General features: G+C 38.1%; 1 protein-coding gene across 1 annotated transcript; it reads left to right on the top strand.

The window, feature by feature from the left end:
* The first annotated feature begins 15,453 nt into the window (after positions 1-15,453).
* On the top strand, positions 15,454-66,244 carry PRDM5 (PR/SET domain 5). Its single transcript, XM_054172672.1, has 16 exons — positions 15,454-15,588; positions 17,803-17,886; positions 24,113-24,235; positions 26,121-26,307; positions 26,860-27,034; positions 27,504-27,596; positions 27,881-28,002; positions 30,288-30,367; positions 35,142-35,226; positions 36,486-36,643; positions 41,692-41,785; positions 43,718-43,878; positions 44,216-44,309; positions 54,339-54,424; positions 60,807-60,911; positions 65,998-66,244. The coding sequence occupies exons 1-16, from the start codon at positions 15,496-15,498 to the stop codon at positions 66,160-66,162; spliced, it is 1,905 nt and encodes a 634-aa protein (XP_054028647.1). The 5' UTR covers positions 15,454-15,495; the 3' UTR covers positions 66,163-66,244.
* The last annotated feature ends 3,128 nt before the right edge of the window (positions 66,245-69,372 follow it).

The following is a 69,372-nucleotide window of genomic DNA, read 5'->3' as shown; positions in this document are numbered from 1 at the left end:
TCTATCTCATAATAGTCATGAGTGAATCATGAATATATAGCTGGCATTCTGATCTTGCAGCAGTTGTGTATGGAAAGTCCACTGTTTTACAGTTTGATTTCTGCCTGCTGAAAAGTGTAGAGCTGAGGTACCTTTTGATGAACTGTTAGATAAATGTTTATCACTCAACTTCAAAAAGACATCCTCTCCTCTGAAAATTTTCCTTACTGATGCCATCTACCGTGAAGAAAAAAACAGGTGGAAATGCTATTTCTTGAATACTTGCTGTTCATAGACACAAACCAGTAACATCCTTCTTAACAGATACACATCTCAAAGCCAAATAACTTACCATGGAGGGACTGTATTGGTGGGAGGGTGTTTCCCTTCAGGCAGTTAAGCATGGTTCTTATTTTGCTCCTTGGTGGAATCCTCTGTGTCCTGGGGAAAATCAATCCTTTGAGGATACAAGGATGAAGACCCTGCTGAGTGTAGGCAGAGCTTGCACATAGGCTGTGGGCACTTCTGGTATTTTTCCTCCCACACACCCATACATATGCCAGCTGCAGACTGGCGCCATTATTACTACTATGGTGTTTATTCTCCTTAATTTCCCATCACACAACTGGGAAGTTGAATGTGAAATAAACACAAATACATTTACTTCAAGTTGTTTTGTGTAGACTTATAATTAGAAGATGCACAACTATCTCCCTTTGTTGTTCAATAACAAGGCACTGTTCCTCCTCTTGGTTTTTGTTTTCCCAGGTACTGTCACTTTATAGCCTTTCTTTCACAGACCAAAAGTTTTGGTTGGCTTTGTTTGACAGGTTTAAAACCAATGAGCAGGTACGCTAAGCTAATGCATATATTAGACTAGTTCTGGAGAAAAGCCCATCTTGACAGCAGGAGCAGCTGCAGCCTGCCTGCAGATGTTCACCGGATGGACAGTTGCTCATGAGTGATTCCATTATGCTTCCTCAGATCCCTTTTTGAGTCATGTTGGGCAACTGCTCTTAACATCTAATGGTTTCCTTATGGTTTTTTCACCCTCTCTCGTTCAAACCATGCAGCTGGCTGCTGGGGAGGACAGCACAGTGACAATGGCTGGTGCAACAGAGTTTGCAGGCATATGATGCGTGACTGTATAGACAATACAGTGGTGCTGTTTCCTCTGTAATTGGGGACTGCTGAGTACTGACCAATTTGTCTCATGCCCTCTCCAGATTGGGTGGAGCAGATCTAAAGGACACAAAGGCAGTGCCTGCTGATTTGGTTTGGGCAGTAAGTTAAAATGAGTTACAACTGTTTCTGGACCCTGTTTAGTTGTAGGTTCCCTGTTGATACTGACAAAGCCCCCTTTCTCATTGTGTTTTGGAGATGTTTGATCACTTTCCTTTGGCCATGCTTAAGTGGCATTACAGCTGATTGTGTAATAACTCAGTCTAGCATTCATAGCATGCTTTGTAGGAGGCTCTACCCAGTGGTTTTGCTCTGCAGCCTCTCGTTCAGAGGAAGTATGGGAGAAAGTCTGTGAAGTTATGAAAACTTTCTTACACCATGGTGACTTTGTATCCAAGTGTGCTTCTGAGATCATTGCTGATTCTGAGCTCAAATTGTGTCCTTCTGTATAGCTTGTGATTCTGTCATTCACTTACCTTTCTCCAAGAAGTACAGCTTGCCAAAGCCATGACTTACATGCTGCACATATTAGTTAAGTGTCATTCTAAGTTAATGAAACACCAAAAAACCTCTGTCATTAACATAAATAAAATCTTGGACTGGAACTCTGAGGTAGAGCTTCCCTCAAAGAGCTTATAAACTCCAACCTCAGGTTTTCTTTGAAAAAAACCTACATCAGACAAACCTCTTACAGCAGAGATGAGAGAAAAGACAGACTAGACATGGGGAAGGGTTTATAAACAAATCTCCTGCTGCTCACTTTGTCCTCGCTTCCAGTCTTCATTTCAGTCAGCTCTGTGGCTTTTGGGTTGAAGCAGACTTCAAGTTCACTCTGGTCCCTAGCAAGTATTTTTCCATTGTTACTGGGGCTTGTTTCTAGTTTCTCCTGCTGCCCTTGGCTATCTCCTGAGCCTGAATTGCAGGACCATAACTCCTTGCTGTTTGTTTTTCCCCTCTTTAAGTATACCCAGTAGCTCTCAAATGAAGATACTGCATCCTTTTGCTGGCAGAGGGGCCCACTTGGCTCTGTCACTCTCTTTAAAGGATGATAATATACCAAGAGAAACAAATAAATTGGATACTGTCTGTCCTGGCCTCTAACAGAGACATTTTTCTGGAAAAAAAGAAAAAGGGTATTTTGTGATAAATGTGAAGTGTACAATATAAATATTTATTTACTCTTAAATCATATGTTGATGTTTTCTGTCTATCTTTTCCAAGCTGTTTATGTGCTTTTTTGCATTATTTTTCTAGTATTCTTTTCCATCTTAAAGCAGACAGAGCAGGTTTTCATGAGCTCTCACGTAATGGAGAAAACATACAGTTATCCATGCTTCCAGTTTGTGCAAAGGTTAACTGGGAAATCTTTTTGATGGCCTTGTACTGCAACTGGAATTTGTGCCTTCAAGTCCTTTGCTGCTGATTTTTTTGCTGCCTAGGCTGATTGTTTCTGCTAGGTCAACAGATGAAGAGTGGAGCTTTGGTATTCGATGTATTTTCTGCACAGGATGAATAATTTTGCTCACATTTGGTATTGTTGTAGTAGACATCCTGTGTTGAATGCAAGTGTAGGTGTCTGCTCAGTGTATCAGACTAGGAGGAAAGATCTGATGAGGAGCTCCTAAGAAGTATAACAAGTCTTCATCTGCTAAAGCTGTGCAGCTTCCATACTACCTTGTAAAATGAATAGGGCTGCTTTCATCCTACTCCAGTCTTAAACTTCCTAATGAGTTCAGAGAAGATGTTATGGTGGAAACATACCCATCTGTGAGCTAACCACTAGTGTAATGAAAAGTTGTACAAATCTATTACATCCAACCAGTTCCATGGCAACTAGAGGAACAGCAAGATACTTCACAATACAATGACAAACAAGGATATGGGGAGGGAAGGAACATACATGAAAGAAACAATCAAACAACAATAAGAAGAATAGAGGCACATTTTCATTAAATGAAAACATCTTAAAGAATGACCTTTCTGGTAAACCATAGAACTAGCAAACATGCAGCCTTTTGAAAAACTGTCTCATACTGGAGCTTTGCACACATACCCCCTGGAAGCTTAATTCAGTCCAAATGTTTGTCCCTTGGACAAGGCTTTTGGGTATAAACTCTTTGGCTGAATGGACAAGTGAAATCTTGAAGGTTACTCAAATCCATGTTCCCACCTATCTTCTCCACTGAATGTGAATTTTTCTCATTTGATGTTTTCTTTATCCTTGTCATTGTTTTTATAGAAGGGAAGTGAGGGGAAGAAGGCAGGAACAAAACTGTTACTAAATGATCTGCCATAAAGAGGTGTGCTTAAAGGCTGATCAGAATGACTTGTCTTTGAATTTACTCCAAGCAAGCTCTAGTTCCTACTGATACTGGGCTGCTGTAGCACTCCTCAATGTCATACTGCATTTGAAATGGATTTATGTCTTGATCTACATGATGATAGAGTTTTTGATTGCTTTGTGCAGTTGGTAAACTAAATGTAAGTAATGCAGAGTCAAGAACTGTTGCACAAATGATAAAATTCAGCAATTCCAAATAGAAAAAAAAAATAATATTTATTTTCAAAGAAAGCATTAGAAGGGAAATGGAGACTCTGCTCTTCTTTGCTGAGAAGGTCTGTGTGTATAGAGGGGTGCCTGTGCCTAAGGAAGGAGCAGGTTGAGTGAATTCAAAAATCTAGATTTGACAGCCAGGACCATAGTAGTAGCTGCACACCGAGCACTCTGCTTCCATTCCCACTTCTCTCTGAGGGTCACTTCATGTTAGAAGAATAACCTTGCTGAGGCAAAACCATGATACTTGTGTTGTATCCACATTAACAGAACAATGAAGCATGTTCAGCATGCAGGTTGGCCACAGCCACACTGTACAACATGGGCAAACTATGGCTGCTTCTCAAGTGTAGACAGGGCTTCATTGAGCTTTTCTGTGATGAGTTGTTATAGTTGGGGCACACTTTCGTATAGTTTCAGAAAGGGCACATTGATGTCTTGTACCTCTTCAAAGACACGCTTTTAAACAAGATGCAGCTGCATTGTATTTTCAGTCCATTCCCTTGTTGCTTTATGAGAAAAGATGACTAACTCATTTACAGCAATACTGAGCAGTAATAACTTCAAATTTATGGGGCACCCAGTGTCTGGATGCCTCAGGGAGCCTGACAGGCTGTAACTTACAACGTAACTCTGAAAAAGCAATCTGATCTAACAGAATAGAACTGGTGGAGAAACAGAAACCCTACTGTGTGATAAATAGAAGAGCGTCCCACAAACAATATCAAACCCAAACTCTCTGCAGCCTGACCCAGAGGGGTGCCATTGTTTTCTCTGAAATGTCAGAGGAGTACCCACTTGAGCTAAGGGAAAGCATTTATATAGGCAAGCTTTGCGCATGGGAAACCAGAACCAGCTACAGCTCTGAAGCTGTAGATACTGAGCAGTAGGATTTGTTGGTCTTGTTAACCAAGGATAAATACTTCAGAAAGGAAGCAACATAGTGGCAGACATCTTTCAGGTGTCTTTCTACAGCTATTACTTTTCTTTGAAGAGCATGTTTTGGAAAGTACATTTGTCCTCTTGGTAATCATCAGATTTATCTGTACATATACATGCATACATTTTCCCATTGTTCCCTTTTCTGTATCGATTTCAGATACCTACAGAACTCATGCTGACTTTAATATACTCTCAAAATCAACTCCTCCAAACTCTGGATTTTTTAAAGGTTAGTACAATAGAGACTTGGAAATAAGACTGCTATGGTAAAATAAATGATCCTACTAAATATTGTGAAAGACTCTCTTGTGTAACTTTTCTTTCTAATAACAATAGAAGTACTATGTTTGTAGTTTTCTTATTTGCTATTGTATCCAGGGGGTAGGGGAGTGGAATTAGGCAGTCTCTAGAGTCTGGCATGCGATCTCCAAAAAAGTGCATTTCACAATCTTGTATCTACCTCATGGCTCCCAGTTAAATAATGTTAACAGGAAACAGAGTGCTCCAAGAAGTGCAGTAGCCAGAAACTTGCACATTATGGCATCAAGAAATATTTCTGTTTGTCTGATGGACAGTGAAATTTTAGATAGCTGCAATTTAAAAATAAGTGTTATCTGTGAAGATGAATAGAGGGCACAATTTTACTGAAATTGATGCTGTTCAGTGGGTGGCTGTGAATCAGAACAATGGTTATTGAAATCAGTTCTTCAGAATGTTAGGATATCACTTTTTTTTTTTAACATCAGCAATACACAGTTTCTTTGTTTTTAAAGATGACTCTTCTCTATTTCTTTGAAATTCTGCAAAACTATAGGCCATATTGCTGGATGTGCTGCTTTAAAGACAAAACAAACCCTGCAAGTATGCACAGGACATACCAAAAAGTAACTTGCAGCTCTGTGTGTCTCCGAGCCTACACTGTCAGCTGACTTTGAATTCTGAGTGCTTGGGACAGAGCTGCTGAGAACCTATGGTGTCAGGTCAAATATAATGAGGATTAGAGTTTTCAAATGGAAGCATTCAACAGAAAAGCCATTTTCAAATATTCATCCTGCATGGCTTAATGAAAACTGAATTCCTGACAAATGGTGGTGGTTTAGTTTTTTGGTTGGTTTGTTGTGTGCTTCTTTTGGGGTCTTAGTTCATTCCAAACATAAATGTACATGGTACCCTTGATCATGCAGGCCCTAAGTCATACCAACCAGCTCATAACCATGGGTGCTGGTGAAGCTGGTTCTGCAAAGACCTGTAGGTATAAAAGTCTCAGATTTTTGTTTAACTTTTATATGCAAAAAAATAAGTTTTTGTCTTTGATCTCCTCAGTGCTTGCAAAATTCAGGAACTTCACCAAGTGATGTTAAGAAAATGACTTGAGACAATTCCCTGAGCAAAGGCCACAACAGATTTTGAAAATGTGCTTGTAGTGCCAGAATGAGTTTTCCATAGCTGGCAGTTCTGAGAAATAGCTTCTGTGTTTATGTAGCTATTCTCCAACGATTTAAAAGACATTCTGTTTAGCAGTTTTATGATACCCTACATAGTGGAGTGCTAAAGATTCATGGAGAAGTGAAAATGTGAATATCCAGCACCATGTGGCAGACATGAAAGGCAGAGGTCAGTAATATGATTTGTCATCCATTTGCTATAACAACATTAACAAACCACTGTAAGTTCATAGTACAGCAGTCAGCTGTCTTCCTGCTGCAGGAAAACCCAACATGGTGTTCCAGCTTCCATGTCCCATTCAGGAATGGTGGAAAAATACTTCAGAGCACTACAGCTCTTTCAAGGTTTTATAAAGAATTTATAGTGTGGTTGAGCTGCCAAATATGATGACTTAAATGACCAGCACAGAGCAGGTACTGAAAGGGAGCCTAATTTCTATGTTTTTTCAACAAATAAAAATAGTTGCACAAAGTAGGAATCAGCCTCATGACAGAGCTCATGTTACATGAAGATCCTTCTCAAGATTAGGTTGTAAGTAGGAGAGGAGAGAGGAAGTAGGTAAGTTTAAGACTTATTGCTCCCAGAAGGAGCATATGGTCAACTCGGTGCAGGGGCTAATGAGAAATGAGGCCTGAGAAGGTATGAACCCTTTGCAATGGGGCATGTATGTGAACGGTAAGGCTTGAAGGAACTAGCTCATCAGGGGGAAGCTGGATCTGGAAAGTCACTTTCCAGTAATGGAGGTAAAAAAGGGAGAGTTGATCCTGAAGGGGCTGACAGGAGAAACAGGGTGGTGGAGATCAGTTTAGGCAGTCAATCTTGAGGACAACACTTTTAGAGGCTATAAGGATACTGCCCAAGAGTTCATCTGCTGCTGCATAAAGTGATTCTGTCAGTTCCTATCACTGATAGAAATAACACTAAATACTTTTAAAGAAGTATTTTGGAGGTCTGAGCTCCAATTTTGGAATTTCTAAGCTTCCTTAAGCTCGTGTTTTTCTAGTTTCTTTTATATCAGCATGTAACATGTGAGTATATCAGAGGTCACTCCATGGCAGTATCCAATAGCAGGTGTCTAGGAGAAACTGATGTAAGTTGATGAAAGCCCAGTGACCTCACCAGGCAGTCTGTGCAGGTATTTTACTTATTTGGAAAGTATTTTCAAGGTAAAAATCCTGACTTGCTTCAGTTTGTTCTTTCTTCTCATGTCCACAGTGGTCACTAAAAGATGATTTCTCCCCCCCCCCCCCCCCCCATTTTTCTTTCAAGTATTTTTTGTTTGACTATTGCTAACTATCCAGAAGTTTTCCATTCTCTGATTATTTAAAGCCTGAATGTCTTAAATCTTTCTTCTGATTGTCTTTTGATCCATGTCTACAGTTATCATCTGGATTTCTCCTTTGTGCATAAAGCCTGTAACTGCTATAGTAAGAAATTAGATACACTTGACATGATTTTCCTTACAAAACCACATTAGAACTTTGACTGCTATTCCACTTTTTTCTAGAAATGTGATGCCTCAAAATAAACCCAGTTCTTCAGCTGAGGCTGAACCAATACTGAAGATGGGTTGAACTTGACAGGGCACTGAGCAGCCTCACCTAGTTCAAGGTGTCCCTGGGGTGATTGGACAAGAAGATCTTTGAGGGTCACTTCCAACCCGATGCATTCTCTGATTCCATGGTTTTATCTTGCAGTCTTTCTTGTTGGGAGTATATATTGTATTTTCACACCAGCATTAATAACTCAATCTCAAGTTCAGATTAAGACCCACTATTGCTTCCAGTACTTTTTCTAAAGAGTTGCTACCTATACAATTGTATTCTCTATCCCTTTTGCTTATGTTTTATAGTTATCTTTTCACTATTGATCTGCAACCTGTTTTATCAGCTCACACCTTCAATTCCTCAAGATAAGAAAGTAAAGACTAAAGGGCTCAGGGCAGAGCATGCTACTCTAAAACTGAGATACTAGTTGGTATTTTTAACCATTTTCTACTGGTTCTTTAGACTGCTTCCCTGTATTTCCTGTAGTGAAATTCTGTGAGGTAAAAATCAGCAAAAATCTCCTATAGTCAAATTATATTGTGCTTCTTTTAGATCCTTATGATGTGGATTGATTAAGTGGTCATTACTTAATATATTACAATGAAACCTGAGTTACTAGCTGAATCTGGTACTTACTCACTTATAATTTTGCCTTAAGAATTGTTTTAAACCCTAGTTTAAAAACCTCTGAAACAACAGGAATAAACACTCAGTATGCAATCAGCTTGGGAATGGAAATGAAAACACATGTATGTATTTCAATATTTCCAAAGGGGAAGGAGAAAATTATTAATTCTGAAATCCTGGAACTAACTTCCAGGACTTCAAATAGCTGAGAAAAAAAAAAACTTGGACAGCAACTACTCTGTACATGCAAGCAGAGAAAGATACATAAGTTAAAAACTAATCTTACCGTTTACTGCTTTGCATGACATGGAGTATTGAAACACAAGACGCATGTATTGGTTTATGGAAAATCCAAAAAGCCAGCTGTGCATTGATTAGAAGACAGATTTGGTGGGGAAATAATTCATGTTGGAATGTTTACTGACTTCAGAAAGCTCTGAAGGAATCAGTGCAGGAAAAACAAGCCACAAAAAAACACCCAAAACTGAATTTTCCTCAGCTAATCAAAATGTATTAGGGAAAGAGTAACTTAAGTTTTTCAGATCACCAGAAAATACAGACAAAACAAACAGAACTGGAAAAAAACCCAAGACACTGTGTAGATGGGGTTTATTGTCATATTTACAAAAATCATGCTTAATTGTTTAGGAAACTGGATTGTCTGAGATGTAAAATTGAGTTTTCAGTTGGTAGTATAACATATGGTTTAAGTTGACTCCATGTCAACACAATTTGTTCCAGGTACTTAAAGTCACTGTGCCTGGTGATTACTAGTAGCAAGGGTGCCATTGCCCCCAGAGCAGAGCAGATTTTTTAAAGACATACATGGCTCTTACTAAGCTCTGTTAGTGAATTTGCTGCTTCTGTTTCGAAATCTTTCATTTGAGAGTATTACACTTATTGGATTTGTTTTCAGAAACAGTAGAAGGGTCATTGTGTCTGCATGTGCTAGTATGTTGTGTGAACTAAAGCAATATGGTTTCACATTCAGCTTGTCAGCATTGTGTATCACAGTTATTATGATTTGCTTTAAAGAAGAGGATTTTTCCCATATATATTAGTGCTTTTTGGGGGAGAGAATGGAGCAGTGAAAAAAAAAAAATATTTTTAGGCTGAACTTTGTGCAGCTGAGGAAAGAAGAAAAACCCCTGAGAGGTCTGTATGCTATTCCTCTTCCCATATTCCTCTCAGATTCTGTCATTAGAGAAGCTGAAACCTCTGCTTCCTGAAAACTCCAATGCAAAATGAGAAAGCACAAAGCCCTTTTCCCATAGTGGGCCAGATACTGCAGTGTAGAAGGTCTGGCAAGCCATTTACAATGAGAAGGGAGCACAAAGTTAATGACCTTGTACCCAGTCTGAGAAATGGGCTTGGCAAATTCCAGGGAAGTATCTGACTGAAAGCTTTGCATATCTCGTTAAAGCTAAAAGTTATTTGCACACTGGAAACCTGCAGATATACATGAACAAAGAGGAAATAGTCTGAAAATATCGTAAGTGTTCTGCAAAGGGGGTGCAATCCAGGTATGCCAGATGGTTTTTAAAGTACTGCTCCTAATCTTACCAGATTAAGAGAAAGTGGATGATGCTGGAAAGGAGATATATAGATCCAGAAAGGAAGTTGCAAACATGATTAATCTGCAGTGCAGAAATGTTTTGGGCACCAGTGAATGTACAAACTGGGAAAAGGTTGTGATGATGGCTCCAAACACCCGTTCTCAGGTGTTTTAGCTGCCAGAATCAAATTCTGGTATTGCTATAGATTCTGCCAAAACTAATATCCCAATACTTAGAAATTCTTGAAGGATAAAATAAATTTCTCTGATTTTAGTCCAGATGCCTGAGGGGCAGGAGGTGAGAATAAAGAAAAGTGAAGTTGCTGAAAACAGTTAGGGATGATACTATGCCATTTAAACAAGGGATTAGTTATGAGAAGCCATGCTTTCTTCTTGAGGACACATTTTCCTTCTAAGATGCTGGATACTTTAGTGGCTGGCATGTGTACTTCTGGAGTCCTGAAGACCATTTTTGTCCTAAATCTTTTTGTTTCTTAGAATGTGACATGTTAATTTATTAAGCATGACCCTTAATTAGCTGTTCCTTGGTGGAGGGAGTATCATACATACTTCTGGCATGATGTTGCAACAAGTATTGTAACTCCAGACAAGCAATTCTTCCAATTATTGTTTGTAACCACACATGGATTCCTGCCATGGAATTTCATCTGGGGCATGGCAGCTTCCATGACTAACCTCTTTCTCTTTATGACACCATTAGGCTTCAAATCTGAAGGCTGCTGGATGACTTTGTGTTTCTTTAGTGTTCCATGACATTCTAAACAAGCAACTATGGACCAACATAAAAACAGTGGACCAACATGTTCAGTTTCTTTGTGCTAGACTGCACGTGAGTTACAGCTCAGTGTTTGCTCTTTGAGGAGGGGTGTGTGGCATTGCGCAGGCTGTGGAGACGCACTAGGATATGCCATAGAAAGCTTTATTAGCTCCGTATTAACCCTAGCATAACTAACTCGATGTATGACCAAGCAAGTAAGCAAGTAAAAAGCAGCACCACAGGAAAGCAAGATTTAAGAAAGGCATCCACTGTTACCATGTGTGTGACCTACTATATAAATATTAAAGGTAACTTTACTTAATATGTAAGACAATGAGAGAAGCAATTAGGAATCTCAAACTCAGAACAATTAGCATTTCTCCATGTTGTTTCTCATAATTTTATTACTGTACTTCATTATTTGCTGTGTTACTTGGTTAACACTGACACCAAAATGTGGTTTTGATTTTTTTTTTTCATTCAGTGCATTACTTCAGAGTAAACTGTACTTGAGATATGCTTCTCAGATTTATTTTTTGATCCCAAACAATTCGTCTGCCTGGTTCAGTTGAATGAATGCTGAAACTATCAAAGCATTTTTCTTAAAAGAATTAGGCCAATAAAAATGGAACCCAGCTGTCTCTTTTTATTATTTTTTTTTTTTTTGGTAAATAGCAACTGAAGGATGTGCCTTGAGTTATGAATGCAACACAACTTTAACATCACTAGGAAACAGAGTACATGAAGTAATTAAAACTGTAACAAAGCAGATTAAGCAGAAATGCTGCAAATTATGGTAGCATCTGGGGAAGAATGACGAAACTTACCTCTCAGGATCTTTCCAAAAGCCAAGCACTGGCATAGTACAAGACACTTTTAGCTTAAAAGAGGGAATCAAAAACCCAAATCCAAAGCCCTCCCCTCTGGGCTATAAGGTGTGGGAAAGAAAACTTCTGTGTTTGAGGCTTGTTCAATGACTGGTGTTAAGTTGGAGAAATCCTTTACCTTCAAACCTCCTAGTTGTGTTAATTGGAATGCATTTTACCCATCTCAAAAGGTGACTGTTCTCACACACATACCAGTGTGCTTTTTATGATTAGAATCCAGTGCATGACATGCAGCAGAATTGTAAACAACAGTCCTGACCACTTTCCTGAATTAAAGATGCCTCAAGAAAGGACTCACTGAGATTTTTGTACATCTGGATTGCTTTAATTTCACAACGAAACAGTAATAATTTTCACTTTTTTTTTTTAAACTCTGGATTAATTCCAGTTTCCAACACGAGGTAAAACCAGTGTGTATTTTCATATTCAGCATCTGCTCCACACTGAAGTCTCTTAACAACATTTTCCAGCACTCTGGCTAAATAGAAAATGGATATTTGACATCTTGCAGGACAGTACTGAGTATGTCTAGTCTTAATTATAGGTACTAATAACTTTATCTTGTGTACACATCAAGCCACTTTCCTCCTATTTTTGGAACAACATCTACTGTTGTTTAGCTGCAGATCCGCTCTGTTGAATAATGACAGTGTTGTCATTAATCTGGCCTAAGGACTCTCAAACAAGTAATTTGTGTTTTCTCTTGGTGACTGTGGTCTCTGCATGTGATCTTTTGTCCGAGTTGTGCACACAACCCAGTTTCTCAGACAGTGTTTTAGAGTATGAGTGCCACCCATCAGTTCAGTTAAGCCACCCAGACAGCATTTTAGCAGGGAAGTTGGTCGTTTCTGTCAGCACAAACATTCCTGGATTGATTGTCAACCTCCCCTTAACTGCACACATTTCAATGCACGTGCCAAGAAACAAATACTTGTAAAATAGAGCAAAGAAAGTTACCTGGGCAGTTGTTTCTGTGGTTTAGGAATGAGGAATTTGAAGAAAGCAAGCCGTTCAGTGTGGGGAACCTGCTGAAATAGTGCCTTTTGTCTGGCAGTGACCTTTTGAGAAGAAATCAATGGGTCAGTGTGAATCACAATCAGAAACTAAAATCCTGTTGATAAGAGTGCCTTTGGAAGGTGCCCACCACAGAATACTTTAAAGTCTTTGGGAAAATGAGCTGGAAACGGGCTGACAAAAGTTTCACCCCACATTTTGTTCAGCAGAATCCCTATTAAGACTAAAGTAGAAAGTTCTTTGACTGTTCTATGCTATCTGATAGCTGGATACTAGGGTTTCATGGTTGATGAGTCTGAGACTTGGTCAGCTCTGACAAATTTTGTCAGTGTGGTTGTGTCACACAGTTACCTTCATGCTCCCAAGCTGCTGCCAGCTATGTTAGCAAACCCTGGTGTACTTGTGTTGATTGTAACAGAAGCATGTATTCACTGGTTCAGTTGGTCACTGTAGATCACTGGTCACAGTAGGTCACTGACTTAGCTATGCCAACAAGAAAATCCTTTCACTGGTGTTTGCTGCATTCTCAGTTTTGTTCACAACAACCAGAGAATTACAGGAGGCTACACTCCTACACTATGTATGTACTAAATACAAGACAGAGCTATGTTGAAACTTGCAGGGCTCCGCTCTTGCCATTGACTAGTGATTGTGTACATTCAGCATGATGTGGTATCTTTCATCTTCATTCTGTCTGATGTGATTCACTGACACAAGTCAGACCTCAACCTCCTTGCAACTGCAGCTAGGACAAAACAGAACAGAGCTCTAACACATCTGCTTGAATAACAGTTCTCAGCTTCATGCTTAATATGGCTGACTTTATCCCCACCAGTGGCCCTTGTATGAACCTGAAAGGACAAATACCACCACAAACAGTGCATGAAACCCACTTAGAAGACCCTATGATCAATGGCTGACTCAAATTTCAAATAAAAGAAATACTGGTACAGGTAGTCAGGCAGTTGTGAATATCTGATTAATGCCACAGCACTCTATGATACAAAAGGAGTGTTTTGTCCACTGCTATAGCATCTTTACTATTTAGCTTAAACTGAATGAGAGTCAGGTAACTGCATTTTGTATTGTAATAATAATGTTTATAAATGAAAATAATTAAGTCTTGCTTAATTCAAGAGCTTAAAAGCAAAGCATGTATATGCATTGCAAATTAGGCTGCACTTTTATGTGACATGAAAAGTAATCTTTTAAGGTTAAAAATGAAGCATCTCTACATTCTTTTAATTTGGAAGAGAAAAATACTGAGGCCTGAAGGAAAATGATTTCTAAATATAATTCTTAGAAATAGTCAGAGACAGAGAAAATTATGCCATTTTAATCTGATATATGTTAAGACAGATTGGCCTCCATTCAAGAAAATATTCTAGTCTATAAAAATATTATGCTGAGTTATGCATATGGAAGTTTCAGAGCTGGATATTAATTAAAAGAATAGTTAAGTTTTGTTACTACTCTGAAAACTGAAGTGTTGCCCCAGGCAACTTAATTCCCCTCTGTGAAATAGACTTGTATTTGAGGAGTTAGAATTCTTACTTACATAGACACTCCATTTTGATTTTTTTTTTAACTGAATTAACAGTCTATCAATCTAGCTGCAAAACCTGTGTGACTGTGTTCATTCTCAAAGTAATTCCTCCAGCCATGCTGTTGGAATGTCTCTTCCTTTTGTTTTTCATATCAAAGTGAGGGGCTCATCTAATTTATCAGAGAAGTTGCTGATATGATTTCATGCAGCTCTGTATACGTATCTGTGTATGTATGTGTCTTGGCAAGAACATACATTACCTTTGTTAATATTCTTTTAAAGAAGGTTTATGATATCTACCATGATTCTGAGGATACTAAACACAAAATGGCGTCACTGTGCACAATACACAAGGGCACCAGAAAGTAGCCAAAGGGAGTCTCATACTCAGCTAAATTCCTGGTATTCCACCTGAGTTCCTTCAAAAACAATCTCCAAAAGTGAAGGATTGGATGTTTTAAAAAGTGAATGTAAATCTGGGTTCACCCATTATGGCAATACAAAAGTAATGAGGATAAATCTCAGGTCTGAGATAACTGCCCATGGGAAGTGTTATGTAGCATGTAAGTGTCTTTGGGTATTTCCTCTGGTGAGAATATCCCTGTTCTCCTAATGGGTCCTAACTGTAAGTACCAGCAGATAAATATTTTGGTAGGTATGTGAGAAATCTCAGCACTAAAGGAAACTGCTCTGGACTTTTGTGACAGGGTGAAGCCTCTCTGCTGCTGTCAGGCTTCACAATCAACTTCATCTCTCAAATCCGAGATCTGGCACTGCCCACTTACCTCTCTCCTCTCACTTTAGGTTACTGTTGCTGTAGAAACCAGAATGAAAAGCCAATCTGCTGACAAAAGCCCATCATCAGGATGATGCCAGACCACGAGGCTGTGCCTAGGTGATGAAACGCCATTTGCTCTGGAAACGAACGCCAGCCTAGGTGAAGAACGTGGTCTGGTGCCTCAAGGCAGTGCGTGCTGCGTGAGTTGTTAGCCCACGGCGCCATGTTAGAAGCCTGCCAGCGCTGTGTGCCTTCTGCTGAGAGTGCATAGTTGGGGCCAGGCCTCCCCAGCTAGATGTGTTAGAAACCCCGATGTGTCCTATTTCCTGTCACGACATTTCACACGAATCGATTTAACGAACCCTCGAAGGCACGAAGCCCCTTAGCGCGAGCATCGGGGCTCTTCCCCCCGATCCCGCTCTCTGCCCCGCCGGACGCGCGCGCCCCCTGCCGCCGACTTGCCCTGTCCCGCTGCCCCGCCGCGGTGAGGGCCCTCGCCGGCGGCCTGGCTCCTCCCCTCTTCCTCAGGAGCTGGGAAAGCCCCGCAACCAGCCCCTCTTCCTGCCCCCTCCCCCGGTCTCTCCCTCGCTCTCTCGGTGGGATGGAAGTCCCCGACAATCCTTCTCCACGGTAACAAGCGGCGGCCCGAGTCGATGCAAAATGCTGGGCATGTATGTGCCGGATAGGTTTGCCCTGAAGTCGTCAAAAGTGCAGGACGGGATGGGGCTCTACACGGCCCGCAGAGTGAAAAAGGTGGGTGATGGCCGGGCGAGCGGGGTAACGGCCTGTCCCGGCCCAGCGGGGAGCGGCTGCCACGTATCACAGGAGACCGAGGCGGCTCCTCCGCCCCTCGCTGCTGCTGGGTTAGAACTTTACCTCAGCCTCGCTTTGTTGGCGCTGCCTCCCGCTTCCATCCGCCCGGGCTCCTTCTTTTCTGAGGAGGCACCGCCCGCCAGCCCCCCCCTCAGATAACCCGCAGCCTCCCGGTGCCCGCGGCGCTGCCGCTTGGGGCGGGAGAGGGCCTGGCCGGCCGGGCCGCCGACTATCTGTGGAGTTGGCGAAGAGTTTTCTTTGTGGGCTTTTGTATGCCCCGTTTACTTTCAACTTCGTGTGTCTTGAGGGCAAAACTGCTGTGGACAGGGCCGCCCCCTTGGTTACCGCCTGACTAAAGGCCGCGGGGCGCCTCAGAGGTACCTGCGTCAGAAGGATCCCCCTGCGACAGGTCGCAAGCTCCTGTCGCCTCTCCGCTCCTAGAGTTCGGTGGAATGGGTGATTTAATTAGCTGTTTCGGGATGATAAAGGTGGGCCTGAGAAAGATGCAATTCAGCTGCACTGCAGGTCTCATACCTTAGCCAGGTCATGTCTCTTGACACCTTGTAATTGAAAATAGTGTCTTGATTATCTGAAATCCTCCTTATTACAGTCCAGGTGGTACTATTTCAGGTGGTTTGTTGTCGAAGTAAAGGCATACCTAAAGTTATGAACTCTGCATTGTGTGTGTTTTGTGTGTTTTGCTGCCCATCTTTATTTGGGATGTGAGTTGTGAGGGCTGCCTAGTTTGTTGGTGGTTTCAACAAAGTTTAGACACCATGAGGTAGAAGTCTCTCATTTTTAAGGTGTCCTTGAGTGCTAATGGCGGGGTGGAAGGGAAGCAATTTCATATCGGCTGGCTTGAATTTTTTTCACTGAGGTTTTGAACTTGTGTTTGAAAAATTTCTTCAGTGCTCCTGAGGTAAAAGAAGAAGGAACTTGCAGTTGGGGTATTAAATCCCAGTATTTATAAGGCTGGCATGGGAGGAATTCTGACCACGTTTGATAAGCAAAATGGTGAAGATTACTGAGAAGTGACGGACATTTTATTTTCCTGTGTTTATTACCTCCTCAGGTTTAATTTTAAACATCAGGATTTTTTTTTATTTATTTATTTAAAATTTTGTTGCTTGTTTTTAAGAGGAATGATACTGGAAGTTTGTCATTCCACCTTTTTCTCTCCACTCTACCTGTATGCAGTGTGTCAAAACTAAGCAAGAGGGAAAAACACGTAGCAGGCTGTTTCTGGGATCATGGAATGTGCCTGGGGGAAGGGATGTGTGGACCAGATTGATCAGCCAAAATACTATTATTTTTCAAGAAACACCAAATTTGCCTCTCATTATTTACTTGAAATCTCTAGTGCTTAAAAATACATAGAGTTTTTCAGTCTGGACAGTGCCCAAAGGAACTTACCAGTCTGTGTTCTGGTTTGTAAGGCTTGTTGCTGCAAAGGGAGAGGGGGAAAAAAGAAATATGTTAGGCCTGTGTAAGAAGAAAGCCCAATTTAAATTTGCACTGCTGCTAGTGTGATGTCTGTGAAGGGAAAAAACACCAATACCCAGTGCTTTTGGAAGAATGTATCAATGGATGCTTTCACAGCGTGTGTTATGACTAGCAGGTGGTATAACATTTTAATTCTGCTTATGAAGGCTTGATTTAATTCATAGACACGTGCATACTCCCTCTGTTTTTAAACGAATCTCTCTATGATCAAAACCCCAGTTATTCAGTGTTTTGATTTGTGGCACTTCAAAAAGCAGCATTGCAAATAATCTTGCAAATAAATCTAATGTCAACTTTGTGCTTGCCAAATATTTTACATTTTAGTTGGATGCCTATTGCAAGGTGCTTCCTGTAAATCTTTTAAGAAATTTGACTTGTAAATTTCAGCTTCGTTTGCAATGAAGAAAAATGATATTTCCCAAGGGGGAGATAAACATGTGGAGGAAAAGTGTGGTTTTAAGATTCTCCAAGCTATGGAGAAAATGGGAATGAGCTTGAAATTGAACCCTCAAGGACATGCACCTTGGCATATAGCAGAATGACAAAGGAAAACTGTCCTTTTCCATTGGAAGCTAAAAATGATACCTCTGCTGCACTTTAGTTATTCACTTGCTTTTGTTACTGATGTGTTCTTTTGTAATTATTGCTTAGGGTGAAAAGTTTGGGCCCTTTGCAGGGGAGAAGAGAATGCCGCAGGAACTGGATGAGGACACCGACTGCAGGCTCATGTGGGAAGTAAGTAGTCTAAAGTCAATCATCACACCTAGAAAAAGGTGTTCTCAGAGTTAAGATTTTATTGTAACAAATCCCTTATTTCCCCCCTCTTTTCCCTAGCTTAAAGATATGGTAGCTAGGGAATGCTTTGTGCTTATTGATCCTTTTAAAACATGCTTTGTGGATGGAGGGAGATTGACTTCTTTAAAATACAAAGAAATAGTTATAGATATTATAGTTTGTAATTAATAAAGCACAAAAAATGTCAAGTCAAGCAAAACACAAAAATGTAACAACAATGGGAAAAGTCATTAAAAAAAGTGAAAATAGTAAGTAAATAATTTGAATATGTAAAGATAACTGTGTTATTGAGATAACTGATTTATGCTGGTCAACAGGTGTCAGCTGCAGTATAAAACATTTCCTGCCGTGACAATTGTCCTAGAGTTTGGCAGTTGTGTAAATGAAGTTCTTAAATTTTACTAACTTTGTAATGTGAGATCTTTGGGCAGACAATGGCATAATGAGTTTCGGGACTTTCTAACCCTTTTATGTGTGTTAGGTGGCAGCGGTAGCTTGTACACTAGATGTTGTATTTAGGTCCTTACCCCATCCTAGTTTGCGTCATAGCTGTATATGCCTATAGCAAAGGTCTGAGTTTACTAGTTGAGGAGATTAACTGAAAAATACTTGCAATAACAGCGTAAACACCCGCTTTTCTGTGCTTCTGTTCCATATTTGTAATCCTTCTTTTCTATTGTAGTTCTTTAAGCAGAATTCCTTTCCCCAACCCCTAGACAAGCAGTTTCCCTCTCCCTCTGAGAAGGTGTGGACAGTTCATTGCCTTGGTTGTATACTCAGAGCAGCTGGTTTCATCTGCTTTGTTCTCAGCTGAAAACAAAACAGTACAATGTCCTTTTTATCACATTTGAATCACTGAATACAGTACATGTTAATAGGTCCTGGCTCACTTGCATTTTCATGTTGTTTCTGCAGGTTATTTTAAAAGAGTAAAATACTTGAGCTAGAATGAGGTTTTCAGAATGGATGGTGGGTGGATTATTGTTTTTTGGAAAGCCATAGGATTTTCCAGATTCTGCATTGCTGATGATTAAATGAGATTTATCTGTTTCTGCAAGACAGAAGAGGCAAGTAGATGTATTTATTGATGACACTTAATATGACTCCATCAACAGCAAACCAGAAGGAGTATTTTATGAGCTGTTCTAAAACTATTTCATCCTATCTTACTGTAACCTAGTTTTGAGAGCCTTGAAAAGATTCTTGCATACCAGATTTTATGACTTCCTGAATGTTTGAACCCAAGTTGTTCATGTCTACTGAAGTTGATCTGAATGTGAGCTTTATAATATAATTTAAATCATACTGAGAGCAGTCTTAAGCTGCAAATCGAGACCAGGAATGCAGAAAGTTATAAGTTTAGCCATCCAAGTAGATGGGTATTTCAGAGACTGTGGGAGGCAGTCACAGCAACTTTGTGCGTAGTCAGCTGTACCAAAGATATGAAAACTAATTAATTTGAAGGCTAAAGCTTGACCTCAGACTTATATGCAGTCAAAAAATGTGCTTTTAGAGAAGAGTCCTTTAGAAAGAACTCTGAGTAGTAGAGGTGTTTTGTAAGTCAAATAAAAGTTAACATTAATGGTACATTTCTTGATATGTGATCCCTGGTATCTGAGCTTCAATTTTCATGGAATAGTTTTCTGCAAGGAAGCATGAAATTTCTAGTTGTGTAGAGTTGTGGTCTGTGATGTGGTCTGTTTTGATCAAGTTGGTTTTGTTGTTTTTTTTTCTTTCCCCCCACCCCGAGATCAGCATTCTGAGTTGGCTTCGTTAAGACATCGTGCTGAGGCAGAATTTTACACATTATGTGTTCTTTTGGTCTTTGGGAAAATGTGGGACACAAAACATTTATTTGGTCCAGTGATTTTGTTAAAGTTCTGAGAATGTTAGAGTTTGCCTTTAAATTAAATAGAGCAGAATGTCATTAGTCTGTCTGTAACTTCTGTAGTTTTGAAGAAACTGGGAACTTAACACTTGCTCATTCAACAGATTCCAGAGGACTGGAGGTCGGGAGTATCTTTAATCTTGCTCTTACCTGCTTATCTTGCTTCTTTTCTGTCAAAATCCCCACCTCCCCATTATCCCCCAACCTGCACATCTTCATGTCTCAGACTGAATTGCATGTTGTTCTAGTTAAGTATGCAGCTAGTTGCTGGTTATGAATGGAGAGTTTTGTTCTTTGCATCCCACTAACACCTTGATTAAATACTACTTTGTTGGTCTGTATTAGTATGTTTGGTACAGCAATTGCGTATTTACTGGAAGAGGCAAGAGTAGAATAATCTTTAGTTATTAAAGTTCACAGCAATTTTTGCCTCTGGAGGCTCAGATGTCTCTTTACAAAGGAAAGTTTTCTGTTCAGTTCATTTTATTGTCCCTTACCAAGAAAGTGGCATTCATTTAATTACTATTGGATTGTGGCAAGCATATACTTTTGGTGATGACTTTGGCAAATGTTAAAACAGGGAGGGCTGGAAAGACTTAGTCCTTCTCCAAATATTCTGACATACCATGAAGAAAGTTGGTCAGAATGGGATGGCACATAATACGCTGTGTAATGCTGAATGTTACATATTTCAGGTTTGGTTTCTGTCTATCTGCCAAGATTGTTTTCTTCATTGTTACATTGAAACCAAGAGGAACAGACACATGCTGGAAACCAGTCTTTCATTGGGAACTAATGTTCATATTTATTTTTATGAGAAAATGAAATGAACTTATGTTTCTACTTCTTAACTTTTGTCACTGTTACAATGACAATTATTTTCAGTTAAATAAGCCTGTCTGAAAACTAGTGAAGGCTACAGGAAATGTACTATTGGCTACCACCAGTCTTAGATCTGAGCTTTAATGTTTAGGACTGAGGTATGAGAAGCCAAGCACCTTAAGCTAGTGGTGGTACCTTTTTTAAAAAATACTCTTCTTTGATATGTTGCCTGTAAAATGTGGTTCTGGCATAGGAAGGCTTTTACATACAAGGCATTAAGTTGAATTATGTTCTAAATTTCATGATAAATCTTAATTTGAAGAGTTCTGTGTTTGCTCTCCAGATGAATCTGACATTGGAAATCAAGCTTTTAACAATATAGTCTTTATTTTTTTTTTTCTGTATGAAGACTACCTTCCCAGTCATTACTCCTCAGATGGTATTTACATTTAAAATTGTTTGCTTTTTTTTTTAATTAATCTGTTTATTCTTCATAAATGTTTTTGGTTTTCTCATTTCTTGGATAAATGCATCTGGTTGAATTTTTACAAAAGTTGCATTTAAAATAACTTTTGCCACTCAAGTGAGACATTGATGCCCTATTTCAGTTGCAAGTGTGTGTCCTTGATTTTCAGTTTCATTAAATTAATCCTCACTGGGCTAGATAGGCATGCAAAGTAATTATTAGTAGTCTTACCATTTGTTTATTTAACTAAAGTTCATTAGCCACCCCTTTAAAGCTTGATTTTATGATCTTTATTTGTGTTAAGTATAGGACTTGGTATTAATTTTGGTAATGTTTGGAACAGGTGCCTTAATGATCTTTGGCTTTTGATCATGAGAAGAATCTACTCCTGACTGAGAATGTCTGCAGTTATGTGATTTATTTAAAATGTCAGAAAACAGATGCTGATAGGTTGAGGTGCCAGTATTCTAATCCAAATGTGTTAAAAAAGATCATACAGGAAGACATGGGTATCCTTGCCACGAACATGAAGTTCAACATGTTCAACATGGTTTTTTTCCACATAATTGTGTAGTGATGTGGCATTTGTAAATGTGGCATATTTCAGTGACTTTTACTGTGTGGTCAAAGGGACTATTGGGTATTTAATCTTACTGTGAAGTTGGCTGTTGATACGTCTTTTAATAGTGGATTTTCTTTGGTAATCATGCCACAAAGCAGGGGGATGACTGAGGCACTTTAGTGGACTGTTATTGGGGGGAGCACCCTGGGACATATTCCAAGCTTCATTTAGATTTGTTACTAATTCAGTATAGAATTATTTTCAACTGAAAATGTAGAGTCTAGCTGTTTATTTCATTTAACTATCGTGATTAGCTTGTACTAACTTAGAATTTGAGAAATGTGTTTGCAGAGGAAGAGCTGGTCTTTTTCCTAGCTTGTTTGTTTGAAATACTGATTATGCTTGGGCTTCACTGCCATGGTGCTCAAAGATTGGTTGTTCATTTAGGAAACTCACCTATTCATGTAACCAGAGGAAAAGGAGTGGTAAATGTCAGTAGTGTAGTCCATGTTAAGTACAGTGTTCTGGCTGTTTTTCTTGACTTTTCCTCCTCACATCCGTGTATATGATGCAGCATTATTTCTTTATGAGGTGAAAAAAGCAATAGAAAATACAGCACGTCTTTAAGGGATTTATTGTATTCGTTTGTCAATAGGTTCCTTATGTGCTAAGTCTTGGCTTTGTTTGAGAAAGCACAACTGATATGTATCATTGATATGAATATAAAATCTTACATAATTTAAGGACCATACAAATGAAGATGAAGAATGGACAAAATGTAGGTAGTGTCACGTATGCTTTTTATGATAGGATCTTGATGGCTTCTCTTTCCAGCTGAAATCAAGATGTGATTGAAACCTTTATAGGACCTACATGGTGGGTTTCCAGAAACCATGCTTTGGTAGCTAAATCACAAAGACATTAGTTTGACTTCAGTTACTCAAAGGTGGTCCTCTGCAGTGTTAACCATTTTAATTCAGAGTGAAGTCCTGCTTTGTGGATTACCTGTTTAGAACTGTATTTTTGTGCGAAGTTGGAGCTTGCTTTTATGGTTTGATTGCACTCTTTTTGCCCACATTTCTAATAAAAGGAATAGTTCAAATAACTAGCAGACATTGCTTCCCAAGGAGACCCCTCTACTCAAGTAGGGCCACCTAGTGCCAGGTGCCCAGAACAGGTGTTGAGTATCTGAATATCTGAGAATAACTGCACCACCTGTGTGGGAAATCCATTGCAGTGCTTAGTGTTAGGTGATGTTTCCAGGTGCATATCATAGTATCAGTCAGGGTTGGAAGGGACCACAAGGATCAGATTTAAATGTGTAGGTTTGACATTTTTCACTGTGGTTAATGTGTGTGTTTGAAAGTAGAACAGCTTGCAAAGTTTGAATTATTGGCACTTTTTCGTGATAGACTCCTTAAAATATGATGTCTTCCTTTGGAGGACCAGTAATAAAATTTGAAGACTTTTGTTTGCAGAACTACAGTAGGTTTTTTGTTGCTTTAATCTGAGAACAACGCAATGTCATCAGCTATTATTGTAATGGAATACATCCTAAGTGCTTAAGCAATTTAAGCAGTCATACTGAAGAAATATGGTATTGCATCTATTAAAAACAAATAGTGCAAGAATGTGAGCAATTTAAATACAAAGACATGAAGTCAACCTTACTTTGATGTTACATAGCTGAAATCCCCAGCTCTTAGCAAATACCTGCTCTGGATACTTACTGTTGACAGATGGAGAAGGAAATATGTTCATTATGTAAATAAATCACATGGAATAACAATGTGGTTTTGTGACCTTGGTGCATGGGTCTCATATCTTCTTTATCAGTGGAGATTCATGTGGTTCATGAACAAAACACGTCAGCAGCAAATGTACTTTTTTCAGCGGTATGTCTTTGTGTTGGCAGGGGGAAGAATGACTTGATTACTATTAAGTTTCTATTTCTATTATTTTATTTTTGCAATGTAAGCTGGAATTAGACTGTAGGAGACATGCTGATGTTTGAACATATGAATGATGAGAACTCAGGAAAGAAACTGGAAAAAGAATGATAGGTTGGAACAGGAAAGAACCTTTCTGACTGTAGTAGTTTCTGACAAGATCATAAAGAAGATGAGTTGAAGGAACAAAGATTGAGGGGAAAAAAGCATGAGAACCATCATACTGTCAGATTAGGGAGACTTGGGAGTCAGTCATACTGTTCATTTAATAAGGGAAAAGCTAAGAAAAGAGAGGAGCTCAATAAAGGAAGCTGACACCAGTTGCTGGATTGGAGGTGCCCCTCTATTCTCAGGTGAATAAATATGCTTATAGAAAAAAGTGAATGTGTACCACTGAATGCAAGATTTGCTTGCTGAGCAATTTGTTTGTGTGTGTTTGGTAATCAGTTTTTATCTGTTATTTCTAAAAAATGTTTCAGGTTCGTGGGAGTAAAGGTGAGGTCCTTTATATCCTAGATGCAAGCAATCCGCGCCACTCTAATTGGCTACGCTTTGTCCATGAGGCTCCATCACAGGATCAGAAGAACCTGGCAGCCATCCAGGTAGATTTGGTGGATTCTTACCAATTGCTTCCGGTTACTGATTTACTAATTGTACTCCTCTTTGGTCTTATTTCTTGCAGTAAAATTGAGAGATCTGACAAAGTAGTGAACTGCTTTCCTTTTCCTACCTTCCTTTTTAGAAGTGAGCTCATGTGCTTAAATGTAATACCATAAATATGATTAGTAGGGCAAAAGACTATAAAGGTCCTTAGTTAGAATCTGATATTCTTTGAAAGGTTTATGTTAATCCACTGTGATGGAATTATACTGAAGCCCTTACATGAACTATTTCTCCTGGCTTAAAAGAAAGTGAACAGTTTATATATATATATAAAAAACCCTCCCAAATTTATTTCCAGAGTAGTTAACTCACTACTGTAACAGTAATTAAGTTTTCTCACTACAGTCTTACTCAGTCAAGATAAGCTTTTGCCTGAACGTAGTTATTTTCTTGTAGAAATAAAAAAGATAACTAGGTGACTATATGCCTGTCTGAATCAGGAGAACACTGAGAACCCTTACTACTTCTTCCATTAATCATTTGCTAATTGAAAGTACACAGCTGAGAACCAGGATGTTTTTAGACACAGAGATCTAAAGTAAGTCACAGATACACATAAGGGAAGTGTAAAGATGTGGAGGATGCAGCAGTATTGATAAAAGCTTGGTGATTGAGATTCATGCACTTGGTCTAGGTTAATCTGAATAATTAGTTCTGGTTCCTGTTCTCCCAGATTTAGTCTCTTGTGTAGATGTGTGAAGTATGATCTATTGAATTAGATGAATTTCACTCTTGTGACATGTATTTTCTGTAAAATACAATAGACCTTCTAAAGCTGGAGGAATACTGCAACCCTGTTGACAGTTGAAATTAATCTTTGTATATTAGAAATAATTTTCTTGTCCTTGTACTAGAAGCTTGCTACAAAATATGACTTGGTGTAGTGCAAAGAAGCTTCAGTTATCTTTTTTGGATGTTAATCCGATGAGCTTTAGTATCTATGATAGGACTTGGAAGGTTTCATTGTTTAATAGTGAGTGTCCTTTGGTGCTTTGGGTAGTACCTAAAGCAGCAGGTTCACATCTGGCAAAAACAAGCAGCTCTGTTAGTTTAGGGGAGAGCTGGTTTTGCTGTGGAACCCTGCTTTGGTGTCACCTGTAGTAACTTCAATTAAATATTGTCAAAGACCAAAGTTGTTAGCTTATATCTCTCTTTGGAAGCTTGTTTGTTCATTGTGGAAGAGGTTTTTGGACCTGCTTATTATATAGTTTGTCTCTCATGCAGAATCTGGCCTGCATCTTCTGCCTTTTGTGGATCTGTGTATCTACACAGATTTAAACTAGTAGAGGGTTTTAGTCTAGTGGTTTAAAGTGCATTGTACAGATGTGTTTGCTAAATTGATAGTGAAGATAACTGCCCGGGGTGAAAGCCAGTTCATTAAGAAGGTTGGGAATCTCAAGGAGAGAGAAAATAAGACTACGTAAGCATGCTACTGAAAGCTGGGTTATAATTCATGCAGCCAGCAGGGGAGAGAGCTAAAGCCATAATGGTTATTTAATTTCTTTTATTTTTCTGATATTCAAATGTTTCATTTTCTTGTCAGGCAGAGTGTGGCAGGAGAACAGCACCTTCACCTTGGCCTAGGCCAAAGTGCATACTGGAAAAGCCTCACAACTGAGGCAGGAGAATATTTCAAGAATGCTAGAATAGAAGGGGACTTCATCCATGCAGCCACACTGGGAAATAAGTCTTAGGTTGTTCTGGCATTGTGCTACTTGAGGAATAAAGCCAGTCCCTCCATAGTTGAGGGTTAATACTAGTCTTGTCTCTGGATTTTACTTTCTCTGACATAACTTCATTGCTTCTGCTTGCTGTTTGCAACAGGAGGGGGAAAATATTTTCTATCTGGCTGTGGAAGATATTGAAACAGACACAGAACTTCTAATTGGGTACTTGGACAGTGACATGGAGGAAGAGGAGGAGGAGGAGGAGGAGGAAGTAACTGTTATCCAAGAAGATGAAGACAGTGGCAACAATAAAGAAGTGCAGCCAGCTGGTGAAAAAACTGCAGGTAAGCAATGTGTAAAAAATGGGATAACTTGAGAGCTGAGAAGTAGCAAGAAGTGAGAAAACAGTAACTCTGTAGGACTGGAGAGCTGAAAGGCTCTTGTATGAGTTTTGTCTCATAATTTTGTACTGAAGACAGGGTTAATTTCATCTGGCATACAGTTTTATGAAAACTTAAGTTTTTGCTGAAACAGGGGTGGTTTACTCTTACTTAAATGGGAGAGAAATAAACCTTTTCATAAAGCTGTTCAGCCAATCCTAGTGTAAGCTGTCTAAGAGTATGTGACCTGAGCTGTCTAGTGAATTCTCAGTGTCTTTATCAAAATAGAGGCAACCTGGATGACTAATTTAGTCACATTCAATACTTTGCATCCAGTTTCAATAATGCTGCTGATAGTCCACTGAAGATAGACTGTCTATAATCCATTCAGAGACAATGTCTGTTGTGAATTTTGTGATGCCATTTTACATAATATGTTTCTGGAAGACTGTCTTAATGTATCCAGAATACTCCCTGAAGACTATTCCTTTGCTTTTTTCACCTTGAATCATGCAGATCCCCTCACCTGTAAAGAGGACCATGCATGCCCAAACTGTGAATCCAGTTTTTCTAGCCAGGAGATTTTAGCTGAACATCTTCAGACTTTGCATCAAAAACCCAGTGAGGAGAAGGAATTCAAGTGCCGAAACTGTGGAAAGAAATTCCCTGTCAAACAAGCTCTGCAAAGACAGTGAGTAGAAACAGGAGTGAGTTTTTTAGGGATCCTTTAAATCAATTTCATTCAATCATTTACTTCTCACAGTTTAAACTTTAATGTGTATGCGTAAGTATTTGTACCCTTACCTTGTACATTAGTCTTTTACTATGTTCATTTCGTGTATTTGTAAATTTCTTGTACTTGCTGGAGACCTCAATTTGAATGGCAAAAATGTCACTAATTATTTATTTTTTAAAATCTTAGTTTGTAGGCTGTTTGGTGCAGAGCCATTTGTCTCCAGCAGTTGTGACTCTTGGTGTTTATGCATTTGACTATACTCACTAAATTTTGTGAAGTTTCATACATGAAATAGATTGCTTATCTACTTAAAGATTTGTAGAGCTATATATATTTTTTTTACCTACTGCAAGTCTGTGTTCTAAGTTGTAAAAAGTTCACCTTACTTTGTTTTTAATTTTTTTTTAAATTTATTTTTCTGTAGTGTACTGCAGTGCACAGAGAATATCGGCCCTGGAGACTCCTCAAGAAGTTTTCAGTGCTCTGTTTGCAATACTTCTTTCAGCTCAGAATCGAGGTTTTGTGTCCGAGTTACTGGACTGCTGTCATATCATTGCTGGCCTCCCTTTGCATGTTAGCTTTCAAGCTTGCTAGTGTCTGTGAATGCTAACAGTGAAAGAAGTCAAATGCTTTCATTCCTGTTTGCTGTAAGTAATGCATGAGGTGGCCTTGGAACTCTGCAGTGCAGCATGCGTTCAGCTCAGAGTACTTGTTGTGTGTCTGGTTTCTGTAGATACTGCTTTGATGAGTTGCCTTTTGTGTTTTGTTTTTTTTTGTTTCTTTGCTGGTTATCCCATATAGTTATGAACAGCACAAGGAGGCATGCAGAGGGGATGCCAGATTCGTTTGCAAGGCAGATAGCTGTGGCAAGAGGTTCAAGAGTAAGGATGCTCTGAAAAAACATAAAGAAAATGTTCACAGTGGTAAGGAAGAATTTAAATGTTTCTTGAGAACACTACCCCCTCCCTCCCAACATGTTCCTCGCCTTAAATTTGTAAGTCTTTGTCTTTGGTTTCTTTCTTTTAATAGATTCATTTGTATCAAAAAGAAAATGGAAAAACTAACTAATTGAAAGAGTAACTGTTTCTCCTCCCTCAGGAAGAAATTACCATACACCAGATGAATCATTAGTCTGCTGCAGAAAATGTAATAGGAATCTAGGGAACTTTAAACTAGGCAAATAATAGACAAAGCAAAAAAATTTCATTAGTGAGGAAAACTAATCACTAGCATGAACTGCTAGAGAAAGTGGTGAGTTCTTGATCTTTTAGTCTTTTCAGGACACAATGGTATGTCTTTCCTGAAGACATGCTTCACAATTGATTAGGCCCGATGAGGGTATTGCATAAAATTCTATAGCCTCTGTTGTGCAGGAAGCTGGACTAGACAATCCACTAGTCCCGTTGGGCCCTAGTGTTTTTGTATCTGTGCCCTGTGAGTCAATAGTTTTGAGTCAGACTTCACTCTGTCTTCATGACAGGGCAAAATACTGCTCTTGGGTTCACAATGCAGTTCTGACATTCTGCTCTCCCTGTGTGTCTCCTTTCAATGTCAGTATGTGTTGGGACAGCAGAACACCCAAGTGCAAAGAAAACAGTCTTTAGCTGATGATGACAACACTGAGATGCTTTGTAAAATTTTTATTATGCGAAGTCTTTCTTCTGCTGAAGTCTGTAAGAGTACAGAATCCCTTACATAATGATTCTTATAAAAAATAGTCCTATCTTTCCAGTATCAGTAAGAATTTCTTTTCATCCATGAGCATTTTTATGCTTAGCTTTTGTCAGTTGTAGTGGTATACAAATTCCACAATTCTCTGGAATGGACGCTCCAGACATGGCTGAGAGTAGATGTCTCAAGGATATTTTTGCTCTGCCTGCACAATGAGCAGAGCTTTTGTTTTGCCCCTCGAGCATCATAGAAATCACAACCAGTGTTCGTGCAGGAATGGAAATAAACTACCAATGTTGAGGGATCCTCTGGAATTTCTTCCTGCCTTGTGTTACCTGGAGGCAAGGAAAAGTAGATGGGATTGTTACAGGTGTTGGCCGTTACGCAAAGCTATGAACAGATGCCACCTTTTTCTCTTCTGAAGAAATTTCATTAATGTTCTTGTAAGTTGAAGTACTAAATATATTCCTGTATTTATGTGTATATCAGTGTATATAAATACTTACAAGCTTTATTACATCAAATGCACATGATATTAAGTGCTTATTTAATACTATAAATTTAAGTATTGAAACCATTCGTTGATTGGGGTTGGACTCAAATCTTCGAAGGTCCCTTCCAACCTCTAACATCCCATGAGGTACATTGTAGTAGGAAGAGTCAATGTAATATGAATTCTTTCAGACAGCAAGAGCAGGAAGGATACAGGGAGCTGAGATTCTGAAAAATTGGGCTGGAAGCTATGAAATGAGTTAGTTTATGATCCATACTTCCTCTGTGCTCTACTAAGCAGTACTCTCCTCATTTGTTCTGTGTCCATTCTTTGTAGCATTCAATGTAATGTCAGCATTTTTTACATAAGCCAGGGTTTATCTTTTGACATGTAAACAATTAGGTTTGTGTCTTCTAATTAAATACATCTGTGGGTTGCTATAATGAATTTCAAAAGGTAAATAATAGATAAATCCAGTTAAATTGACTTTTTAAAAAGACCTGTGAAAAGAGAAGCAATCTGGTAGCAGACCCGTAGCTTGATTTGTAATTTACGTTTTAGAGGAGATTTGTTTGTATGATTTCCCTGTTATGTTAAATTAAAGACTCTTAATGTCAATAATAGAATGTTTAATGCTTTCTGAATACATAAAAATGAGAAATGGTGCTTTTGACTTCAGTTTGGGATCTATTCTTGTCATTGCTTCACTAACTCCTGTGCTGACTTCTGGAGGAAATCAACTGTTCAGTTACAAAAAAGTTGAACGGTGCTCTTCATTTTGGACTGGTGATGTGTGATAACATCTATTTTGAAGGGTTTTTTCTTTATTGTTCTAGTTTTCTTGATTTACATTCCATCAGTAACTGGTTTGCTGGACACCCACAGAGAACTTCTGATACAGAACACTTTGAAGATGGGATACAAATGTAAAAATCTGGTGTCAGTCGAATGACCTGTGAAAAGTCACAGACTCAGTGGAAATATTTAGGTTCTTTCTTAACACTTCCTTTTTAAGATGTTGATGGTATTTTGTTTCTGTTTCAGGAAATTCTAGGAAGAAACTGATGTGTTCAGTGTGCAATAAGAAATGTTCATCAGCAACAAATCTCCAAGAGCATCGAAAGGTCAGTAAGATGAAGGCTAACCCACAGCAGGCTTTGATTTCACTAAGATGTGAGACTGTGGTGCTTAGGTCACTTGAAAGCTGCTGGTATGCAAACCTTTGGGTAATCTCTTTTATGGATACAAAACCAATGTAATTTGTTGTGGATATTTATTTTTGCAATCACAATATATTAGACCAGAAATCTTCCTAAATTTTTAATGCATCTTTTACCAAATACAAAAGTGTTTTGCTTGTATCATTTATGCGCTCCAACATTAAATCAAAATTGCCAGCTGTTCAGCATTCTTAATGCTAACTTAAATGTACAAGTACTTTATGTAATGATAAGATACAGACCATAAAATAGTTTTGTGACCCTTCAGTTTCTGTACAAAATGCAATCCATCTTCCGTACTATTTTGTGACATACCAGTAAGGGTGTTATTTATAATCTAGTTATGCAGTAGCAAACAAATTCCTTCCTCAAAGAGAGATTTTTAATCTCTCGTTGTTTATGCATATCATCTTTTATAACCAGAACAGGGGGGGTTAACAGTTAGAAAAGCATCTATTGGAAATAAGGGGTTTCATACAGAAATACAGATGGGCTATGAATATGAGATTCTGAATCCATTATACCCAAAGGAAGTCCCTGCAAGATTGATTTGATAAATCACTAAAACTCAAGAGATTCTATTTTTACAAAAAGCTACATTTTACTGTTTATCAGATTAACTGTAAGTCTTTAATAATGTCCTGGTTACAACCTGAATCCATTGAGGATACAGATTCTATCAATTAAAATATGTTGATGCAAAGGAAATGGCAAAGCCCCTCCTTTTTAATTTGTTTTGTATTTATTAATATGCCCTGAATTTCTTGTCTAACAGCACTCTACTTTCTAACTCCTGAGACTAAATCATGGTATGCCTTGCCACATTTAATTGCAGTTTTTACACATCAATACACCTTATGTTGTCCCTGAAAATCCAAATATCATGGTTAGTGTGTCTATTTTATTAAAATGTTTGGTTTGTTTCAGTAGGTGTGATTCTATGATACCATGACACACACTAACAAACTTCTCAGGTAGCACTGATGGTAGGTCAGTTGAGCACTTACTCATCTTAAGAATCACCATGGAGATTTTGTGCAGAAAACTTTCATTTGCTTTTCTTGATTATCTCCTCTTTTGGGAAATCCAGAAAATAGACATTCTAGATTCACACACCTGCATAAGGTAGTGAATAAGTTTGCATGTAGGATTCATGCCTTCTGTTTGTGTGAGTTACTTCGCTTTTGTAGGAAATGGAGTGGGATCCATCACCAACACTACCAAAAATACTCAGACAGGCAATGAGGAAATAAAAGACGTAAAGTAATAGGTGAAAGAGGCAGGAGAAGAGATATTTATTTTTTTCCTGTCAGTGTAAAGAAATAAAATTGAAGAATAGATAGGTAAAGTACAGGAAAACAGAAAGAGAGAAATGTAGAGAGAGAGAGAGAGGGAGGGGATATCCTGGTTTCACTGAGACAATCTTAGGTTAGCCATGGGCTGCAGGCTGTTAGCAGTTTGGAGTCAGCCAGGGCAGCTAGCAGGAACTGGCTACAGGTGTGTCCCAGATCAGGAACCTCATGCTCAGTATAAAATGGGAAATTTGCTGAGGACAGAGGATCTTGTTCTGGCTTGGGCTTGCTTGTCATCCTGTTCTAGAGGACAGGTAAAGAGGGTGTTCTAGCGAAATCAAGAGATCAATTCTCTGAAATCATGATCATTCAGATCTGTAGCTTTCATGTCATCTTTGATTCAAACCCAGTTTTAGCTTTAGGTATCCTGCAGATTGCTTATTTCTTAAGTGTCTAAAGATAAACCCTTTCATAGCCATGCATAATTAAACTTTGCTGTTGTCTTCTGTACCCTAGTCTACTTGTTTTCCAGACTGTTACTTGTATCATGCTAATTTTTGGTGGCACAGCGTTTTTTATGTGTTTTGTTTACCTCAATACATTCAAGGAAATGGCAGGGCTAGAAAAGGCCTCAGTGGCTAGAAAACCTCACTCTGTTGTGTAGAGGGGAGTAGACATGTACCTAAATTGTCCTAGATATGCACCGTCTCACCTTCTGAAAAGTTCTGCTAAAGAAGATTATTCCACTGCCATTGGTGTCTAATTGTATTCTTGACATCTGGTGTTAATGCCATCAGCATTTCTGAATGCATTCATTAGTACAGTGTTTGTTTATTTCTGATGTCCTACTTGAAATCTTCTTTGCTGCAAATTGAATTAATTGCTCTTCGAGCTGAGAGAATGCCAAGAAAAATTCACAACTGTTTTTTTTGTAACAATTAGCATATTGCAGAGTTGTCATGAACTCCATTTGCATCTCCTATGCTGTACAGTTACATCAACTTGTTTTCCATGCATCTGTTTTTCCAAACTACTTCTAGTAAGCTTTCCCCCCCCGCCCCCCGTGGGTAGTCTTTTGTACTTGCATGCTTCTAGAAGTCAGCTGCCCAGATGAGAAGGGTGGAGATGCTTACTTCAGCCCTTGGTACTGCCAGATGCGGTGGAATGATTGTCCTAAGTCTATGAGGAGTATCTCTGTATTACATTTCAGAATGGCAGTGCTTTCCAATAGCAGCATCAATCTCATTATCCATGCTTGGTTTGAAATCAATTATGTTTTCTAGAATAGTGTTATGTAAACTGTTGGTCATCATGTAGCATTTGTGCATTTGGCTTCTCCTTTCTGCATATTGAGTGTTTGGAGCTTTATCAGAGGTGGAAATCATTTGGATTCTGATCTTGTCTTCCTTAGTGATTACAGCAAAATTAATTAAATTCCCAGCAAACACAGCTTAGGAAATGCTATACAGGATCTTGCAGAAGACTAAGTAACAGAATTTAGAAGTTTGTTGTCAAGTATTCTTTCTGCAGTTTGTCATGTCTGCATCCAGAGCAAATGAAACACAGTCTGAAGTATGTTTTGAATTGTATTCTGAAGTTTAAAGTAAAATGCAAAATTCAATCATCCAATAATGATGATAGTGAGCATTGATGCGGAGTCTTGCTAAAGGATTCCTTTTGTAGCTTTGAATCCAAGTCCCTCAGTTTTGGATTTGAATAGCTCACAGGTGCTTAAACTTGAAAGTGAGCATATATGCATGAATAGCCAGGCTGCCAGGCCTCACCAGTGAGGCCTGCATGCAAGTCTGTATCTGATTCTTTTCTAAAGGACTTCTTGAAGAGCATCGGCTAAAAAAGTACATTTGATAGCTGTACCTTTTTAATGCCCGTGCATGGAAGTCTTTGTTCTGATGTGCATGTGTTCAATGAGACTGTTTATTAAACAGAGCTTATAAGTTGAAATTGGATCTTTGTGGAGTGCTCAAGCACATTCTGGATTCTGATGTATTAAATATTATGTTTAAGAATACATTACAAGATATTTCAAGTAATTGTGCTGGGGGGGAAAAGTTCTGTTAGGACTTGGTTGCAGAATTGTGTAAACTGCGGTCAATAATTTCAGTAAATACTTAGATCTTTTGGGAAAGGGTAGAGTATACTAGACTCTGTGTGCCTTAAGAGAGAAATCTGAAATGCAGCTGGGTAAGGAGAATATTTAGAATGAATGATCTTCATTGAGCTTACCACCTGATTTTGTTTTGTTAAGCATCACTGTCCAAAGTATGCAAGTTTGCAGCGATTGTAGGAAATGGAATAACCACTTTTGAGTTTTTTAAAACATATACTTTCCTCTAAAGTTAGTTTGAGTAGCAGCATAGAAATATGGTAAGGCAGAATATGAATGGAGCATCTTTTTGGGATTTTTGGTTTAAGTGGAAGTCATAGCTGAGCTTATTTGCTGTCCACAAATGTTTTCCATTAGACTATTGTATTGAACCTTTGATATTTGTTATGCTTAACTGCAGAAAGTCTCTGGAGTTCTCCAAAAAAGCTTTATGAAATGTGATCTCTGCCCAAAAGTTCTACTCTCTGAGGCTGCAGTTCCAAAAATGCACTGCAGCTAGGTTGAGCAGAGGCTGCCAAGGACGAAGTGTAGTACGGAGTGGAGGGTGAATGGTAATCCTGACAGGTGGAGAACAACATATGTGTTGTGATTTTTTTGGGGAGCAGCAAATAACAAAGGTTTTAATTAGTATTTTTTTAATTATCAAAATTTGCAGCTTTCAACTGCCTCTTCTATTTTTCCAACATCCTTGGTGATGTTACATGCTTTCACATTAAAAATCCTGCTAATTGTTACCATGTTAACGCTTTAGAGATGCTGCTGCTCCTCCACTGTGTTGCCTCTAGAAGCTTAAGAGAAACAGTCCTGAAAGAGTTTGGTAGTGCTTGCCTTTGTTTTTTTTTTTTTTTTAACTCTTAGAGCAATTATGAAGTTATTTTTACTTCTGTCTCACTGACTAGAGGGAATGTCTGAAACAGCTGAAAAGATATTTGGGGGGGGGATTGTTTTGTTGATGTTTTTTTTTTACGCTTTCATAATAATAATGTTTTAAATTGCTCTTTTAGTGCAAATTTGCAGAATGTGTTTTTCTAAATATAGTTTTGGTGAAAATTTTTAGCTTGGAATATGTGAGTATTAATTTATTGAGAGATGTTCACCATGGGACTAGAAAGCAGGAAATCACAGAATATTCATGAATATTAGTATAGATAGCTACTGGCTACGAAATAGTTTACGGTCTGTTAGAGAATTTCTGTGTATGTAAGATGTGTGATCATGTTTCAGATATATATTTAATTATCATTAAACACTCATTTTGCAGGTCCATGAGATCTTTGAGTGTCAGGAATGTGACAAGAAATTTATTTCAGCTAACCAGCTAAAACGCCACATGATAACTCATTCAGGTAATGTACAAAAATAACACAAAGGTGTTTGTGTATATATAGATCTCTTTATATTTATTTAATGTATAGTGAATTTTACCTGAATTAGTTTCTTATAGAAGGCTGGATGAATTCTGTGCTGTCCTGAGCTTTTCAAGCAAGTCTGAGGTTCAAAGGAAACCATCTAAGCTCTCCTTTCAAAACCTTTCAGAAACTCAACTGTAAGGCTATAGCTGTCTTCCAGTTGTGGATTTCTCGAGCAGTCTTTTCATGCCAGCTGGGGTAGATGATGCCAGTTAGCTGGGATTGAGCCTTGGTTTATGAGGAAGGTGAAGATTCAGTGGCTGAAATTCCGTGTTGGAACAGGATGGGAGCTGGGGTATGCTTGTCAGACAGACCTGTGTTAAAAAGGGAAACATGAATTAGTGAACATGTATTAGTTGTCTTATGCACATGGTTTCCAGTCATAGGAAAGCAGCTCATATTCCACACCATTTCATAGACCACACATAAATGTTTCTTTGTGCCAGAACAAGAGGTCATGGTGGGCAGGGAGTGTCTTTAGGGTTGGCAGTATGACACAAATTGGATCTGCCAAGATGTCTGATCACTGGTATCTAGTGTTTTTCTGTCTTTGACCAGTGATTAGAAATATCAGCCAACACAGTGGGAAAGCAAACATTTTATTAAATCCATTAGCATTTAAAAAAATGTAGCTTTTTGCAGTATAGGCTTATGTCTGAACTATTTTCTTGGTATCAGTCCGCACCAAAAGCTCATTTCTGGTAACATAATCTGTATCTGAGAGGCTTCCTAGTTTCCTTTTGACACTTTTGGATAAGCATTAATGTAGATAAGTTGCAGTCACCAACTGAGGCTTTTTTGCGTAGGAACTTTTGGTTTGGGAAGCTAATATGTATATTATTAATTAAGTTTTAAAACATTTAAACTGTCATGCCCTCTTTCACATCTGTAATCTGGAAACAGAGTTTTCCTCTTTGAAGTCATTCTCTTTTGATTTAAGCTAATTAATCAGAATTTAGTTTTACCAATGATTATTGCAAAGAATGTGCCAATTTCTTGAGATACACCATGGCTCATCTTTTGTAAAGTGACTTAACTGTCTAACATAAAGGGCATTAGATGTCTTTCTAATTGGTTTAATCTTAATTGGGTTGACTTAATTGCAAAAATCTCTCTGAGGAGATGACTGTCTCTGCCTTTCATCTTCTCCCCCTGTATAAACAGGAGATTAAATGTCCCCCACTCATTTTCTGCAGAAAAACGCCCCTACACCTGCGAGGTTTGCAATAAGTCCTTCAAACGACTTGATCAAGTGACTGCACACAAAATAATACACAGTGAAGATAAACCTTATAAATGCAAGCTTTGTGGAAAGGGATTTGCCCACAGAAATGTTTACAAGAATCACAAGAAGGTAAAGCACTCTGCTGTTGTTGTTTACAGGTCTGCCAGCCTCAGATTTGCAGGTTTTTTTTCCTTTAAGTGGTTCATCATTAAGCTCTGACATGCTTATAAACATGGGATTAAAGTACTGAAGAACGGTTTTGTTTTGGTTTTTTTTTTAGTATTCTTTGTTATATCCAAATTTTCAAATAGTATCCAAATACTAAATTAATTCTAATAAAAATAAAATAAATGGAAAACAAAGCATGAGTAAATCACAGTCACATGGTGAAAAGCATCAAATAAATCCCCATTTTGCCTTTTTTGACATTATGTTATTGAGGTAAAGTTAATGATTAAAAAAAATACCCTCAGTTTTTTTGTTCTTTAAAAAATACCATATTTGAATAAAACTAAGTGTAGTCTTGTTGCAATCATTGATGAACTTAGTAGCAGATGCTTTCAAACAATACTGTATTTACACAGGATAGCGTTCACACATTAAAACAAACTGAAACAATAAGAACCTGAAAAATAGGCTTATGAAGGGATGCTTTACTTCTGTTTATTTAAGCTCAAATCTGCTTGGCCTAATTTCTGTAATGTCTGTCATTATTTTTAACCCAGAGTTGCATTTTAATGTTAAGGCTGTATCCATGAATGATGTTTCAGAATTACAAGACTCTGGAAGAGAAACAAAGACAAACATTACCTGTCTGGGTTTGTGCCCAGTATTTGGAACCATTTGCTCTTTCTTTCTTTTTTTCCTTCACATTTTTAAAATACTACACCTTTCTTTCCCATTTTTGATGAAATGGGTATACCCATACTTAGAAGTCTTTTACAGTTTGGCTCCTGTTATATGCCATCTGGTAATTTGGCACAGGATCTTTGTACCATCTCTTGCACTTTCAACTATAAATCATGTAAGAATAATAGTAATGCTTCTCACACGATGAAACAGTGTTGACTGCCTAAAATAGAAAGCATGCAGAAGCCTGCAGAAGGACGAGATTAGGTCCCATATATGCTGTGATTATCTTATGTTGTAGACTTCAAGAAAATGGGGCAGAATCTCACAAATAAGATATATTGTAAGGAAAATATAGAAGTATTTTTCCAGATAGTAATTTATATGTCTTAAGAAAACATGAAATTACTTATTTAAGTTAATTTGTAGTTTATGACTGGCAGGGAGTTTGGGCTGAAAATGGACTTGAAGATTAAGAATGAGTAAACACTTTCACCCAATTTTGTGTTTAAAGCAGCAGCAGCACCACTAGCATAAGCAAGGATTGGAGGCTCCACTTAATGGGGAAAGTACTAAAATTTAGATAGATTTAGTGAGTCTCTAATTTTGACAGAATTCCTTAAAGCATATTGGAATACTTAGTTCCTGGATCCATTTGCACATAATATTGGCTGAAGATGAACCCTGTCCTGTAATGCAAGAGACTCAACTCTTGTGTATACACTAAGTTTACCCAACTGCTGTGAATATTCACACATACACATTTAGGTCTTTAATTTTGCTTAGTAAATGTAGAGGTGAGCACAAGAGACAGGAGACTGATGTAGATCTCCTGAATTGCCTTTTGTTTGACATACCTCTCTCCATTGAGTAAACAGTATAAACAAGAAGGAGTAGATACAGAGAGCAGTGTATATGCACACCACCACTTGTAAGGGATGTTGTAATTTGGGAATCCCAAAACAGTTTACAGTGCTGTGATTTTGGAAGAGCTGCACTGCACTGCTGAGGGATTTCAGTGATTCTTTAGATGTGTATTCCTTTAAGACATCCTCTTATGTTTAATTTTCTTCTGGAGGGAGAAAAGTTGGGCTGAATTTGTTCTCTGAATAACTCATTGAGTTCTAGGGTGCAGCTACTGTACTAGTAGCAGGGAGCTTAGAAACCTGCAGTAGGAATGATGGGTGAAGTAGTTAAAATCAATAGCATTTAAAGAGAAAACATGCTTTCAAGTTTGATAGCAACATGCTTGAAAAACTTTTGTTTTACAGCAGAGCTACGTGCTTTTTATTAATAATAAGAAACAGGATGCACAAGCATTTTGTGCCTTTGAATTCTTGGTTTGTGTGTCAGATGAAAACTTGTTACTGTTGTTTCTATGATTCCTTTATGGGGGTTATTTGATACTCCCAACACAAAATCAGATTAGAATAGAAATGGCTCCCACAATATGTGCTTTTAAACTTATTTCACATGTTGATAAATGTTGGTCATTTCAAAGATGCAGAAGGAGGTTAGCTCCGTACTTTTCATTGGGAGATAAGTCTGTGGAGTTGCTGAGAGATATTTGCTGTTTTCAGCAGAGTGTTCTGATGTGAACCCTAATTTATCATGCCTTACAGCTAGAGATCTGAGTACCAGGAATTGTTGGTCTTCCTGTGGTAACTCTCTAATGTGCCACTTCTGCATACAAGTACTACACTGCTCTGTCTGGGCATGTGCAAGCTTGCTTTGTCACTTGCTTGAGATGTCAGCACTGGGAAGTGTTATATGATGTGGAACTAGCTCAGATGTCTTGAAAAAGCTCAGATTATGTTATTAAGTGATCATATGGAGAATACAGTTCTGTTTTTGTGACAAGGGAAGAGAATAGTATCTGAAATTGAGAGGCACATGTAGTATGGAATTGTGCTGCAGAGAAAAGTAGTCACCTTTCATGCAGGTTAGATTGGATGAAGGTGCTATATAATGCAGATTAATTCCATACGTAAGAAAGTGAAGCTCCCCTGCCCCCCCGCCTTCTCCTTTGTTGATGTGTATAGATCATGAGTACAGAGAATAAAACATGAGGATGTGAATTTGAGCAGAAATAGGTCAGCAGACACAGGATTTTGAAGGGTTTATGGTTAATCCATGTTTGTTTGGTCCAGGAGAGCATAATGAATTGAAACAACTCTATTCCCTAAGTTTCCCTCTTGGGAAGTCTCCTTGGGCTGGGTTTAAGGCTCCCCAAATGCTGTCTCAGGAAAGCCTGCCATGATATATTCTGTAAGAGCCGATCCTCAGTTGCTTTGATTATATGGTGGTCCCTTGCTCTGACTGAATGGAAGCCGTCTTTGATCTGGAACCTATTAGTAGGACAACAGACCCCCCAACAAATTAGTTCTAGTACTGCACTTTCTTTGTTTTGGGGAACTGCCTCTCCTCATTAAGAATTACATGGCTTTTTGTACAGACCTAGCTCATTTCTAGACCATTCACGGAGGAGGCAGGTGATCTGTCTGCCTTTGCATGTGGGTATGCCTAAGGCCTAAGTAGGTGTTTTATTTTGTAGTGAAGTTAAGATGCACAGTATACTACTTGTATTTTGATCAAAAGACTAGGAGAACTGTCAAATTGATGCTATGAAGGAATTCTGAACAAATCACTGTGCTCTGGAGAACTATCACTCAAGTGGTGAGTGTTCTAAAACAGGGCATGTTTTAAACAACATGAATTTTGCGCTTGTGACAGGTGCCAGATTGACAGCCCTAGAGACTGAACCCTTCTATTTATCCACAGAACAGGTACAGCACAGACAGCAGCATTGCGAGCTTCCGCACAGTGTCTCGTCAATATGTCTCAACCCTGTTCTGGAGGAGCCACCTATTGAGGTGAGAAGGTAGTTCAGTCTCTTCATGTCCTGTCAATCTTTGGCCTGACTGCTGAGTCTGCCAAGCAGGGTGTCCACTAATGCAAACTATAATACAAGCTTGTAGAAGCTGTACTGGAATATTGAGCAGACTCTCTGTAATGTGTGTTATGTTGCACACGTTTGATGGTGCCCCAGCTTGAAGTGACTCAGGCTGAGGTGAAAGGATTGACTTTGAATCCAAAGCCTCTGTACACCATTGCAGGCACTCCAATGTTGTGGGACTGTTGTTATGCAAGAAGACAGTCTAGGTTCGATTCTCTTAGTCACCATCTAAATAATTATGTTGACTTCTCCCAGTTCAGTTTTCCTCTGTAGGTTAAGAGATAGCTATAAATGTCATGTGGTATTATGAATAGCAGAAATAGATTGTATGAATATATACTGTGCTAGTATTTACCCTTAGTGTACACATTCAACTAGTTTACCTAATTTTGTGCATACAATAAAATATTTACTGTCCATCCCCTTTCCCTCTTGGCACTGTAGCTTCTGCTTAACGTCCTCTGAGCTTCTGCTTAAGGTCCAGTGTTTAGACACTTGATTCTTGGAAAACTTGCTTTCCTCTGCAAAAACAGTAAGCAATTGATAGATAACTATTTGTATGGATTAATTTCCTATCTACAGTGGGACAGCACTTAGTAATATTGAGAAACAGGGAAGGTGCTTTGAAATGTACAGAAGTACAATGAAGCTATTTCCCAAGCTACAGAAAAGAAATCTACTTCAGCAGCTCTGCAGTTTGAGAGAATCATCCAAGCTTACAGTTAGCCTTTTATTTTGTTTATGGCTTTGAAGCCTTTCCTCAGCTATGACAAAATTTTCTACAGCAAAAAACCCCTTGGTACTGAAACTTACTATGTTGTGCCCTTTTTTATTTTTCTTTTATTCCTTTTATTGAGACAAGCTGAAGCAAGGATATACAAGACCAACCTTATGATTTTGGAAGTTCTCTTCGCCAAATTTTAGATACTGTCATGAGACAGTCAGATCAGTTTGACAGTAAAACTTAACTGAGAAAAAGGAGTTTGTGTACATGGATTTAATTTTAATAATTCATATTAGTAAGTACTTAAGGCCATTGTCAGTACTGCTGAATTAGTGCAACTGAGCTTATAAGTTTGTGGATATTTTTTTTTTTCTTTTCTTGCTTATTCTTTATTTTTGGTCCTGTTCATATGCATCCCTCATGTAACACTTCTGAGGACTGGGAAGGTACATCTACTCAGCTGCTATACTGACTTCCAGCATTCTGGATAATGGGAGAATGATTGTTTTAATTCTTCATCCCCTGATATTTCAAATTGCTATGATATCCTCTCCTGAATCTAGTCTAGAAAATTAGTCATAATTACTGTAATGACAGCTAATTGATTTCTCTGAGTCTTTCCTCTGACATGTTGTCTTTCATCTGCAGACCCATTCTGAAGAGAGACCATTTCAGTGTGAGGAATGCAAAGCTTTGTTCCGAACCCCATTCTCTCTGCAAAGGCATCTGTTAATCCATAACAGTAAGTAACGTAAGTCAGAGGGGAAAAAAAAACAACTTCCTCAGCTCTCACATTTGACTGAGAAAAAACAGATTTTGGGCACCTTGCTCCAATATGCAACTTGCTATATTAAATTAGTATTAAGATTCAACTCTAACCCCAGGGAGTTAGAAAATTCAGAGTCAAATTCGAACCTTGCTTTAAACACACTTAAATCCAATATGCTGTATAAAATCTAGTAATGATTTGACAGTCTCTTATGACAAGAGATTAATTTTTGTATTAACTGTGATAGTTTTGCCTGCATTTTAAGGAAGAAGAATGCAAGGCGGAAATAACTTGCTGGCTGGTTTAGTTTATGTTAGATAGTCTGGTTTAGAGCTTGAAACTGAGATTCTCTTGCCTGTGCCAGCCCAGGCTAATGCTTCCTACCTCTGGCCTAGAACTTGTAGCTTAGATAACAGTACTTTAATTTGGGCAGTATTTACGTTGGTATAATTAAGAAACCCCCATACTTTCTTTTGTTAATCCTGGACACCAGTGTTTCTGTTAGATTAATTATTACACTGGCACGTTCAGTTTGTTTGAAAGAGACAAGCTTTTACAATTTCACAAAGCATTTAATTTTGCAAAATCTTTTTCCAGTGTTAAGAATTATGGGGAGAGTGAAGTTAAACACCTGTTCCCTAATGTATTTGTAGAATATCCAAAAGCAGTAGTTCAGGGAGATTGTAGCCAGGTGGAGGGTTGGTCTCATCTCCCAGGCAACCGCCAACAGAACAAGAGGACACAATCTCAAGCTGCACCAGGGGAGGTTTAGCCCGGATGTTAGGAAGGAGTGATTGGTCATTGCAATGGGCTGCCCAAGGAGGTGGTGGAGTCACCATCACTGGAATTATTTAAGAAGAGACTGGATGAGGCACTTGGTGCCATGGTTTAGTTGATTAGATGGTGTTAGGTGATACGTTGGACTTGATGATCTCAAAAGTCTTTTCCAACCTATTCTATTGTATTGTATTCTATTGGGCCTGGCAAAGATCTCTTTAAAAATACAGACTTTGAAGAAGATGTGAGATCAGGAAATTTGAGATAGGGTTGTGATTTGTGGCAAGTTTAGCTGTTCTTGAACCGTCATGAAGTAAATTTTAAATATATCAGACTTAACTGTTGTGGCACAGACATTGTCCAGTCCACCTTGGTGCAAAAGGAGATGTCTTTCTGAAGGACATAGTAGGTGTACGAAGGTGGTAACTTCTGCCATCTTTCCTAAAATTGTCTGTAGAATGAGTCAAAACCTTAAACCAATAATATTTGGTGCTTTTTTACTAATCACAGGGAAGACTTCTAAACCTTCCCCTGCTCCTCCCTTACTTGAGGGGGAAAAAAACCCACTCCAGCAGCTGGCTTACTTAACAAGGAAGCCTTAATACAGCAGAATATAAGTAAAGCTTTATAGTGCATCCCTCTGCAGAAAAGAGTTCTATAAAAGAAGCGTTGACAGACCAATAGCAAAGCAAAAGTCATTACTAAGATGAACTGAAGAATAAACAGTTTTCAGTTGAAGGCTGTGATTATAACAAGGGGCTCTGCTGTTGTCTGAGAAGAGCTTGTATTCCTAGTGAAGAAATGTGGAACTCTTCCCCTCATGACCTAACTGTGAGACTGACAAGTTATGCTGCCATGATAATGAGTTTCTCATATTTGAAATAACTCAGAAGAGTTACTCACCTCTAGCCACAGAGCTGAATCTCACATTTCTGGCTATGAAGTTGTCATGACTACTTCCTTCATTTCCCAATGACATTTTTACCTGATGTGATGTTCTTTTGAATTTCTGTTCTCAGGACCCAGCTTTTAATTTGTCTGTACTGCTTTTATGTAATTTTTCTGAAACAATTTGCATTAGTGTATTTCCACAAAAACCTTGTATCTTTAAACCTTGTTTTCTGTAAGGTGAGAGGACCTTCAAGTGTGATCACTGTGATGCTACTTTCAAAAGAAAGGACACGTTAAATGTTCACATTCAAGTTGTACACGATGGACATAAGAAATACAAGTGTGATCTCTGTGACAAAGCTTTTGTAACACCATCAGTCCTGAAGAGTCACAAAAAAGTGAGTAGAGTTAGTTCTGTCGCATTCATTCCTTCTGTGTCCTTAAGGTGACTAAACAGAAAATTCCCAGATACTTATTAATTCTTGGCTTTTCAGTAGAAAGCCATGGTGATGATGTTTAACATCACAAAATATCTATTGCAACAGTGTGATTATTGGTGGTGTGTAGAATCTGCAGTGGGTGCACATGTATCAGCCTGCTCCAGCATCATGTGTGTGTCAGGGTGGGACTTCCTGCACTGTTCTCACCATACTCAATGCAGTTAAATACTCTATATTTCCCTTCTTTTAAGGCAGTGCTGGAGCTTTCACTCTTGTATTTTCCCACCCTATGTAGACTCACACAGGTGAAAAAGAGAAGATTTGCCCATACTGTGGACAGAAGTTTGCAAGCAATGGAACTCTGAGAGTCCACATTCGAAGCCATACAGGTACAGTGTTATTTATTGCAATGAACACAGCAGATTTTCTAAATATGTAAAAAGTATCTTCACGTATGTCCACCATTTATACAAACAGAACTGGAAATATTCAGGTGGGCTTAACACAACATTTTCATACATTGTATCTCCTTAATGTGTAAACCCAGATTCTACTCTCAACTCTTATTATGTGTGAATGTGTGTGTTATGTATGCATATATGTGTGTATATATATTAAAAAATATTTGTATGTATATAGCTCATTCATCTCCATGGTTACTGAGGTGTTTTGAAACTCTGATTTCATATTAATACAACTTTTGACCTTACACAACCTGCACGTTACTCAAATTAGGGTGTTATACCTTGAGTATGATTTAGGTCAGTTTATATGCTGTTGCTGTATTGGACTCATTCTGCAGGTCTCCTAATAGTCCTGGGTCTGACTTAGGCAGCTTATTTTATATTGCCACTCAAATTACCTTAGTGTTTCCCTGCCACATTACATATATTCTTCTGTAAACACACTGAAGATAAATTTGTCATGTTGATAGGTTTCATTTTGGAAGCTTAGCTGTTAACAAATAGCCTTCCTATGACATTCCATTCACTGCATAAGTAAGTTTGATTTGCAGGGAGATGACAGAATTGGTGTTTTTAATAATCTGGCCTTCTACTGTGTTTAGAAAAGTCTTAATCACTTCATTCTCTGAAGACCCCTTCTGAAGGTGACAAGTTTTACTAGTTTTTGATATAGTGCAATTTTTGGATTTGACTGCTGTAGACACTAGCAAATTTTTATCCTGAACCTGTAGCTGGATTAAAAGGCTAAACTTGACTTTCAGCTGTTACTCTTTACTAAATTCCATGTTTTGAACATCTATCCCCCATAGCAGCTGTATAAAAACATACATATACATTGAATTTCTTCCATTTCTAATCTGTGTTAACATTTTCATGAAATGATTTTGCTGGTTTAATTATGTGTATTTCTTTACCTTCATCTTTCCATGTCATTATTGCAGTCAAGTCTACTTTATTGCCTGTACTAGCATAGTGGTTTTGTTCTTTCTTATTTCATAGGCCCTTTTCTTAAACTTCTGTGTACTTTCAATGTTGTACGTTAGATTGCACAGAGAAGAAAGGCCCTAGTTTTTTAAGTTGATAGTACAGATAGCTCTTGGGGAAAAAGCTTTATAGCTGTTTGAGTGAAAATGCTTTTCACACATGTACTGCTCCCAGTTACTTTTAATGTTTCAGCTCTCTCCAACAGGCACTCCGAAATTCAGGAGTTAGCCTAAGGACAATTTCATGAAATTGCACACCAGAGGCCTCTAACCTTGACTACAGAGCCTTGCAAAATTTGTGGCTACTAATATGCAAGAAACAGTAAATGATCACACTTTGAACTTACTTGAAGTAAACAAAGCATTGGAGATTTCCAGTACATTTCTAAATTAAATGTGGTGGGAGAAATGAGCTTGCAAGATGGTGATACAGGTTGGAATTACAGGAATATGCAATTTAGAATTTTAACACCACAGAAGGATGGAAACTTCCAAGGCCTCTCTCTGGAAGCACTCATTTTAAACTACTAATTCTAGACAAATGCCTTGCTAAATTAATTTAGAATGACCTGTGATTAAATAAACTGTAATCCTTTTCACTTACTACTCTAGCTGCTATTGTGGTACGAGTTTTGTATATCCTCCACTGTGAGAGTCAACTAAAACACTTTTTCATGGTTATTTTTGATGCCGTACTGTTATGATTCCTGACTGCTTCTTGGTTATTCTGATGAATTGGGGGGAGGAGGGGGAAAGGGGAAAAGAGAGGAGTGGAGAGCTGTAGCTACTTTGCGACTTGTAATATTAAAAAAGAACAAAAATCTGTTAGATGGCAAAATGCTTCATGTGAGGTTTAGGTAGAAAATGCCATAGTTAGATTTCATGTTCTGCTTCTGGGAGAGGTGGTTTTCACTTGTGCTCTGCCTGGACTTCAGCCAAGTTGTTCATGGCCATGATACGTGCAGGCTCATGTCAAAAGGAAACTGGTGTCCAGTGTTGAGTAGGCCTGAGGAAGCATAGCTTTCTGAAAAGTAGATGATAACCTTTCCAAAGAAGGGTGAGGTAGTTGGTTAAGAGGAGCTGTGTGAGCTGCAGACAGTGGCTTTTGGCAATAAAGTTCACCATATTGTGAAAAACCTTGACCAAGTTTTCAGGGATTTTCTGAGCAGTAGGAAGTCTTTGGTTCATCAGTGGAGCCACAGACTTTACTTATTGATGGATGATTGATTTCTAAATGTTACAGTGTGGAGTAATTCATGCTCTCAGTGACTATTAAATCCTGTGGGTTTGAATTAATCAACTCAAAACTGTGTCCTCTTTCTTTTTGCTCAGACTTCAAAGTATAACTTTTCACTCTGAGATAGAAGTGAAACAACCAGCCACTGTCTGTTTTCAAGATGATTCATCTTTGAACACGCCTTCAGCTTTTGGTGCAACTAAGTAGTACACCATAAGTACAAATATTGCAGAAACCTTCATATCTTAATGGTTACAGCTGAGTAGGCTTGAGGTCCTTGTGCAGATGCTTGTGTTATCCCATTTTCAGTGCACATGGTCAGATAGCCTTTGTTTTATTAGCTACTTTGTGTAAGAGGCTTTGCTTTGTATTTACAAAATAAAGCCAGGCAGAGTTCTTTTCAAGAGAGTTGTGTATCAGTTTATCCTTTTTTATTTATAAAGCTGTTCTTTATAAAAGCCAAGGCTCTTAGGTGCCCTTCTGCTTTGGAATTGTATTTTTTATTTGCTTTATAATCCATATACAATAAGAGAAGCTTGGTGGGGTTTTGGCTTTTATTTAATATGCAGCATGTGTTCTTGAATATTGTTACTCACAGATGTATGTATGCATGCTTCCTTGATCAGCAATTTTCTTCCCTCTTTTATCTTAGACTAAGACTCTGTAAATGAGCCCTAACAGTGTTTGGCCTTTTGCAGAAACTGAGCTGGTTTGGGGTGAGTGAACATGTCTGCATGTGCATGTATAGAGGGAAGGGGTTGATGTTTGCATCTGAACCTAGCATATTGCTCTGTAATTCATCATCTGTGTTTCCAGCCTTGGCATGTCAGAGACAGCGCTCTCTAGGTCAGCTGAAACACTATAGCACATTCTCCCTCTGCTGTATCCTGTTGGTTTATGACTTCTTAGGGTCAGAGGGAGCTGGGGTTAATTCAGCAAAAGAATCCTCTGGCTGTGATATAAATTCCTTGGCTTGTTCATAAATTGTGAAAGAAATTCTATGGTCTGCTCCTTGGGCTTGAAAACCTGGGGGCCAGGAGGTTAATTACTTCCCTCAAGTTTCAAGCAACTTTCAGTGTTAACAGTTACTCACTGGGGTTTGTGCAGTTGCCTTGCACAGAGGTATTCAAATCTGTTAATTGCCATTTCCTGTGTTTGTGTGCCTATGTACTGTGTGTATATACACATATTTTATCTGTCTGATATTTGTACTGTTGCTTTCCTAATCGCTTGTACCCTAATCCCTTCCATCTTTGGGATGTAGCACATCAAGCTGTGGAAGAATGGAAGTTGTGAGGTAGTTTATATTAGCAGGTTAATTTATTTTTCAGTTAAAAGAGCTGTGTGTTTTAACTAATTCTATGTGTTGCTGTCTTACCTACTCTGTTACACAGAGGTTGAGGGACAGCCAGTGACCATACAGCTCTTTCAGAAAATGCTTACACATGCAAATAAGGATTAAAACATAACCTTACTTTGCTTTTTCCATCACATTTAGTCAAAGCCCTGATAAAGCCAGTCAAAGCCAGTAAGATATCTGTAACTTTACATCTATCCTGAATGTTTTCTGAAAAGATGAATGTTTCTATCTGTACCATCTAAAAGCCATGAATTAATGTGGCATTCTTGCTTGTGATATTTTCTGGTGTGTGGGAAAAGCAGCTTTATGTTTAAGCACGAGTTGATAAGGTTTTTTGTAAATGTGCTTCCGTAGACATAAATAAAAGATAATACCAAGCGATTACATTAAACCAGCAAAAAGCATTCAGACCATGGGCTTCCATAGCCTTTGTGTCAACACAGTTAAGCTTACTGTTTCAATTTCCATTTCCGTAATTAAAGGCTGTTTTATAAGCTTGGGAAAACATTTCATCGTACTTGTCCCCTGTAACTTTAGGTGCTGATTGCCTTCTGGAGGTGCCTCCTCCTCTGCATTGAGAGCCTGGTGTTACTGTCCTAACTTTGCAGTGATAGTCACATTTCAACAATTTGATTAACTAGGCAATTTAGCATGCTTAAAGGTCAAACTGTATAAAAATCTGGGTCCAAATTTTGCACTTCTATGTAAAAATTCCAGGATAACCAAACAAAATACTAGTTGTGGAGTTAAAATAAAAAAAAAAATTGTTTTTTAGCAGTAGTTCAATCATTTATGAAAGTGAAACACTTCAAAGTAGTGGAAGGAAGTGAACAGTTGAATTACAGTATAACTCATGTTTATTACTGTATAAAATGTGTCTTCAATGTATTAAAGAGCTAAACAGACAAGTGTTTGTTCATGTACGTAAGAAATAATGTACTACCAGGATCCTCATTCTAGCAAATCTTCTGGTAAATTAGAAGTAATTATTTTTTTCTCACATTAAAAAAAAAAAAAGACATAAAAGGGAAGCTTGAGGTAACTTCTTCTCATATCACAATGAAGTATGTAAAAAGTAGCTGTATTTAGTCAGTGAACAGCTTGCTTATGTCTACGGATAGGTTGTTTCTTTTCATAAATGATCTCTCTTTTATCTACCAAATTTAAAAAGGAGCTTGCAGAAGACCTGAAAGGTAAGGATTCTGCATTTCTAAACCTTTCACTTTATACATCATTGTCTTCTTTATCTCCAGGCAACAGTTAAATCTTTAAAAGTACCTGTAAAGTTTCATGCTGCTGTCAGCTTCCTGTTGTCTCCTCCATGAATGAAGAAATGTCGTCATAAGGGGCAGACAATTTGCTAGTGACATTCTTAGATCAAATGAATTACTGATTAATGCATATGCATTAATAATTTAAAATTATTTGGTTGACCATTGGGTTCACTGAAGTTATGGATATTAATTCCATTTATAGGGAAATCAAATTGTTTAATTCCACCGATAGATGCAAAGAATGAAACTGATTTATTCCTTAAAGTCAGTGTTGGGTTCTTTTCTGTGACTGAAATCTTAATACCACTGTAGAATTGATGAGTGTCTGTAAGTAAGTAATAATGGGGGTTGTTTCATGCTTTACTCTACAGGTAGCCTTCTTACTTCATAGTCTTGATAATTCATTTAGCTATACATCGCTAAACCCTCAGTTATATCATGATAATTGTTATGGACCAGATAGGATAAATGTTTTAACTGTTGGTTCTAGCTACAAGTAATCTCCATACTCTGAATAATCTCAAAACTTTGAAGAAAACAAACCTTCCCAGCTGTGAAAATACCACTTACAGGCCTTGAAGAATAAGACACAGCTGAGTACTTACAATATTAATAAAAAAAAGTTTTGAAGCAGTCTGATTTTCCCTTATTTTGAAATGAGTAACATTTGAGGGTTATTTGGTGTTTCTATGTCATGTTTCAGATGATATCCACGAGTATTTTATCTTTTAAATTATGAAGTTGTTTAGTTCATGGCCTGAGAAGGCTGCTCCTGTGTGGATACTTTCTGAAGTGCTACATTTTGACTGTTTAATGGTTGACAGTCAGGCAGGCCAGACTTTTATGTTGTCCAGATCACTTTTTTGTTGACTAGTCTAGGTGTCATAAAGAGAGCATCTAACTGTTGCAGTTGGCCAGCCTTCTTGCTTACTCTCCTGTTATTTTCCCTTCCTAGACTCCCTAGGTAAGATTATAAAAATGCTGAGGAGATTTAGGTTATTAAATGATTTTAGAAATGCTGCGTGGTATCCAGAAAACTGCCACCTCTGCTGAAGATGAAATTTCTCATTTTGAAGAAGTGTTTGTCTTTGCAAGGACCATTTGACATGCTGTATAGCACCAAAGTGGTGACATTTATCAAATGTTTTCTTAAAGTGTGAATATTTAGTCTTAATTCAATAATTGATTTTCTGGCATTTTCAAATTTAAGTTCTGTTGAAATCACTTGGTTCCTTGAGGTGCTATTTTACTTACTTTAATTCCTAATGAAGTTCCTTGCATGTGGGAGAAGTTCAGTTCTTTGTGTCTTAGGCTTCTTTGTACATGTTCATATGATACATTAGCTGAATTCTGTACAGTAGAGGACACAGACTTCCTTTTTTAATTTGATGGGAACGTCATATACGGAGCAACAGCAGCTGAGGATAGATGTGTAAATGTGTCAAATGCTCTCTATGAACAGATAATGTTCTAAAGCATATGTCACAGATTATAATTTTGTTGTATGCGTTAACCTTTTGCCCATCCTTACTTGCTGTTGAATGCTGTCATCACCCCAGATTATCTCTGGCTAAAAAAGGCCTCTTGCAACTCCTGTTCTGAGCTGCCCTGTTCATCACCTGGTAGGGAGTGTTGCATGTGTGATCCAGATGGCCCCCTTTGCTTCCAAATTCCTCCCCAGGTGTACTGCCTTCTATCCACCACAGTTGAGGAGCAGTGGAGTCTCCTTTATTCTCCTCTCCTCTACACCAGTCTTAAGTTAGACCTTTAAAAAGGGTTTTATTTTACCATAACTGTTCTGAAATTTGATTTTTTGAAATAATACACACATTTTGTTTTGGTATGTTATTTTTAAAGAAATTGCTTTAATCCTTATAATAGGTAGCTCAACATCTGAAAAGGTGCTATATTTACAAAATGGCAAGTAGTGTGTGGAAGGTTCTGGGAGACCACATTGCCATGGTTATTTGTTATTTTTTTTGAAGAAAACAATTCAACTTGAAGCTACATACACTGCACTTGAGCTGATGTTTGGTGCAGTGTCTCATAATTTTTTCTCTGTTGTTTGTGAGTAGTGACCTAGACCACTGCTGCAGAGTACCCCAAATGACCAGGGATATCTGGGTGTTAACCTCACTGTAAATACTGTCTTAGAGCGCCTTTGATTGTAGATGTCTTATACAAAACTGTCCATCCTGAGCTGAGCTGGAATGGGAGAATCTGGTATTTAACTTCTTATGCTACATCAAGGTCCATTAGGTACTGTGATCTCAAGTTAGAGATGTACACACTTGAAGGGGAAAAAAAAACCAGAAGGAAAATAAGATCTCTGTTCTATCATGATGTATTTTTAGATAAAATCCCATATGGTTTTCAATCATGGAATTGTTTTTCATAATCCTTGTATTGGGGTTAAATTTATTTTTATTACATTAAAAGCTTTGGTTTTGCTGGTATGAAATCTGGCAGTAGAACGTCTAGACTTTGAATTACATTAAATCCACTGCAGTTTATCCAAGGATTATTTATTTGGGGTTATTTGTACAGAAGTGCCATTAATGTGTTGAACGGTTTGGTTTTGGACAGCAGGAACATGACAGTCAGCTGTGACTTGGGGGTAAACAGTGTTTATCACATCTGTCCTACTTCAACAATTTGTTACAGCAATTGTTCTTATTATTTTTGTTGAATTTGCATTAATTGTGGGCACAATGACTGGACAAGCTGTCAAATTAAGATCTATTTAATATGCTTTCTGGATTTTGATACTGTACTAAATCAGAAAGCCTGGTGGAATGTTTTAGTGAAAAGTACAGGTGCATGAGAAGTTGTTGATATAATCTAGACAAAGGATGTCACCAGGCATCAATGTCAAGCCAGTGCTTGCAGTCTGTATTACACAGTAAACAGCTTTTGAAACAGTGGAGATTTTTGATATCTTACATTACGTAGATGCTGCTCAAAGCCAGTCTTTTTCAGGTGTAGCATTTGATATGAAGTCATACTGTTGCCCTCTACTGGCATCTGCTGCAAGCTCTTAAGGCCTTAATCATCAAGTCCTTGATCTCCATGGTTAGTTTCTGAAGGACATCGTTAATCCATTTCAGAGAAAGTCAAAGCCATCCTTTGAAAGCAAAAGTCTTTTTCTTTAAAGAGACTCAGGAATGTGGGGAGAGAGGGAGAAGGGGTAAAACTCTAACCTGTCGACACTTATCTGCTTACAAACTGCTGAAAGCTTTAACTTCTACATTCAAAAGCCTTAAAACATAAAAATGTCGTCTGAATTAATTAAATATTCGACTACTGACAACAGTTGGAGTGTTTTAGTTTTGAGGCATGGACTGAAGACATCAAGGGTCATGAGAGAGTATCATATTTCAGACTGCTCAATGAAAGCACGGCTTAAACGCCATATCCTGGAACACGCAATTGTGCTTTCTGAGAGATGGCAGAGAGAAAAATGTTTGTATTTTTCATCTATTTTGTTACACAGCATTTTGCTGCTGTTGTTGCCAGAGTTATTGGAACAGTAATGCAAAGAACAGAACAGCGTATCTAGTAAATAGCTGAGTTCTTTTAATCTCCTTACTTAAGTAACCATCTCAACCTGGGATTATATGGAGGTTTTGTGTACCACAGTGACTATCAGATGACCAGGTCTGCTATATTCACAGTCCTGAAGAGCTATTTCTGTGAACACTCCATTAGATACTTTTTGTGATCCTTTATCATATTGTTCCTAAGAAAGGAAACATCCTGTATCTTCTCTTTGAGCAATCATGGAGAAACACCTCATGCAGAGAGAATAGAAGAGGGATGAGGCTTCCTTTCTCCAAGTAAAGATGAATATCAAACTTGTTAGGAGCCATGGAGTTTTAAATACTTGTTTCTGTTACTGCTGCTCTCTTACACTCTGATTTTTTGTCGTATCAGTGGAATATGTTTGATTTTATTTTTTTAAAACTTTTTTACCTGTTCTCTAGCATTGAATATGAGTCTTAAGTATTTGACATTTGGATGTTGTTAAATCTCTGTATATGTGCAAAGATTGTTTTATGAGCAAAAAGCTATGCATGGGTTTAGAACACACTTTGCTTTACTTGTATTTCTCAGTACATGCTTCTTACACCTTCAGCATTATGACTGTAGAAAAAAGTACATGTAGTGAGAAAATAGTTATTGTATCTTTATATGTTGAACTGTGGTTTTGTACTAGAAGCAACCTGATGCTTGTTCTTAAAGCACTGTGTACAGAAAGAGGAGGTAGTCAACTCAGATTCCAGTGCATTGCCTGAAGAGTTAAAATGCCACTGAGAACTTATAAAGCTTTTTATCACTTCTTCCAAATTATGGAGCTAGCTTAGAAACTCTTGGCTGTTTGCCTCTGAAAAGCTCAGTATCCACATTACACTAATGCAAGTTTGGGAAAATAGATGCTAAATGACACCAGTTTAATGGAGCATTAAACTAAATACCTTTAAGATACGGGATGCTGCGAGAGAGATGCTAAGATCCTTCTGCTTCTCTTTCAATTATAAAATGCAACACAAAAATCGCAGACACTTTTGATTAACTACCTTCTAACAGTTAGCTCACATAGAGCATTAAAAAAAGAGTAGATTTTGTATTTCATTTGGATTCTGACACCCAGAGGGCTCTGAAAATGACCAGATGTGAAATAGCAGAAATATTTGGGAGCTGTTAATGCCTAACCATAAAAGCAACCATGTGTAAGCCACTGTAGAATGTGGTGTGGGTAAGGGCAGTAGGTGATATCTTGGTAGTTTTTTGGGTTTGTTGGTGGGGTTGTGGTGTTTTGGTTTTTTTCCTCTCTTCCCCTCTCCACTTGTGTGTGTGTTTGTTTTCTCCAAGGCACTCTTATGTGATCATCTGCTTGAACAAAACCAAGCAGTAAAGAGTAGTATTTTGGTCTAGTTCTGTATCCTGCTCAGATGCTTAAATCTCTTTTTGTTTGAACTGAGTAGGAAGAAAAGACCAGAAAAAAAATTAACAAGTACTTCCATTTGAGAAATAACCATGCTACAAGACCTTCATATACTGAGGCCATATTTATGGACTCAAATATTTTCTTGTTTTCAGGTGAGCGTCCTTATCAGTGTCCTTACTGTGACAAAGCTTTCAGCAAGAATGATGGATTGAAAATGCACATTCGTACCCACACACAGGTGAGTGTGGCTTCGTTTTTATGGGTACTTGAGGATTGTCTATGAATCATCAGTGGCAAAAAGTTAATAATTGACTGTTTGTGTAGAGATTAGGCTGTACCAATCAAGATACTTTATACTTACAAAAATAAGGGGAAAAGATTTAAGTCATTAACTGTTAAATTCTAATTATGACTCCCTTACTGACCTTCTCTTTTTTCCTGTATTCCATTTTGTATATGCTAAAATAATAGCAGTACTAACTTCTTCCTCTAACTCATGGTATTTTGTATGTGTTTCAAGGATTTAACTGCAGATTGTGTTGTCTGGTTCTACAGACTCAATGCACAATAGCACTCCCGGGAAAGCATTAAACCTTCTGGTTTGTTTCCAGAAGTAATCCAGATCATAGAATCAATAAGGTTGGAGAAGACCTCAGAGATCATCAAGTCCAACCCATCGCCCAACACCTCATAACTAAACCATGGCACCAAGTGCCACATCCAGTCCCCTCTTGAACACCTCCAGGGTCAGTGACTCAACCACTTCCCTGGGCAGCACATTCCAATGGCCAATAACTCTTTTCTGTGAAGAACTTTCTCCTCACCTCGAGCCTAAACTTCCCCTGGTGCGGCTTGAGATCATGCAGCCCAAAGCATTTTGGAAGTATACACCAATTCACAGTAACTGGGAACATTTGGAATGTGTGCTTTAAAAGCACATATCTGATCTGAATATAAACACTAAGGGAGATAGCTTTGAACAGCGCTGTGTAAGAAATTTTCCAGTGAAGACAGATTTTACCTGTGCAGAAGTAGCTTGAAACTCCTCAGCATGGTATTCATTCACTAGAACTTGTTCTGTGATCCTAGGCCACCTAAAAAAAGATGAAACGAGGATATAAAAAATGTAGTGTGTTTGCCAATATTTATTTCTGTTAGTTCTAAGAAGAAGAAAAGCTAGGAAGTCACACTTGAAGTTTCTCATTAGACATCCAATGTGTTTACTTTTGAAAAGATTATAAGGATACTGGCTGTTCCTTTTCTTACCCTTTGTACACATACATTGATTTTGAAACTTACACTTTCACGCAAAAGAATTATTCAAAGAGTAAATAGCGAGATGTAAAAAGCCAGAAGTTATTTTTGTGTCAGATAAGCCTAGCAATGTGGAAATAAGCATAATCATAGCACCCTTCTCCAGGATTGTGCTTGTAAATACGTTGGAAAAAAGTCTGATCTTTTGTCCAGAAAAATTATGGAGTAGTGTAAAAGTAATAACATGATACTCAGCAAGGAACATATCATTGTAGAGATTAAATTTAGTTACGTTTTACCAGTGGGATTAAATGCCAAATGTGATCCTGTGGATCAGGGCACGTTGCTGGAAAAATCATTGTAGAAAGTAGGGTCTGGCAGCTGCTAAACTGAGCACAGCCTGGGTGGTCGCAGGTGTCAACTCAAACTCTGGAGGAAGTAGAGAAGGTAAGCCAAAACCCCTACTGACAATGTAAGAAGAAGAAAATACCAACCACCTAATACTGTCACCTGACTACTGATTTGTTTCTATGAAAATAGATGTTTGGTTTATGGCTTGGTTCTTTTATTTATTTATTTATTTTTTACTTTAGAAGAAAAAAAGCAGCCTAAGAAAACATGAATGAGGAACTCACTGAAATTCTTGATGAAATGAATTTACAGACCATATCAGCTTTTAGGAAATACATGCGAGCTTCCAACCTACACAGTGCAGTAAACTTCAGCTCTCCCCTAAGGCTTGATTCATTGCCTGACATTATATTACACAATTATAATTGTTAGTGTTTGGAAATATGATCACTGATGGGTGCCCAGAGTTATTATCATGTCAAATTGGTATTTTCATTACTTCAAAAATGGTAGCTGGTACAGTATATGCAAGAATTATCCAACTGTGAGTTAATTTTAAGTTTTAATTATTAATTTAATGGGAATAAATTATGATAAATATGGAAGCTAGGCAGTCTGTTGTCAGTGTTTCAGCTTGTTGCTGGAACAGTACAAGAAGAAAACTCTCCTCATCTGGGTGTTTAATAAACAGACTTTCCAAGGCGCTCATTTGGAGCTTTACACAACCTCCTCTATTCTTTTATGAACCCAGAAGAATATAAAAAGAAAACAAATAACAAAACCCAAACTGTGTGAACACTACTGCCAATGTGACAATTTCAGTTGCTCTTTGTTTCCCAGGAAATATTTGGGTTTTAGAAAGTTTTGCAAAAAGGTCTTGTGTTCTACAGTGTACCATGCTATTGCCAAAAAGAAAGAAAGAAAAACAACAAACCAACTACAGACCCCAACACTGGTACTAAATACCGTCTTCCATGCACATGACCGTGTGTAATGAAACAGAATGAGGTGTTGATTGAATTTTGATTTATTTTCACTGTTAGATTTTCTATTTCCCTGTTGGTGACATATGAGTGAGTTCCCAAACGTCTGTCTGAGGATGATGACTTTGCTAGTGCTGTGGTATCCTTGCCTGTGGAATCTGTGTTCGTGCACAGAATACACAAGGTTTGAATCCCACTGCACTTAATTTTCATGCTGGTTTTTTTCTGTAATGTTGACTGATATCTTTTCCCCACAGAGTGAATTTTTTTTTTTTGTTTACTTTGATACTGTTCTTCTGAAAACAGTTGAACGTCTGTTGAGTTTTCATCATTGCTGATTAAATGAACCTTCCTTCATTACATCTTAGGCAAAAATTAATTTTCATAGATTCATAGAATAGTGTAGGTGGGAAGGGCCCTTAAAGATCTTGTAGTTCGAACGCCCCTGCCATGGTCAGGAACACTTTCCACTAGGCCAGGTTGTTCAAGGCCCCGTCTAACCTAGCCTTGAACATCTCCAGGGAAGGGGAATTCGCAGCCTCTGTGGGCAACCTGTTCCAGTGTCTCACCACCCTCACTGTAAAGAATTTCTTCCTAATATCTTGTCTAAATCTACACTCCTCTAGCTTAAAGCTGTTCATTCAGTGATTTAAAACAAAACAAACAAAAACCACACAGATTGTAGGTAGCAGAGAGACAGCTACTCTGGGAAAGGGGAAGATAATGGCATAGTAAAGTCTACCTAATGGCAAATACTAGAGCTTTTCAACTAATACACTTCTGGCAGGCATTTCAGTAAGATGCATGCTTTCATTACAAATTTTACATGAAACTTTCTGTGCTTGCTCCAGTTACTACAAATAATTCAAAGAATTATTTTGGCCCTCACCTGAGGGACTTTATCGGGGTTTAGTCATAAGATTAAAGTTCCTACTACTATGGAGTTGTAAATTCTCATCAGCCTTTCTGCCTGTGTCAACATTACTGTAGTAATTTAATGGAAGTCTGGTAGTATAATTAGGCCTCTGTAGGTGAGCCACTTGTTATATCTTCCACAAACCATCCAGTTAGTGAGAGAACATCTTGTTAGGTCTTGCATATTTTTCACACTGAGATATGAAGCTGAACTCCATTAACTTGCACCATCTGTGATCTTAAGTGACTTAGCCTCTCTTCTCAACAGGGGATGTATTGCTAGTGGTGATGATCTAGCGGAAAGTCTCACTGATGTTTTTTTCCTGACATTAATCAGCTTAGTATTTATTTTTTATGGCTGATTTGTAACTAAACCTCAGTTACATAAGTCACTCTTGTTTAATTTTTTTTCTCCTGCACTGTACCTCAAATCCTAGCCCTTTGATTCAGAGGAAAGCTTTCAAAAAGAATACAAGCAACATACTGCAGTCACCACTTCATTGGTAGTGAAACTGCCCATGGCTCTTGTTAAATGTAAAAGAAACCAATGCATTGACACTGGAATTTAGTGAGGCTCAAAGGTCTATTACTACAGCTGCTGTCTAACAGGTTTCTTGTAAAGAATGAACCTATTGACCTGGCCCTCAGCATGGTCTGACACTATCTGTGGGGAGTTTCTAGATGAAGAAGAAATACCTCACTGATTCTCTAGGACTTCTCTTACCCATCCATCACTGTTGTGTGTAACTTCTGGTAGAAGTTTGGTGTTAGTGAGGCTGTTGCATGTGGGTATGCATCATGAACTCTGTTAGCCCACCTGGTTGGGCTTTTATCCAGGCCCTTGAGATCATGCTTTTTCAGGCTGTTGTGGCTTTGAACCTTCAGTTCATGTTCAGGTAGGATTTTGACAGGTCAATACCAATTCTGGTGACCATCTTTGATACAAGCTATGTACTACTTGCTGAATTGCTCCTGAGTGTGGCTTGAAGGACACATAGAATGGTTTGGGTTGGAAAGGACTTTAAACACCATCCACTTCCAAGCCCTTTGTCATGGGTAGAGACATCTTCCACTAGACTAGGTTGCTCAAAGTTCCATCCAACCTGGCCTTGAATGCTTCCAAAGAGATATTATCCACAACTTAATGTGATCAGTATGTCTTCCCCAGGATAGTAGTAATTCATGTGTTTTCTTAGGTGTATGAACACACTCCACAGGAAGTGCACAATATTGTGAAATTCTGAAGGAGATCAGAAGTAAATCTGCTGAATTCAGTAGGATAGGATGGGTTGGACGCGATGATCTTGAAGGTCTCTTCCAACCTGGTTTATTCTATGTATTCTATGTATAGAAAAAACCCCACACAATCAAAACCTTAAGAAATATTAGATCCTAGATAGTCCTGGGATTTTAACTGTCATTGTTACATTTGTCATAGCCGTTAAAATGTTGAATTCCTCTCATTTTTAACACAGTGAAGTGAAAATCATCATAATAAGGGCTTCAAAGTTAGCATACCAGTCTTAGAGTGAAGCGTTTCCTTGAATACCAAGTCCCATTTGGGCTCTCCTGGGCCTTTCTTTGTTTAGAGGCAGGACGGTTGTAAATCCTGATCTACATATTTTTATTTATACCTGGTGTACTTAAAAATGTAATATTAAATCACTGCAGTATTAGCTGTGTCCTGTCTCTTTCACGATCCCTGCTCCCTTCCTCATTTATATCATCAATAAAAGAAAACACATGTAATCCTTTGGCTTTGCTACTACCATAGTCATGGCCTGGCATATGCTTTTTGAACGGAGAGTAGATTTATAATACTGGCAGTTGTTAACTCCTCTGAAGTCAGACCTGTATGATCTTCCCAATGATTTCCTGTTTTGTTGACAGCAGGTTTTCCCCTTTGCTTGGTGCTTAAAATTTGTCTGGCTTTCTTCTAATCTTGTCATTGGTCCTGATTGCCCCTTTGTGTGGTGGCATTGACTTTCATGCAGACTTACTGCTGTGGGTTTTATCTATTTCCTTTTTGTACAGATTTAGAGCAGTGGTGATTATGCCAAGCCAGCATCATCTTTTCCATGTTACAAATGTTGCCTTCTCCAAGTGTTGTGAAATCCCACATTGTCTTCCAAAAGACTGTTAAGAGTGCTGCCTATTACTTGTTAATTCATAGGCTTAGCATTTTTATTGCCTTTTTTTTCCCAGTTTAATTTAGTAAAATACGTTTATTTTGCCTAAATTACTCATCTTTCAAATTTAAGCAATACAGAATTAGGGACCACAGAAGGCATAGAATGAGCATGAAATGAAATTGTTTGATTACAAAGCATCAACATCTTAATGATGCAGTGCCATAGCACAAACTTTTAGATATTTTTTGTAATAGAGTTATTTTGTAACTTTAATAGAATAAAGTATGACTTGCACCTTATATAAACTTCTCTATTAAGGGAGAACTTCAAGAGGAAGATCTCCATAGAAGCAATTTTCCATAGTTACCTCTCATTATTTATTTCATGTCAATGAGCTTGCAACTGTTATAGCATGTGTTACAGTAGCTGATAACCAATACTTGTAATAAAAATACAGATGGCTGTGTTGTCATCTGCACCTCTTCGGAGATTCTGCAATGAACATGTGACTAACCTGCTGTCACTGCTTTTCAAAATAAGTTTTTTCTCTACCATGAGCTTTCCTTGTACTCCCTCTTCTCTCCTCAGCTCTTCCCCTGCTTGGGAACCTTCTCACAAACCTGAGGTTTTTATAGACATCTTTCTTGTCTTTATGCTTTAGGTTTTTATGGAGGATAAAAGAAAGTACGTTGGAATTTTATGTTTCTGTGCCTTTCACGTTACAAAAACCAGACTCCTAAAATGACTGGGTTTGAAAGACTGGAACAGATAATTAATTCATAAGTGGGTGTTGAAGTGGAAACTGTCAGGCCACAGCTTTCCCAGCTTTCACTTAATCATTTGAAAGTCATTTTCTGTTGCTTTCACTGACTGTAATCCCTTAGAGAGAATATAAAACTTGCACCATCCAGCATGGAATTCCACTCCTTTAATGACTTGGGCTCTGCATTGACTCACTTTCACTCACTGCTGTTGTTTCATACAGGAAAAGCCCTACCAATGTTCAGAGTGTAACAAGGCTTTCAGTCAGAAGCGAGGCCTAGATGAGCACATGAGGACACACACCGGAGAGAAGCCATTTCAGTGTGATGTGAGTTGATCTGTCTCTTCTTGACTCCAGTGCAGCAGCAGAACTTAACGGTGGTGAAACTATGGTCTTGCACTTATTGCCTGAGGCATAAAGTTACACTTTATATGGTCTTTGATTGCCTTTTTAATGAAAGACCATTCAGGGAATTTTATGTATCCTCTTCAGTTGCCAAGAGCATTGCACACCCTTTTATTTTATGGGCTTGGATCCCTTAAGAGTTATTTTCACCATTATTAATGCAATTTGGATGTTGCAAGTTACAAATTCATGCTGGTTGGGTTCCTGTATATTTTGTATGACAGGTTAATAGTTGGAGATTAGTTTATACAGGAAAAGGTATTTAATTCATTACATGGAATATGAATGCTTCTGGTGTTGTTGACTGACACACATGAATTCAGAATTTCCAGTCTGTGTTTAGTGAAATCTGGTCTGATATTTTCAACATCTGCTCATAGGGATTTCTTTTATTATTCAGTGAAGAAATTATGGATGCTGTGTATGCTTGCTCTGCTGAAATAGTGTATCATATTGCAGTTCATAGATCACTGTTAAGTACCTTTCCTTCAGCATACTCCATCCTGTATACAACATATCTCACAGTGTTTGGAAGGTAGGTGTGAAACTGTGTGTGTAGGAAAAGAATGTCTTTCAGAATTATCAAATGCCAGAATGCAAGTTGTTGCTTGAGGATTTTGTAGACATGGCACTTTGGGATATAGTTTAATGGCCAAGGTGGTGTTAGGTCAATGGTTGGATTTGGAGGTCTTTTCCAACCAAAACAATTCTGTGGTTTAGTTGGAGGGCATTAGATCACTGGGTACAGAATTAGTATAGGTGTTTTATTGTATGATAGCTCTTAATGAACTAGTCGCAGGGAAACTGCCAGCTTTTAGATTTATCTTTGATAGCTCAGGCTGAACAGCTGTAAATTTGTTACAGATTTTAAAATTAGATGCAAAATTACAATAACCACTTGGCATGAAAAGACACAAGGGTCTGTTAATTGATCTGGCTTTTAAAAAACAACGTGGTGACATTTCAATGGGAATAAAATGGTTTACTATAATGAAAAATTTAAGCTACAATACTTTGCTGATGTCTGCAAGTTGAGAGATTTACTGTATTCTTTTGGGATAACCTCGACCTGGCTCTAGATAGTATCTTGAGGATTTCTCTAACTCCAAATCATTGCCAATAACCATTTCAGCTTTCAGATTGCTGTACTGTACAAGCTAGCCAAGAGCTGATAAAGTGTAAATGCAAATTTTCCCACACTGTGAATCCAAGTTTCACTGATGTTGGATTTGTAGTGTGCTTTTTCAGACCAGTCTGGGGTGATGGTTCTGTTTTATTTTATTTAATTGAAAATATGAGCTGTATGAAAGCACACTTTCCTGCTTCAACTCTTCCTTCCGTTGTTTTCACTAATTAGTTAGAACTGTATTTTCCCAAATCAGTGTTTCTAAACCCATCTGTACTGTGTCTAGCCCTGGTGCTTCTCTGAGATGTTGATATACCTTCATTTACTGGACAATTTTTTAAATTTTTTTTTTTATACTTTACATTACTACCATGTTTCACCAAAATTACTCTTCAGCACTAGTGTTTTGCCAGCTGCACACCGCAGTGGTTTTAGAGAGTAAGAACAGTTGCCGCTACAGTTCATTCATACACCCCTCAGTTGCCCAAGTGCCTACCATGGTCTGCTGCTTACAGCACACTTGGAGAATGTTAAAAGTTTTGTTTTCAGTAGTTACTGACTATTTTGTTTGGGATTCACTTCTGGTAACAACTTCCATCAATTTTTAACTGCAGATTTTGTGGAGAAGAGTGTGAGTCAGGTTGCTGCAATGAAATTTCACTAACTGTCTTTTAGCTCTTTCATTAACACACAGAGTTAATAGCTTTCCCATTCATTGCTTTCTGTGCTTGAGCCATACTCCTTCTTAGTCAACTTCTCTGAAGTTTTTCTCTTTGCAGCACTTTGCATAATGACTTCCCATGTTCATAATGATTTTTGTTACCATTTTCTGGATTTTTTTCCCTTATTTCCATTGCATGTTTTACAGGGTGAAGGTATATGTTGGCATACTCTTACTCGTTAAAGCAGTTGGAAAAGTCTGTAAGCTCAATGCCTAGACCCACTGAGAAACTCTTAAAGATGAAAAACAGGCTGTGCTTTTAGTGATTGGGATTTTCATAAGTGTAATCGTACAGGGAGCCACACTGACAGACCAAAGTCCTAAAAGGATTGACAGATCCAGTCTTGTTTCCTCCCTGGCATTAGAATCAGTCATAGAAACTATTCAGCTCTTTCTTCTAAATAACATATTAACATTTCCTGCCAGAATTTTCTTTTTTTAGTACCATTGGCATTTACAAATGGGAAATGCTGTCAGTGCCAAAGGACTGGAGAAAGAGAAACTTTGGCTAATGGAAAGAAAAAAAAAAAGCCCCAAAAACGAGAGAGGGGGGAAAAAAGAAGTACCTTATGGGCTCAGGAGTAGACTTCAGTTGATTATACAACTCTCCCTACCAAATCTAAACCACTATATACCCATTATTTCTTCCAGAATCAGAAACAAAAGTCATATTTTCTCTACCTCTCTTTCAGGCATGTGGAACAGAAATTGTAGTACAGAATGTGCTACATGTAAAAATAATCCTTGTACCCTGTGTGATGAAGGTGCTGCAGTTTGTTTATGTCCTTGTCAGTCAACAAAAGCATTTCTAGAACTTAGTGGCTCAAAGCCCTCTCATCCCACTGACAGTGGAGACAAAATATTTCTATTCTGACATGAAAATTCTAATCTGTATCGCATAGGAAAGTGAAAATAACTGAAATGGGGAAATACCTAAAACAAAAAAATTTTTTTTTGCTAATATATTGCAATTCTGTCCTGTGAGAACCGGACTGTTTTTAACTGGAATGCAAATTGAACTTCAGTTGCCTTAGAGACAACAGATTATTCTTTGGGGGCAAAAAGGTCAAGTACTGCCTGTCCTGGTTTCTTTCCAGTGGAGTATTTCTCTCCACTCTGCCTTTAGCTGACCCTACACTTACTTTCAAATGTCAGTCTTTTCCATCCTCCCTACTTGATCAAAACTTTGATCATTTTGAAGAGATTGATTAGAGTTCAAGTGTACATTAGCACACATGGTTGTAAATCTACAAACGTCACCCTTGCTTAGACATTTGAAATACAAAGCAACATAAAAAACCCATACCCAAAACTCTAATGCATAAGCGCAGCACAAGATATAGTGTATCCTTAACAATCCTGTGCATTCCATGGAAGTTGGGAAATAGAACATGCCAGAGCCCTGAAGGAACAGCAGGACACATTACACTGTTTACATGAATATAAATGTGAAAAAAAAAAATCATTATAAATGAAAAAAACCTGTACTTTAAGGCTGTGCAGTAAGCAGTTTGCTTTAAAAAGTGAAGAGGCATTTGTAAGATAAACAGAACACACACGCGTCTCGGATGTGTGTATATCCTGGATCAGCTTTCTAGCTTTCAAGGAACGTGTTCTGCTTGCAAGTATTTGCTATTTTTAACACATTGTGACTCGTGAGCAAGCATGATGGTTATGATCAGAGAAATGTTACGAGTTTGCTTTGTGTGTTCTGTGGAAGAGGAATAGAAAATGGTATTTGGCAAAGGCAATATTAAGACCTGACCGGTGGATGCTGTAAGTGACATTGACTGTAGCATAACAAAAAGGGTGACTGTTGCTTGGGTCTGAAAGAGGTGATTATGCTTGAGGGGAAAAAGTTGGAGAATAACAGCTGCTGTGTAAAAGTCCTTGATATCACATCATGTCATAAATTCAAAACTGTTCCATTGCAACAGCACATTCAGTGCTTATGTCTGGCAAAACATACTGTGGGTACAAAACACGCCTCTGGCAATTACCCTTTTTATGATCATTGTATAGTTTTGCCTTAACTGGCATAAAATACATACACTGCAGGTCAGGATTATCTAATTCAATAGTCAGCTGTTTGTCTTAGTTCCAAAAGGAGTGAATAGTCATTTGGTGTTTTCATTCTTAGTTTGATACCAGTATGAATTTATAACCTCATTTCTTAAAGACAAATGTTGCTGGGTTCCCTGGGTTTCCACTGTATGGAAGACATTTTTGTCTGGAATGAACATGGAATTCTAAGATTGCAAGCCTATGGATGTTCATTCTTAATTGTATGACCCTTGCCTATTTAGTTAGCCAATTCAGGACCATGTTTTCTAAATATTTATTTTCTGGGAGGTTTGTACCTATGGTAGGTACCCAATTGGTACATGCATGTGACAGTGTAACTGCATAATTTCAATTAACTCGATGTCTTGCCTACAGATTATTTTCATTCTAACTTCTCGTGGCTGAACTTGTTCTTAACCTTTCATTTTGACTTCAATACTAGAATTTTTGTAAGTGGTAGTGGTTTTAGCATGGCAGAGCCCCTCATCCATGTGTTCATTTATTCAAATGGCAGAATGAACTGAACCACTTGGAGTGCAGTGGAAGCAGGGAAGCAGGACACCAGATAATATAGCAAAGGAATTCCATATTCACTTGCAAGATATCTTCTATTTTCTTGGCCAGGCAGAAGAAGACTGGAACAATGCAGTTTCCTTTATAATAGTTACTAACCTTTCTTGCAGCTTTCAGAGCCTCTTCTTTTTTCCTCCTCCATCCTTCTAACTGATTGTTTAGGAACTGGCAGATGTCATTCGGCAGGTCAGGAAGGAAATACATCATTTGAGCATGAATTGACAGAGGCTTGTGATGTTTTGTTATAAATTTTGCTTCATCCAAGAGAGAATAAAACATTTAAAAAACACCCAAAAAAACACCAAGCCGACCTGGGACACGCTGTTACCACCGTTAATGTACAACATTGAAAGGTGCCAGACACTAATAGTCTTTAAGGTGCTCTCTGAAGGAATTATTCTTCCAAAGGACCAGCTCATTTGTTAAATATTTCAGGTATGTGTGGCTGTGGCCTCAATGATGTAACTTAAGGAGCTTTATATGCGCTTGAAGTTTTAAGACTTCCTTTGTCTTCACTGCCTTAGGTTTGTGATCTGTCCTTCAGCCTGAAGAAAATGCTGATCCGACACAAGCTGACTCACAACCCAAATCGACCGATGGCAGAGTGCCAGCTTTGCCACAAGAAGTTTACAAGAAATGACTACCTCAAAGTGCACATGGAAAATGTCCATGGTGAAACTGACAGCTAATTGCAGCCTGAGAAGAATGGATTTCATGTTCCAAAGTGCTCCATTTGTATGTGTGCAAACTCCAGACTTCTCACTTGACTCCTTAGCACACTGTGGTGTGTTCACGTACTATTTTTCCTACTTTAAAAAATACACTAACAGGATAAAAAACAAAGACAGACATTCACCTGAAGTAAAACATAGCTTGAAAAATAAAAAGTTGAAGATAAAGGAGCATTGATAAACTTATGCTTATTTAAAAAAAAACAACAGACAAAGCAAAAGAAATATTTAAGTAGGCTTCACCTCCTCAGTTACAGCTTTAGAAGTGTAGATATTGGTGATATTACCTGGAAATCATAGCCTTTTGAAACTGAACTCTTGGTTGTCTGCAACTCTATTTCTGTATCTAAGCTTTAAGACTCCATTAAAATTCTTTAATTTGAAACCACACAGGGTTTGTTATTCTGGTTGGCTGCTGATTGCATCCAGGCTCATTTTTATTCGGATCTAAAATCTGCATTTTCTTGTAGCATGATTTTGTCTCATTTTATTTACATCTTTCTCATTACTAGACAGAAGTCATTAACTTGAATTGGTTCTTAAGATGCCAAAATGTATGGGTACAGGAACTGTGGAAATCTGTCACTTTAAGTAATTTTGTGTGAGCATTGAGGAAGATTTATTTCTTCTGGTTACATAGAAACAAGACTGAAGTGAAAACTTTGAGCAATTTAATGCTATATTCATAGTCATCATTGTGACTGGCAAGGCAAGTGGAAAAGACACATTAAGAGTGCCTTGAGCATCTACAGTTGCCTAGTTAACATGTATTTGATTTTCTGGTGAATGACTGGTTCCCAGACTGTTTCTTCCTGCTGAATCAGATACTTTGGATTTCTTCATCTCACTTAACTACCTTTGTTTTCTAAATTCTGTTAATGGGCACTGGGAAAAAAGCTGCTTTACAATGAAGTAACGATCAAATTCTTCATGTTATCAAAATGTTCCCACAGGTCCTCTTGTACCACAGTTAGATAACCAAGAATTTTTATTTACAAGGACAGTAATACTAACTTCAGAGGGTGATTTTGTGTGAATTTCCTGACTTATCAGTAGTTAATATTAAGGCTCTGTCATTAGTAAACTATTCATGCTCATTTTGGATCTCTCAGTGTTCTGTAAAACGAACTTGCATTGGACATCTTGCTTCAAGTTTTCATGGGAAAAGAATTCAACTTAATGGCATTATGGACAATGATACTGAAACGAACAGCATAATTCTTTACTACTCAAATCTGTTTATCACAGGATAGATTTTTTTTTTCTACTGTGAAGAACAAAACAATAACAGTTACAGTATTGTTAGTGACAGAAATAGCAACACAAGATGTTGATGTATGTATTGATTACCACTTTCTTCTCTACTAATAGTTTGGATCCCATTCTTCTTCATGGACATCTGTACATTATATGTTCAGTTTTGAGACCCAACACTGCATCCCAGTAATAGTCTTTTCCAAAGTCTTTACTTTTCTCCAGGAAATAAGCAGAAGACAGTTTGTTAGAGACTTTGTCAGACTAGTATCTTTCTAGGTCCAGAGAACTTTAACTTACTGCTACAGTTATAAAAAGATACCATCTCTCCTTGTATCCAGTGATGTTTTCACATTGTCCAAGTCCTTCAGTGGCTGGTGTACATCCCAACAGGGTCTTCTGCTTATGCAGCCACTTGCCTTTGCTTAGTTACTGTACTGAATGTGGTAGTAATAATAGAAGTTTTGCTTGGTAGTTACTGGCAGGGTAGTAAACCACTGTTTGAGGACTGTGAATTTCATGTATCTACAAACAATCAGAAAATGTCCCAGTTTTAGTCTGATATTTACTTTGTTTAAAAAAAATCTATTATAACAACAATCAGAACTGTAACCTTGTATTAATGTGTCATACTGGTTCTGTGAAAGTTTAAGTTCCCTTGAGGCATACACATCTTGCATCACAAGCATGCACACAGCTATGATGTTTCAGCTGTTGAGCAATTTATTCCCCTTAAACACCTCTACTTCAAATATCATTGATCACATATTCATAGCATTAGTTATAAAATCTCTGAAGTAAAGTGTCTTTCAGCATGTTAGTATAGCAGCCCGTCTCAGGCAGATCTGGCAAGTAGAACATGGAATAACTGGTTTACAGTTTTCTTGTTCCATTTGTTGCATGAAGAAGCAATGTGTTACTTACTGACAGTAATTGAAGAGAGGTTAATTTCATTTCTGTTTTTCTGAGAGAAGGGCATTCAGCAAAAAGGAATATTAATTAAAGTTGTTTCGTGTTTGTGGTTTGTTGGTATTTTTTGGTTATCCTTCTACAAGGAAAAGACTGTAAGCCCTTAAGCCCATTAATTCATTTCCAGTGAAACAGCTGTTCAAACAAAATTAGGAGGAAGTGCTACAACAGGTAATGTTGCTGTTGGATTAGGGACCTTCACTTCAGCATTGTCCGGGTTAACTCTTTGGTACTTACTGTGGTGGTTTTCTGTGTCATGTCTCAGACTTCAGAGCAGTCTGTCTGCTTTGTGTCTGTGAGGAGAAACTGAAAGTGGTGAGAAGGCTGAAGACAGGATATATGGCTTCCACATCTTCAGACTAACAGAAGCATCAGTGCATGAATAGACTTCTCCAAAGTGTGAGTTAAAAATTTAACTTACTTAGATCCTGTGACTTGGATTCCTAAAAAGCTGTGTTGGGAGTCCTTACTCTAACAGAGAAGAATGACAATTGAAAAGAAATTTTTTATCTTCTAGATAGTGGTAACATTATCAGAGAGGCTGTAGTGGGCCTAGTTCTCTCATGTCTAGTTGTGTCCTTACTTAGGCAGCACAGACAAAAGGATTTATAGCAGAAGATCCTAATCAGGTAGTTGTTTACCTGCTGTAAAATGAAGTGCCTGATCTTTCTTCTGACTTCATACTGATTACAGGAGCTAACCTGCCTCTTTGTCTTCCTAAGTTTGTGTTTTATAAGATGGGTCTTGGCATCTAATTTGAGACTGTAGGTTCTGCTGAGTGAAATAATGTTTAAAAGTAAGTCTATTTATGGCTGTAGCCCTGAGTCATTGAATATCTTTTCAAGATTAGTTTTAGACTTCCAAGCTGGTTAAGACAATTTTGTCATGTCCACAAACAGCATGAGATACTGTATATGAGAAACCAAACACTTCAGTTGCAGCTTT

The sequence above is a fragment of the Dryobates pubescens genome, chromosome 24, assembly GCF_014839835.1.
Source record: "Dryobates pubescens isolate bDryPub1 chromosome 24, bDryPub1.pri, whole genome shotgun sequence".
Lineage (NCBI taxonomy): Eukaryota > Metazoa > Chordata > Aves > Piciformes > Picidae > Dryobates > Dryobates pubescens.
This window is presented reverse-complemented; position numbering and strand designations above follow the sequence as displayed.

Coding starts and splice junctions, on each gene's coding strand:
- PRDM5 (XM_054172672.1), top strand. CDS start 15,496: ATGCTGGGCATGTATGTGCCGGATAGGTTTGCCCTGAAGTCGTCAAAA. Junction 26,308..26,859: donor AGCTGGTGAAAAAACTGCAG/GTAAGCAATGTG, acceptor TGAATCATGCAG/ATCCCCTCACCTGTAAAGAG. Junction 43,879..44,215: donor TCCTGAAGAGTCACAAAAAA/GTGAGTAGAGTT, acceptor CACCCTATGTAG/ACTCACACAGGTGAAAAAGA.